This window comes from Electrona antarctica (assembly GCF_951216825.1).
Source record: "Electrona antarctica genome assembly, chromosome: 20".
NCBI classification, from domain to species: domain Eukaryota; kingdom Metazoa; phylum Chordata; class Actinopteri; order Myctophiformes; family Myctophidae; genus Electrona; species Electrona antarctica.
Window position 1 is genome coordinate 36,975,514 of NC_136801.1, and position 72,089 is coordinate 37,047,602.

A 72,089-nucleotide genomic window follows, 5' to 3' on the forward strand; every position below is an offset into this window, starting at 1 on the left:
CATGGACGGAGAGGAGAGGAGAGGAGAGGAGAGGAGAGGAGAGGAGAGGAGAGGAGAGGAGAGGAGAGGAGAGGAGAGGAGAGGAGAGGAGAGGCTGTTTAATTAGCACTAAACCCATGGTGGGGGAGGGGCTGTGTATGTGGTGGAAAAACACATACATGTACATACTCGATTAAATACTCAATACGTTGTTTTAATTATATATCAATGCATTGCTGGTGCACTGTATGGGATGCACCGAATGGGGAAATGCTTGGCCGAAATACCGATTATAGGAAACGGTTCGCCAAAAACAGACTACCGATTATAGGAAACGGTTGGCCGAAAACCGAATAGCGAATTCGGTATTCATAGCCAAATATGATACATATTATATATCTTTTTTTTCCTTTTTTTGCCGTACCTTGGTTGCAGAGCTACATGATGATGTCAAAAGACAAGATTACCTATTCGGTTTTGGCTCTAAAATCAACCGAACACCGAATACCGAACATTTGGCTATTCGGACGAATAGTTTCCGTGGCCGAACATTCGGTGCATCCCTTTTCTAAATTTAAACCCAGCAATGACCGGACTTTGATTTTTATTTCCGTAAAAATTGTCATAAATGATTTATGTTAGTTTAAAGTATTATTTCAATCATTACGATATGCTTTTGTTTTTGTCAATTGTGGTCCCGTTGATTGTGAAATTGACATAAGGGTATGCTTCTACAGTATATACAGTAGGGCTTTTACTGGCTCTGTTTAGTGAAGACCCGCCCCCACTGACTTTCCATCCAATAGCATTTTGTTTCCAGTAGCTGTCGGGATCAAAAATCCCTATATGGTGGATTTTTAGCTCAATTAGCTAAAAACAGGTTACATTTATTCGTATTGTCTATATGGTCTGGGAAAAAATAATAATAATGATAATGAATTAATTACAGCCACAGGCAATGAGTTTGTGACAGGGACAACCACATTGATGTCTGAGAGAGAGAAAGAAACAGAAGGACAGAAAGAATAATAATTCTAAAACAGGTGGAACGAAAAAAAAATAGATAATTTTGTGTTTGTGCGTGCGTGCGTGCGTGCGTGCGTGCGTGCGTGCGTGCGTGCGTGCGCGAGAGAGAGTCCCACACAAAGGAAGATGGGAGACAGACAGGGAGACAGCTGGAGACAAACAGACAGCTATGGAGACAGACAGGGAGACGGAGGGACAGAGAGATGGTTCAAAGCGGCGCCATCTTGTTTTGGATTCACATCAAATGCACAAGTGTCTCAGTTGCCTTTTAAGGAAAATCTGTGAACGGTTGCCACCTGCCAACTTACACACACGCCTCTCCCTGTCTGCACCCTGCAGATATCACATGCACGCGCACCGTGCACGGCCCGCACATTTTGCCACTACGCCTGGAGTCTACAGATAATTGTGTGTAGTGTGTGTATAGCTGTGGACTTTGTATTTATTCAAGTCGTACACTAATGAGGCTTTTGCGCGTGCGTGCGTGCGTGTTTGTTTACTCACGTCCTAACGTGCTCTTCTTAGGAACGAGGTAGCCATGCATCATAAGAACCAATAACCTGAAATAACCCAGAGAAGAGCCCGCTTGATCTAGACTTTCAGTATGAGTAGTACAGACCGTGAAAGCGCGGCCTCACGATCCTTCTGGCTTTTTGCGTTTTAACCCATTTTGGGAGGGAACCCCTTTTGGTGTTAGCAATATGTTATGCTTTAGCTATTGAAAATAGCAGATCTACAAGTTCATAGCGCGCCACCGAGTGGCGCGCTATGAGCTTGTAGGTCTGCTATTTTTGAATAATCGAAGAATGACTGACATATAGAAAAATAGCTTTTTCAGAAAACTGTCAGGATGTAGAAGACATTTTTAGAATCTGATCTCGGGTCAAAATGGGTTAAGTGGGAGGTGTCAAAAACATTACCACAGGGATAACTGACTTGTGGCGGCCAAGCGTTCCTATTGAAGTGGCTTTTTTGGTCCTTGGATGTGGCTCTTCCTCTCACGAGGAGCACACTCTCGATTCGGCTTCTTCCGTCGTGGCAGCAGAACTTCATAATGCCCTGGTGTCCACTTTGTAAACACATGTACGAGAAAGTTCACGTTGTGAACTCAACGTCCAGGTGTACGGCCAGCCATGCCCTTCGGTGTTACAGCTCAGCACGGCGATATGTCTCAGGAGCTCCGGAGGAGGAAGAGACACACATAACGTCAGGCTATGAATAAATTACGCCTTCATATTTCACCGTTTTTATGGCCTTCTTCTTTAAGGTCAAGTGCGCCGCTGAACCAACCGCATTTAGAGTGCAACACCTGCGGCTGCAACACGCCTGGATGTCAAATATTGGTCTGTCTTCTTCTCTCTCTCCCACTGTCTGTCTGTCTGTCTCTCTCTCCTCTCTCTCTCTCCCACTGTCTGTCTGTCTGTCTATCCTCTCTCTCTCTCCCACTGTCTGTCTGTCTCTATCCTCTCTCTCTCTCCCACTGTCTGTCTGTCTGTCTGTCTGTCTCTCTCCACTCTCTCTCTCTCTCTCTCTCTCTCTCTCTCTCTCTCTCTCTCTCTCTCTCTGAATTCAATCGAGACTAGGCTATAACTTTGACAATGATTAAAATAATAATGCTGCCAAAGCTGCGGGCCACGTCGGTCAATAAACAGACACTTTTGACGCAACAGCTGTCATTCTGTTTTATGGCCTGTGGTGTAAAGTTGAGCCGTATTCACATTTGCGACCCTTCTGAACCACACGTTTACGGCGGTGGCAGTGGCTCAGGGGTCAGAGTGGCCGGATGGTAACGTTCCCAGTAGAGGAAAACGGTTGGCCAAAAACCCAAATACTGATTATATAGGAAACAGTTGGCCAGAAACCGAATACCGATTGTAGGAAACAGTTGGCCAGAAACCGAATAACGATTATAGGAAACAGTTGGCCGGAAACCGAATACCGATTGTAGGAAACAGTTGGCCAGAAACCGAATACCGATTATAGGAAACAGTTGGCCGGAAACCGAATACCGATTGTAGGAAACAGTTGGCCAGAAACCGAATACCGATTATAGGAAACAGTTGGCCGGAAACCGAATACCGATTGTAGGAAACAGTTGGCCAGAAACCGAATACCGATTGTAGGAAACAGTTGGCCAGAAACCGAATACCGATTGTAGGAAACAGTTGGCCAGAAACCGAATACCGATTATAGGAAACAGTTGGCCAGAAACCGAATACCGATTATAGGAAACAGTTGGCCAGAAACAGAATACCGATTATAGGAAACAGTTGGCCAGAAACCGATTATAGGAAACGGTTGGCCGAAAACCGAATACCGATTATAGGAAACAGTTGGCCGGAAACCGAATACCGATTATAGGAAACAGTTGGCCGGAAACCGAATACCGATTATAGGAAACAGTTGGCCGGAAACCGAATACCGATTATAGGAAACAGTTGGCCAGAAACCGAATACCGATTATAGGAAACAGTTGGCCGGAAACCGAATACCGATTATAGGAAACAGTTGGCCGGAAACCGAATACCGATTATAGGAAACAGTTGGCCGGAAACCGAATACCGATTATAGGAAACAGTTGGCCGAAAACCGAATACCGATTATAGGAAACAGTTGGCCGGAAACCGAATACCGATTATAGGAAACAGTTGGCCGGAAACCGAATACCGATTATAGGAAACAGTTGGCCGGAAACCGAATACCGATTATAGGAAACAGTTGGCCGGAAACCGAATACCGATTATAGGAAACAGTTGGCCGAAAACCGAATACCGATTATAGGAAACAGTTGGCCGGAAACCGAATACCGATTATAGGAAACAGTTGGCCGGAAACCGAATACCGATTATAGGAAACAGTTGGCCAGAAACCGAATACCGATTATAGGAAACAGTTGGCCAGAAACCGATTATAGGAAACGGTTGGCCGAAAACCGAATAGCGAATTCGGTATTCATAGCCAAATATGATACATATATATACATATATATATATATATATATATCTATTATACATTTGAAAACATGTGCCCAAGCCCAGGAAAGGAACATAAAGTCACCAGCTACTACGTCACTGACACGCTGCAACACGCTGCAACACACACTGCAACAACACACTAACACGACACAGTCTTACCCTCCGCGTCGATCCACGGCTATCTCCTCATGTCGCGCCGCACGGCCACACTCAACAACACCCGCGTAAAAACTGTCATTGCACTGCCACTACAGCCGACTCCCGTCCACACTCACAAACAACAGCAATATCAATAATAAACACAAACACGCCACAAGCACCGACACCCCCGCCTAATTTGTTGCCACGTCTATGCAAACAAGCACAGAAAAAATGCCATTCAACACGCTACTTACAACTCGCTTACAATTCGCAGACCTGGCAACACTGCATCCCGTGATTCCACTCTTTTCATTGGCTGCGCCGCCAACATTGTCAAACATTGTTGCCACGTCTATGTAAACAAGGCCGCAAACCCTGACTTCCTACAGCCTACAGCCTATACTTTCACACACTACCACTCGCTTACAATACGTGGACCTGGCAACACTACATCACCCCTTCCCAATGGCTCACAACCCCACCACGTGACCCACGTGTGTTTCGTGTTACCTTTCACACTTCCGGAAACACTACCGGAAGTTACACGGTACACACACACACACGCACACACACACACACACGCACACACGTGCGTGCGCGCGCGCACACACACACACACACACACACACACACACACACACAGTGTACAGCCTGCCGGAAACCAAAAGTAGAAGAAGACGAAGAACAACAACACAGGTTCTACACTGATTCTAACTTGGATGGACAGCGCCGCGATTACATACACAGTTACAATCATGCAAACACGACCGCGTCGACACCTGGCGTGGTACAATCGGGACGAACCGAGGCGCATATATGGATAACAACAACAACACTACACGCACACGCTGCAACAACGCGCTGCAACACAAAACGTAAGTCACGTATGTAACTATGGTTCTATGAATCCTGGATGACTGCTTAACACTGGATGATTGGCGTCCAGTGTTAAGCACTGCCTCTGGCAGTCAGTAAGGATGAAATAGAACAGCTGTGTACAACGCAGTGTCACTGCAGACACGTGTGTGTGTGGTGTGTGCGTGCGTGCGTGCGCGGGGGGGGGGGGGACTTTGGATCGCCTCGCGATGCAGCTGAAATGGCACACACACACACACACACACGCCACAAAACGCTAATAATAATAATAATAATACACAATTACAACACTACACTAATCATAACAACAGTACAGAACAGTACAGTACACATGAGTACAGTACAGAAAGAAAGCTCACATCAGAATATTAATCCATGTAATAATAATAATAATAATAAAACATAATAACACAACACTAATAACTATAATATCAACAGTACAGAGAACAGTACAGTACATCAGAATATTAATCCATGTAATAATAATAATAACAATAAATAAGCACACAACACTAACAACAGTACAGAGAACAGTACAGTACACATGAGTACAGTACAGTACAGTATACTGTTCCTGCGCCTTGCCATGCTCTTTCAATCATAATAATAATAATAAATAACAACACTACACTAATAACAACAATAATATCAACAATACAGCGAACACTACAGTACACATGAGTACAGTACAGTACAGAAAGAAAGCTCACATCAGAATATTAATCCATGTAATAATAATAATAATAATAATAATAAATAATAACACAACACTACTAACTATAATATCAACAGTACAGAGAACAGTACAGTACAGTACATCAGAATATTAATCCATGTAATAATAATAATAATAAAAAAACACTAATACAACAGTACAGAGAACAGTACAGTACAGTACACATGACTACAGTACAGTACAAAGACTTACAGTACAGTACAGTACAGTACAGTACAGTATACTGTTCCTGCGCCTTGCCATGCTCTCTTTCATACGCACATACACAAAACCAAACAGGGCCACTCAGCCAGCTTGGCAACTTTGCGCTTTCCAAGCAAATGCATAAATGAAAACATCATGGGTTGCCATTGCCTTCTTCCCATTTGCGACGCATCGCGTTAGGATGAGCGGGCCGAAGGCCCGCGAAATTCTAGTATATATATATATATATATATAAAAATTGTTTTGTTTTTTTTGCGCTACATGATAATGTGAGGACATGAATAAAAAAACAAATTAAAGATCAATTAAAAGCAAGAGTGTAGAAGTGGGTCTTGAGCTACGCTTTAAAAATGTCTACAGAGGCTGCCTGTCGAAGGTACAGTGGGAGTTTGTTCCACGTCGTCGGCTCGTAGAAGCAAAAAGCTGCTTCACAGTATTTTTTTGTTGCCATTTCTTAGGAAAAGCGAGCAGGCCAGCAGTGGAAGACCTTAGGGGGCGGTTTGGGACATATTTAGACAGGCAGTCATGTAAGTAGGAAGGTGCAAGACGATTGAGAGCTTTATAAACAAGTAATAAAGCCTCGTATAAAGCCAACTCAGCTGCTAACAAATCATGACAATAAACAAACAGATTTGGGCTGAACAAATAATTTGAAAGAAAAAAAGGTCCGGGTACAACACCTTTTGTTTTGTTTTGTTTTTTTATTTGTTCGGCCCAAACATTTTTGTTTATTGTCATGATTACGTATGATAACAGCATATCCTAAGGTTAGCAAGGAATATCACCTCTAATACTAAGCATGTGTTGTATGGAGAATATAGGTTGCTACCTTCAGGAAGGAGATATGGTGTACCAGCATACAATAAGGTCAGACTAAAGAGGTCCTTTGTCCACCAGTCGACCTTGAGGCTTAATCAGGAGTTGTAGTAGCCACAGGGTAATCTAAGCGGTGGATTTTGCTCTTGTCTTCATGTCTTTATGTATGTAAACTGTCTTGTTCTTTGTGTTATGTCAAATGTGTGTATATGTGTTCTGCATACTTGGCTGCTGGGTCGCAAGACACATTTGTGTGAACTGACAATAAAGTACTATATCATATCATGATTTGTCAGGAGCCGAGTTGGCTTTGTCCGAGACTTACAGGTCATTAAATAAATACTTTTTGAAACGCCTATGGGTAAAATGAATGGGAAATTCTCTTCCGAGCCGCTCGTCATTCTGAAAGGTCTGCGACGCTCTATTGGCTCAACAATCTGAGCATCCTCACCCCATATCACCTCAATCTGAGCCTCTAACGCCATTAAAGATCGCGTGCGCGCACGCACGCGTGCACAGAGTTTTTTGGTTTCGATGACGTCACACCATGGAAGCAAGGAATTCATGTGTTTGGTCCGACGGAGCATTGGTCCGAACGACAACCTACCTCCAACCGTCACCCTAACCCTAACCTCCCACGGGGCAGCACACCTAAACCTAACCCCAACCCTCTCCCGACCCCCAGCGCACCTCGGACCAATGCTCATTCGAACCAATGCTCAGTCAGATCATAGTATTCCTCCCGGAAGCAAGCGGGGCCTAGCGACAGGAAATGTTGGCATAGATTGTGTTAAGTCAGACGTCTGAACTAACACTCCATTATCCATTATGTTGAATCATTCGCTCCAAGCTGTTTGAAGTACTTTGGATTACTCTATGGTTCACTGCTCGGTTCAAAGCATGTCTGTGTTTAAAATGGAAGGGCTGTTTGTTCCACTGCACTTTTCCAAACGTAATTATACACCAACGAAACTTTCACATGTCATGTCATGACCTTTTGAAATAAGTTTTTCTTCTATTTTTGTATTCACGTTTTTAAAACATAATTATACGCCATCCAAACTTTCACCCATATTTTTTTGTCATGGCATTTGAAATAATGTCTTTCTTTTATTTATGTATTCATTTGTTTTTCTTCCATAGTCAGTATCCTCTAGTGTGTGGACCCCCATTTGAATATATATGCCAGGGATCCCCCACGAGAGAAGATTTGCACGGCTCTATAGCAGTGATTCTCGACCATTTTAATTTCAAGGACCCCCGGTTTGACATGCATTAGTCTACGGACCCCCATTTAATGACATTTCTATCTCTGGGACCCCCAATTTATATTGTAAAAAAGAGTGTACAAATGGAACCAAATGGACCCGTTAGGGTTGCAATATTGAATTATTAGGTTTAGCTATTTGTTACGTACCTTGGAGGAAAAAAAGTAGTATTTTGAAGTATGGTAAAATCTTCTATCTATAAAGGAAATACAGTCCCATCGTTTTAGAAGTGTCCAGGATCCACTTGTAGTTTCTCAAAGAAAAACTAAGTCATGGATATCAGATGTAAAAATATATATTAATTGAAATATATATATTTTTTTGTCATGGCATTTTAAATATGTCTTTCTTCTATTTGTGTATTCATTTGTTTTTCTTCCATAGTCAGTATCCTCTGTGTGATCAGGGGAAGAACTCCATACCAATGGATGGGTCAATGACCCTTAACCCGACCACCTTGACCCCCTATGTGAAAAGTGAAAAATATTAAAACTTACTTGTCTGCTTGATTCGTTTTCTACTGATATTTGGCAACTGGCAGTTGCCTGCAGGGCAATGGGCACACTTACAGTAGCTATAGAAAGAGTGCACAGACAGACAGACAGACAGACAGACAGACAGACAGACAGGTGACGAGCGCCCAGGTATGCAAATGTATGGCTTTGTCTTCATGCATCAGGAACCACTCAAAAGTCTCGCTTGCTCTCGGTCCACCCATCTGACGGCACTTTACACACACGCACACATGTGCACGCGCACATGCACATGCACGCACACGTGGGCAGGTGGATGGACGGACGGACGGACAAGCAACACCTTGTTAATGCATTTGGGTTCATGTCAGTCGTGCGTGTATCAATCGGCTAAATCGTGGATTTGGGGGGGGTCTTACTTAGGTCCTTCTTACAAAAAATAGGTAATTAGTCAATCTACAGGCAACTTGCATAATGCTAATGTCGCTATTTTAATTTTAAAACTTTTTTTAAAATTAAGACAGTGTGCCCACACACAGTTGACACATATATTGTTCGTTTTGTGTTAAATTGAGATAGTAGCGGCATAGCCTATCGCACACGAAATATCGACAATATCAGAAGAGCCTACTTTTTTTCCCCTCCCCAAAAACGGAAATGAATGGATTTAATTTAGTGTGACCAGAAGCAGGGATTAAACATACTAAGCCTGATCTTAAATCAGGTAAATCCAACTCAATTACCAGCCCACAGCTTAAGAGGCATGAGCACACTGCAGGCAGCTGGTTTACCGTGTTCACATTTGGACAGTGGAGCTGAGAGATTAGTGTTGATTAATTGTTGATTGGGGGCGGCTGGTTGATTGGGGGCGGCTGTGGCTCAGGAGGTAGAGCAGGTTGTCCAATGATCCATGGGTTGGCGGTTCGAATCCTGGCTCCTCCTGTCTACATGTCAAAGTGTCCTTATAACCCCACCTTGCCTCCAGTGGTTGCCACCATTAGTGTGAATGAGCTTGTTTAGTGTTCTATAAGGTTAAGTAAAAGTACAGGTATCAATATACTGTAAGTAGAAGTCCCGTATTCAAAATGTACTCGAGTAAAAGTACAAAAGTATCGGCAACACAATGTACTAAAAGAAAAGTATCAAAGTATCAAAAGTTCAAAATGTGTACAAAATCTTTTGAAAATAGCCGATCTACAAGCTCACAAGGCGTCACATTGATCTGCTATTTTCAAATGGCCGAAATGTACATAGGGTTGAAGTGGTTAATGTATGTTTTCAAATCCAAATTAAAATTTCCAAAGTATCAAGTATATGTGGACACTCACGCTGGGCAAGAATACGCTGTAGACACTATCATTTTTTTGGGGCGGAAGTTGCAGGATTTTGGCGGAAGTACCGCTCAAGAAAATTACGTTAATGCTTTACAAATCAGTTTACATTATCTGTGAATGAAACAAGTGTTGTAATTGGTCGGGAAAATATTGTATCCGGGGGAAATACATCTGACGGATGTTCCGGACTGACACTTCCGCCGATAGTGTTTCTGCCTTAGGTTGTGACCAGGATTTTCTCTTCGCAGATGAGTAAGACTGGGACCGAAGCTAGAGTGCACTGGCTTCCCCGCCCTGTCCCAGCTGTACCTCATGCTAAAAGGACCACTTCGGCCTGGGCCGTGGCTCAGCAGTCCAGGCACCTTGGCCGGTAGTCCGAGTCTGGCGGTGTGCCGTTTGTAGATCTGTTGTTTTGGTAGTTTATGGGGGTTTGTTGTGAGTGCGACGGGCTCACCAGACTCCCCACTTTTTGAGCGGCGATAGCCCCTCCTATGTCCAGCTTTTGTGTGTGTGTATAACCCGAAGTTTGTCCTACACAAACTTAATAGACAATGAATGGGCAATATTGAGTGTTTGTGTAAACACAGACATTGCGTAACACAAACATTGAAGATGAAGGTGAGGACGCAAATTCTGATTGGCCGGAATGAGATGATGTATGATGATGTACGATGATAAGAGCGCCCCTCACTTCACACGGGTGTGACTTTTGAATTCCATGCACAGCTCATTCTTTCTTTAGTTTTTTATCAGTTTTGTGTCTTCTTCTACAGTATACCCTCCTGGTGCATTTAGGTTGTGCTTTTGTTGTGTGCAAATAATTTAAATTTGTAGCCTGTTTCAAATAGAATTCATTGAATTGTGAGACCTGACTTTGTCCTGGTTATAGAGCGTCGCAGTCCCGCCCCTTTCATGACGACGCCAGGCCCAGGAAATGATTCCCAATGCATTTTCCCATAGACATTTCTATTAGTATTTATTTAAAGACGGTTACGCCGCGGACAAAGCCAACTCGAGTCGTGACAACTCATGACAACAAACACTATTTTGGACCAAACAAATAATTACAAAGAAGAAAAACCACAAAAAAAGTGTTGTAACCTGCCGTTTTTTTCTTCTTTCTAATTATTTGTTTGGCCCAAAAAATGTCAGGACTCGAGTTGGCTTTGTCCGCGGCGTAAACGTCTTTAAATAAATACTTTCTGAAATGTCTATGAGGAAAATGAACTGAGAATAATTTCCTGGGCCCTGGTAGGGGGCGGGACTGCATCTATTACGTTATGGCCATGGGTGTTTCGAGCCAGGTTTAGTGGCCGCAATAACACAGAGCTACGGAATGTGTCACTTTGCGGCTTGCAGAGCTTGCAGATCTGTTAAAATGTTGATACCCTTAACTGTGTGACGCTTAGTATGATCAAGTGGGGCAGGGGTTTTCAATCAGTGGTCCGGGGACCACCAGCTAAATGCTGTGAGAATTGGTAACCAAATGGACCCTTATAGATCTTTTTTTTGTATTTATTTTTTTAGATCTTTAACTCAAGAGTTAAATTATTGTTAAATATCATGACTTAATTTACAAGAAGTCTACACATTTAGGCTAAATGTCATCAAACGGTGGCCCGTGGCTCAAACGGTGAATAGATAATGGACCTTGATATGAAAATGGTTGAAAACCACTGAAGTATAGGGAGTTAATTTACAGGATAAAAAACAAAACAAACAAACAAACATAAAGGTAATATGGAAATAAGAGGTTTCGGCAGGACAGTGATGATACGCTTTGTCCACTGACGAACACAAGCCTGATCTGCTCTGCTGAGGCGAGAACCATCCAGATGACACACACACACACACACACACACACACACACACACACACACACACACACACACACACAATCCCTCATCGCCAGCCCACCACCCTATTAGTTCTTTCATTTCACAGTTAATAGCGGTGTGGTCGGATGCCTCAGCGCCAGCGGGGCAGGTTTTTCGGGAGACGGGGGACCTTTGTGTGTTCTGATGAGACTCGGTGCTACTTGTTAGCCTGCTGTGACTCTAGCTGTGTTACCTTGGATAACCCGTCAAGACCGGGACAGCTTCTGTGTGTCTGTGTGTCGCCGTAACCTTTAACTATTTTTAACCCATTTAGGCCTGACGTCGAAATAAAAAAAAACGTTCACTCTGAAAGAATATATATTCAAAGATTTGTGCCGCATTTTTTACGAATTTTCAAAAATAGCAGACCTACAAGCTCGTAGCGCGCCACTCGGTGGCGCGCTATGAGCTTGTAGATCTGCTATTTTTCAATAGCTAAAGTATAGCATAATGCTTAGTTAAAACACCAAAAGGGGTTCCTGCCCAAAATAGGTTAAACTTTGGCCATCAAAAATAGAACGTCTACAAGCGCATATAAAGCGCATCGGCTATGAGCTCGTATAGATTAGCTTTTTTTTTTTTATCGTGAAAATGTGTGCAAATCTGTATATATTTTTTTCCGAGCAAACATTTTTCACTCAAATTGTTGCTACTCATCGTGATCTAGTATGAAAGTGACGACACTATAGCGTTGACTCCCATTGTAACAATGGAATGCGGAAGTGCTCATTCTATCTCAATGGGATAGTGCCAATGTTTGGAACTATAGCCCATAGCACACCCCGCTTTGCGGCGAGATCAAAGCGTGTCGCCACTCTCTTACTAGATTACTCTGTTGCTGTACTGGCTGTCCCTGGAACAACACATTTTGAGATGAGGGTCGGCGGGCCAAATACATATCATTTTGTGGGCCCTTGACATGAAAAGGTTTGAGAACCACTGACATAGAAACATAGGTTTTTCAGAAAACACTTTAGGTTTAGAAGACGTTGTGTGGAATCAGGTCCACAGGTCTTAATGAGATAAACCAAGACAAGTCAGTGATGCCTGTGTGTGGACAGAGGAAGTAGTGGTCGACAGTAACTATAGTACATTTACTCCGATACTGTTTGTGCCTCAACACAAAATGGACAGGCTATTTTAGCGGAGGGTCCAGTTATTGTTGCTGTTGAGTCGAAACCTATACCTCCATATTCTAACTATTTGTTTCGTCATGAATTAACCCGTTTTGACCTGAGATCAGATTCAAAAAATGTCTTCTACATCAATTTACAATTTACAATTTAGGCATTTAGCAGACGCTCTTAATCCAGAGCGACTTACATTAAGCAAGAACAAAAAGCATGGGAATACATCACATATATACAAAGCATTTATCAAGAAACATGCGTAAGCTAAGAACGTAACTAGAACATATCTATATATAATGACACTATACATATAAGCTATACATATATATTATACTATGCTGTACTGTTATTGTGCTGTCTACATGACATGCTATAAGTCTGTTTCAAATGCTATCTAAGTCTAAAAAGTGCTGTCTAAGGGGGTAGGGTAAGTGCTATGGGCCATGGTGGAGTCTGAAAAGGTGGGTTTTCAAACTACGGCGGAAGATCGGGAGTGATGCTGCAGTTCTGATACATCCTGACAGTTTTCTGAAAAAGCTGTTTCTATGTCAGTCGTTCTTCGATTTTTCAAAAATAGCAGACCTACAAGCTCATAGCGCGCCACTCGGTGGCGCGCTATGAGCTTGTAGATCTGCTATTTTTCAATAGCTAAAGCAGAACATAATGCTAACACCAAAATGGGTTAATGCTGTACTTCAGTGGTTTTCAACCCTTTTCATATCGAGGCCCATTATTTATTCTGCATTTGAGCCACGGATGGACCACCATTTGATGAGATTTAGCCTTGCACACCCAAAACTAACTAATATTTACACATTTCCGTGCTTTATTGATGTCGGTACCATAGAAGAGATAACAGGCAAACGTTGATCAAAATAACAATTCTTCTACATTCTCAAATTATGTAGACTTCTTGTAAATTAAGTAATGCATATTAATTCAACTCTTGGACCCTTATGGGGCCATTTGGTTTCATTTTACGCTCTCAAGAGTTAAAGATCTATGAGGGTCCATTTGGTTACCACATCTCAATCATTTAGCTGGGGACCACTGGTTGAAAACCACTGCTGTACTTGATCATACTACAGACGGCGTCACGCACAAATATCAAAAGTATCAGATCCAAATCAGTTGATTTTACACAAAATAGCAGATCTACACGTATTGTGAGCTTGTAGATCTGCTTTTTTCAGCAAGTGTAAAATGACTTGTCTTTTACTTATACCGGATGTCTTAGTCTTGTCTCTTCCTAACATTTTAGTCTAGTTTTTATTTTGTTGATGAAATTGTCAAGTATTAGTCTTAGTTTTTAGTCATCATCGTTTTCTTTTCGACTCATTTTTCGTCATAGTTTTAGTCGACAAAATCAACACTGCTATGCATGGTATGTGCGTAGTTAGTGCTGCACCTGATTCAGTCAAAATAGGAAGAATCCAACCCTATGCAGAGTACTGGGACTGTCACGCTTTCTCATCGAATCTGTGAAAAACGTTAGCTGATGGAACCCGAGCTGAAATGATTTGATTGAACTTTGAATTGGTATGAATTAACCTGTCCAATTCCTCATCCCTCATACCGGAGGGAGATTCATAAAAAACAAACCTGAAGCTATTTTGGAAGCTCTCCTCTTCTGGTTTGACACCTCGCTGAAGCACATTTAACCCATTTAGGCCTGACGTCGAAATTAAAAAAAAGTCTTCCGAAAGAATATATATTCAAAGATTTGTGCCGCATTTTCACGATTAAAAAAAAATAGCAGACCTACAAGCTCATATGAGCTTGTAGATCTGCTATTTTTCAATAGCTAAATTATAACATAATGCTTAGTTAAAACACCAAAAAGCGTTCCCGTCCAGAATGGGTTAATTTGATTCATGGGACAATAATGATAGGACATTAACGCTAATACTTGCAAAAAAGGCTATCACAAGAAAATTGTCATACCAGAATTACCTACTGAATGGATTGATGCAATTTGTGACATAAATATATAATGTAAAAGTTATCTTTCTCCCTTAGAATTCCGAAATATCTCGACTAAATTGACTGAGTGTAACGCCCGGGATTCGAACTCGAACATGAAAGTCCAATATCTTAACCACTAGAGTCTAGACCAAAGGGATATCCCTTTGGTCTATCCCAGAGTAATGTAGTAACGGGAGTGTCATTACTCTCTTTTATACTACTCTGGTCTATCCCTATTTTTTTAGGCCATCAGGCTGAGGCTCTGAGCCACTCTTATCTGCTACATGAACATGATACAACTGTAAGGACTTGTTATAATGTTATAATGTTAAACTGATTATGATGATTGTGGTGTGATTTTTTTTTCATTCCCATTTTCACTAACTTTATTGTGAAATCTATAACTTTTGTGAAAAGTGAAAGCTTTGCATGTTCTTGTTTATGCTGCAGGTGATAGAACTTATTTTGTTAAACTGTCATAACATTGAGTTTACAGATGCTCATGCTCTCAAAATGAGTTTTGAGCGAAAAAGTTACATTTTCAAAAATGGGTCAAAAGAAACCAAATAAAACATGGGGGAAGAAGGAGGAGAAGAACAAAACCACACTTGTTTCATTCACGGACAATGTAAACTGATTTGTAAAGTGCCAACGTAATTTCCTTGAGCGGTACTTCCACCAAAATCCTGCTACTTCCGCCAATACACTCTACAGCAGGGATGTCAAACTCAAATACACAGTGGGCCAAAATAAAGAAATCGGTCGAGGTCGAGGGCCGGACTGTGTTTCAACACACGGGCACGGTCATGAGGACGTCCCAGGCAAACAGCAAAAAAGTAAATGCATTTAAAACTGAAAATGCATTATTATTAAGCTCAGTTTCCTGTTCTATGATCCTCACATGCAAGCACTGATTTCATAGTATGTGATATGTGCCAATGCACTCGCAGTGAATTGTCGGACTTGTAGTATTATGGTGGTCCGTGCAATATACCAGAGGGCCAGTTCTAATACTAATTAAATATATCCCGCGGGCCAAAGATAATTCATCCACGGGCCTGATTTGGCCCCCGGGCCTTGAGTTTGACATATATGCTCTACAGCGTACATATATAGGTCTTGCCCAGCGTGGGTTGAAGTGGGTGTATGTTTGTATTAAGTTGTTAGCGAACGGTGGGAGAAGTGTGAGGCCTCCTGCCTTCCATGCCTATACCTGAACTATCACTGCACTGGATTAATGGTGTATGGAATAAATATAATCTAGCTACAGTAGTAGCCTCCCAATTAGCCCTGGTCCAGTGCTTACAGTGAGTCTCTCTCACTGACGCCCTGCCAGACACCCATCCACTGCTCACTAGCAGCTTTTCCCACTGCGTGCGAGGGTTTACAATTCCCCGAAAATAAACAAAACGACGTAACTACTCACCGACACAAAGCCTGCTAGACCTTGGTAACAGTCTATTCTCGAAGCTGGGAAGCGTCTCTGGTCCCCAGCTACTTTGAGACCCACCGGTGTTTCCCAGTGAGCCAATGTGCACAATAGCAGCACTCTGACTCATCGGTAACACCTGTGAAGGAAGTACTGTATCACCCTGGGCAAGACCTATACGCTGTAGAAGAGGCTATCATTTTGTTTGGGGTGGAAGTTGCGGGGTTTTAGCGGAAGTATCGCCCTGCAAGGAAATTACGTTTTACAAATCAGTTTACATTCTCCGCAAATGAAACAAGTGTTGTGATTGGCCGGGGAAATATCGTATCCGGGGGAGGAAATACATCTGACGGATGTTCCGGTCGGAGGATACATCCGCCGATAGCTTCTCTGCCTTACGTTGTGACCAGGCTTTTCTAAAGGTGGCCTTACACTAGCCGATAATCGGGCATTTTTGACGCTCGGGGGTTGCCCGACCGCTCAAAGCGCGATCGGGATCGGCCCGATCAACATCAAGAATGTTTGATATTTGCTCTGCCCCGCTCCGATTATCCTGTAGTGTGTGGTGCTATCAGATTTCAGATTGAAAAAAATCGGCTAGTGTAAGGCCACCTTAAGTAAGCCTGGGACTGGGGGACCTATGGAATTCCCCCCCCTCCGCCCTTCTCTCTCTCTCTCTCTCTCTCTCTCTCTCTCTCTCTCTCTCTCTCTCTCTCTCTCTCTCTCTCTCTCTCTCTCTCTCTCTCTCTCTCTCTCTCTGTCTCTGTCTCTGTCTCTGTCTCTCTCTGTCTCTCTCTGTCTCTCTCTGTCTCTCTCTCTCTCTCTCTGCGCCGTCCAGAGAGGCAATAGGCAATCACAGCTATCCAACCGGATGATAACTGTTTTGGGACTGCGTGTGATTGTGAAAAGGCATTGATGGGACTGTGGGGGTGTATGCATAATGAATTCTGATTGCATGCATTGCAACGACAAGTTGGAATCACTTTGAACAAATGCTTTCTTACTTCGTAATCATTCAAGCACAGGCAAACGGGACAGCCCTGCTGACCCCTTGCAGACCTGTGTGTGTGTGTGTGTGTGTGTGTGTGTGTGTGTGTGTGTGTGTGTGTGTGTGTGTGTGTGTGTGTGTGTGTGTGTGTGTGTGTGTGTGTGTGTGTGTGTGTGTGTGTGTGTGTGTGTGTGTGTGTGTGTGTGTGTGTGTGTGGCATATCTCTTCAAATGGGGGTCCCTGGCATATCTCTTCAAATGGGGGTCCCTGGCGTATCTCTTCAAATGGGGGTCCCTGGCGTATCTCTTCAAATGGGGGTCCCTGGCATATCTCTTCAAATGGGGGTCCCTGGCATATCTCTTCAAATGGGGGTCCCTGGCGTATCTCTTCAAATGGGGGTCCCTGGCATATTTCTTCAAATGGGGGTCCCTGGCATATCTCTTCAAATGGGGGTCCGCAGGCTAATTAACAATAAATGACTTCTACTGGATCTCTTCTATAGTCCTTCCCTAACATTAAAGTCTAGTTTGTATTTGTTGACAAAATTGTCAGTATATTTAGTCTTAGCTTTAGTCATTGCTTAGTTTTTATTTAGTTTTCCTCAGTTGAAAAAGGTAGTCGACGAACAATCTTCGCCATAGTTTTAGTCGACGAAAACAACACTGCCACACGTGCATTCACACATGCATGTGCGTTTTGTGCACACATGCATGTGCGTTTTGTGCACACACATGCGCACACGCTTGTGTGGCCATGTGCTATGTAAATTGCAAACTGGGGGGAAAATAAGGCATTGGGTAATGTAAATCAGTGGTTCCCAAAGTGGGGTCCTAGGACCCCCGGGGGTCCTTGAGGGAGTTCCAGGGGGTCCCCAGCTAAATGAAAGTTTTGAACCAAATGGACCCCAGATGGGTCTGTAACTCTGGGAGTGTACAAATGGAACCAAATATTAAGTACACTGAGTTAAATTAACATTGATTTTACAATATAAATTGGGGGTCCCAGAGATAGAAATGCCTTGCCACCCCTAATAGCCTCAGCTCTAGACGACATATTTGAATGCCAAAAAAAAGATTGTGTATTTTTTTTTACGTTAATGGTAGTGCCGTGAAAATCTTCTCTTATGGGGGTCCCTGGCATATCTCTTCAAATGGGGGTCCGTGGGCTAATTAGTGTCAATGTGGGGGTCCTTGACATGAAAAAGTTTGGGAGCCACTGATGTAAATGCCACGTTGTTAATTAGCAAACGTAGGCTAACACAACAAGGCTATAGCCTTATTAGGCGAAGAGAGATTAGCCATCAGCCTTGCAGCAAAGTGACAAAACAGGATTATGAAACGGTGTCGAGAGCAACTAATCAAGGGGCTTACATGCCGTTTCTGTAGCGAGATTGCACGTCACTGTGAAATACGATGAGATGCGGTCTATTGTTGAGGGCAAGCATAATCCAGATTACGCACCATATCATTAATATTCCATTGTTGAATGTTTGAAATGTTTGAAAACATCACAGGCAACGTTAACGTGGTTATAAGAGCCTTTTCGATAAATAATCATGAACAATAATGGTGTCAACGGTGATTATAAATACATCAACATAGCAAGCCATGTTAATGTTCATAGAACCTGATTAGTAGTAACTGGTGTGGTTTGGGGCAAACAGTGTGGACCAATCAATGCACTAAAACCTACCGTATGCATACACTCAGATTCCACATACGTACATCAGAATGGCAGGTCAGCCATTATATTTCCTATGACCAACTCAAGATAATCCCTGCAGGAGTCAATGCCAGGTCAAAATAATTTAACCAGTTCATCCAAAATCGCACTTTTGTAGACGTTTGGGTTGTGCAGTTGCCCTTAACATCTGTAACTGTAACTTCAAATATCTGAGATAGAAATCGATTAGAAATCAATCGTTCCAGTAGGGGCACGGTGGCACAGTCGGTAGTGCTGTCGCCTCACAGCTAGAAGGTCCTGGGTTCGATTCCCGCTGGGGACGCTGTGGGCTCTGGGGCCGTGTTCTCTCCTCCATGTCATCAGTGCCCATACCCGAGGCGGGGTTGGCGAAAGGGCCTTTCTGTGTGGAGTTTGCATGTTCTCCCCGTGTCCCCTAGGGTAGGTACCCTCACAAAAAACATGCAGTAATCCTGGTCTCTAAACTGCCTCCCCCTGGCCAGCCGGGCCAGGGGGAGGGGAAAGAAACTGGTTGGAATAACGTGTTCCTTCCACGCGCTACGTCCGGCCGGGGAAATTCCCCCCTGTCGGGTGAAAAGAAGCAGCTTGGACTCCTCATGCATAGAAGGAAGCATGAGGTCAGTCCGCTGCCCCCCCGGGTTGGCAGAGGAAGGGTAGCGCCCAGGATTACATTAGATAATTGACACTGGGTGAAAAAATGGGTTGCAAAATCGAAAAAATAAATAAATGACAGTGGTACTCCATTAAAGTTTTCATCTTAACCACACCAAAGGGTCACCATGCACCTCCTTGGGTCAAAACGGTTGCAAGGAGTTAACGCTAAAACAGTCTCGACCCTTTGGTGTGGTTTGGGCCATTGAATTTCATGCGTTGAATCACTAGGGTCAACGTGGGTCAACGTGCAACAAGACATATCACACCGCAGGGACAACGCTGAAACCGTCTTGACCCTTTGGTGTGGTTAGGGCTTAAGTGTGTCCGGAATAGATTTAAGCCATTAAAGACTGGGAACACATCTGTGTCACCTTATAGCGTTTAACCACTTTAACCTTTATAATTTGTGTGGTCCGACATGAAATAGTTTGCGAGCCAATGATATAGAAACATGTGATTTAGAAGACATTTGTAGAATCTGGTGTCAGGTCTTAATATCTTAAGCCAATGCCACTGGCCTTTTCCTTTAACACAATCAGTGCCGGAAGTCCTTCAAAATAGGAGCTCTGGGGTGCCGGAAATACATGGCCGCTTTTACTCGGAAACCCATGACCCGGAAACAATCCACTAAAAAAAAGTTGACTTTACATAGCTAGCTTACATTGCGATCGTTTTAGTTTATACAATATATGATCCAAAAAGCGTTCATATTTTGTGGGAGAGACGGATGAGGAGCAGAAATGAAGCGCCAGTATATCGATCCGTTCAACACCACGGAGAGCGCCCTGGATTAGGAGAGACGAGTCATTATTTCCGCCCCGCTAACGGCTAAGTCAATGGTAAGCTAACAATTGCCTAGAGTGTAGCATACGGTAGCCGAAAGGCGAACTGGCAAATAAAAAAAAGGAAAAAAATCAGAATATTCTTATCTCGCCCCGTATCATTGAGGATGGGCTAGAACGTCCTCACACGTCGGATGTACGCGTCGATTGGGACCCCTAGGACGTGTGGCGACGTCCTATGTACGGAAACGGTTAACAATCCATACACCGGAAGAAAGTGTTACTATATAGCACAGCATGGGTTCCTCAGTCAAAGAGCGTTGGCATAGCACAGCATGGCTCCTCGCTCCAGTCAAATGCTTGCGTGCAGTCAGTCTGATGGGTTCAATAGTGCACGGTGGAAGGGTGCATTCATCCATATGTCCTGATCGATCGCTCTCTCCTTCCCAGTGTACAACAACATGCCATTTCGTGTTGTTTTATGCGACCGCCACTTTAGACCTCTCAAAACAGGATGTTTTTTTTAATGCTAATTTGAACTGGTAAAGGAAGGAGTGAAGAACGGAGAATGAATTAATGTCTTCATTGCAGACTTGAGGTCCGCAGAAAAACACAATTATATAAATAATACTAATACTAAACAAACACAAAAGACTGTCCAAATAAACATGTTAGACAGGGCATTTATAAATACAGGCTTTTCATCTCCTAATGCTACAGGAGTATATAGTGAAGTTCTACACAGGCTTACTAGCTTATACTGAGAATGAGGCTGACCATCCAACAGCAACAACAACAACACATGAATCTATACATTGAGTTCCGAAGCTTGACATGTATTGACTCTTGCATCCACAAACATTTCCTTTGGGTGAAGTTCTCACTTGAAGTTTCTGAAAACTTTGCTTTTTGAACACACTATCCCTATAAACACAAGACACAACCGCTTTTGTAGTTTCCAGGAAAATAAATAGGAAAAAAAAGGAAGGGTGGAAGGAGAAAACAAACAATTCAGAAATGCAGAGTACATTTTCCGGATGCGGTCAAAAATATATCTTCAAGTTTTGGATAATTATGAAAATAATAATAATAACTAGAAAAGAATCAGGCAGGACCAAGCAGGAAGACAATAAGCAATAAGAATAATATGCACGATAAGAAATAGAAACATGGAAGAGTGAACTTGTGAAAAAAAAGACTATGCAATTGTGTGTGTGTGTGTGTGTGTGTGTGTGTGTGTGTGTGTGTGTGTGTGTGTGTGTGTGTGTGTGTGTGTGTGTGTGTGTGTGTGTGTGTGTGTGTGTGTGTGTGTGTGTGTGTGTGTGTGTGTGTGTGTGTGTGTGTGTGTGTGTGCATTACAAATATATGGTACGGTATATGCCATCACGCGTGTTCATGTGCCGCGTGTGCGCGTTTGTGTGTGTGAGTGCATGCATTGTGAATCAGCCACAGTTGAATGGTCAAGCAGTTGTCCTCCATTGATAGACACTTATTTCTGCCCTACTGTTTACCTGACCGACACTTAAATATGAGAGAGAGCGAGAGAGAGATTCTTCCTTTCCCTTCACTAATCACACAGTATGACAAGCGGATGGCAGATCAATACATGGCCCCATCGGCACAATCACACTAGATTCAGATTAGAGTCAATACGTTATTGATTGGAATTTGTTTCAGTGCTCTAAAACAGACCTACAGAAAACATCACATATTCATACAGTATAGGATATACAAAAGTTACAAGTACATGTTTGTACTTTTGTATCCTTCTACTGTATGAATATGTGATGTATGTCTGTTTTAGAGCACTGAAACAAATTCCAATCAACTAACGTGCGTCAATGAATGAATGCATGTCTGGGTCTCCGTGGGGTCTAGCCCAGCCCAGTGGTTCCCAAATGTCAAGGACCCCCAAATTGACACTAATGAGCCTGTGGACCCCCATTTGAAGAGATAATGCCAGGGACCCCCCCATAAGAGAAGATTTTCACGGCTCTAGCAGTGATTATCAACCCGTTCAATTTCAAGGACCCCAAGTTTGACATGCATTAGTCTACGGACCCCCCATTTAATGGCATTTCTATCTCTGGGACCCCAATTCATATTGTAAAATCAATGTTAATTTAACTCTGAGACCATTTGTACACTCTCAGAGTTACAGACCCATAAGGGTCCATTTGGTTCCAAACTATCATTTAGCGGGGGACCCCCTGGAACTTCCTCAGGGACCCCTGGGGGTCCCCGGACCCCACTTTGGGAACCACTGGCTTAGCCTACCTAGCCTGAAAGAGACCAATGCATTTCTGGGCATAGAGGGGCGGAACCATCTCCCGGCTGGAGCCACCGGGCAACTTCCTATTGGTTCACTAACCTGTGTGCCCGCCTCCCCAGTTCTCATGCATGTCCCGCCCATAGACCTACGATTAGGTCACTTTTTGAGATGCCCAGAATAATAGGTAATATAGGCCTATATGCTATGATTCATGTGTTTAAAAATGTCACAACTTACACAACACACTGCATGTAGACTGGAACTTATATGCTTTCTATGGCATAGGCAGCTCCCAGCAGGATCCGCCGGGAGAAACTAGACACAGCTGCAGGACATGAGACTAATTAATTAGGGCAACAGAGAGTGTGTAGCCTACCTGTGTGCGTCAATTTAACAAAGGTGCAGACGATCAGTAATCAGCAGAGAGTGAGCGACGTTTGCGCTACTGTATGCCGAATTGAAGTGGACTCGGACCCAGACTTTCTTTTTTTTCTCCCTGGAAATAAAAACATGTCTGTGTTTCCGAGGCTGCACTGCATGGGACAGGGCCAACAAACACAGACAACGAAGAAAAAGGCTCACAGCCAAAATGCAGAAAATGTATTAAAAGGAAACCAAAACAGGGCCACAAAACAACACATAAATACCACTGTGTATAAGAAACATTCTAGAGAGTCTTTGCTCGACCGCTCTCGCTGTCTCCGACCGACGTGCGTTCGGAATTCACTGCACGTGCACCCCAGCGTTCCATAATGCACGGGCCCACACACAACAGCAGAACGGCAGAACACGGTCCGTGTCTGATAATTGGCCCATGGATATTATGCGCTGGGTTCCTCACGTCTGCAATCCCACTTGAAAGCAGTGGTGGGGGGAAATAAAAGTACTCACATTATTTACTATAGTATACTACAAAATGTATCAATTTTGAAGTACCAAAATCAGATTCAGAATGTCTTCGTCATTGTCCGGGGGCAACAAAATTGATTAACACTGAAAAGGCGAGCTCAGAGCCGCAGCGTCTGTGCACGCCGCCATCTATAGGGCTCAAGTGAAAGTACTCATTATGCAGAATGTCCCAATTCAAGTCAAGTCACCTTTATTTATATAGCACATTTAAAAACAACAGAAGTTGACCCAAAGTGCTTTCCATATAAAAATTACATCATAAAATACAAAATTAAAATAAACGTTTAGCAATACTTCGTATAAGGAAAAAATGTATAAATGTCTTTTAGAAAATAGCAGATCTGCAAGTTCACAATGCGTTGCATCATTGCGAACTTGTGGATCGGCTATTTTCAAATGGATGAAATAGGATAGGATTGAAGTGGTTAATGTATGTTTTGTTATAATAAGCATCGTAACTAGTAACTAAAGTTTTCAAGAACATTCTAGTGGAGTAAAAGTACAATATTTCTATCGGAGATGTGGTGGAGTAGAATTATTGGAAATTGGAAATCGGATGCCTTTTCTTGTACTTAAAGGGGCATTCCACTCATTTTCAACATTTTACTATGTCATTAATATACCTTAGAGCTGTTGTGTGGAAATAATAAAAAATACCCTCCATTCTGTGTTTCCTAGAACTGGAAGTCTGAAAAGAAATCATTAACATGGTGAATCACATCTTGATGACATCATCAAGATGTGATTCACCATGTTAATGATTTTTTTATCATTCTTTTTTATCATTCTTTACCAGAATGGGGGGACTTTTTTATTATTAACACCTCTAAGGTATATTAATGACATAGTAAAATGTTGAAAATGAGTGGTATTCCCCTTTAAGTCCAACTTAAGTACAACAAAATACTTAAGTAAATATACCACTTGTACTTTACACCGCTATTCTAGAAAGTCGGCATCAGGCAAACCGCCGATCGAGGCCCTATAGCTGTTGAGAGTACAGACACATCGGACAGATTTTGTTCAGGTTCTACATAATCCCCCCCATACTTTGCTCATGATATTGATTTTGATGCCGTTGAAATCATCCGCGATGGCTTGTCGGCATGAGGGTCCGGCTGGAGCTGGATGTTATTGGCAACGTTCCCGGGTATCGTCGTCGTCGACGCAGAATAATAATAAGAGGCTGGCAAGAAAAGACAAGGAAACTGAAATCTGATTTAACCCATTTAGGCCTGATTTTTTCTGAAAAACCTCATGTTTTTATATCAGTGGTTCTCAATATTTCATGACAAGGACCCCAAAAATTATATGTAATATGCCACCGACCCCCATCTGAAAATATGTTGTTCCATGGACCCCCCCCAGAAGCAAAGATTTGAGTTAAAAACATTGGCTCTGAAAGAATATATTCAAAGCTTTGCACTACATTTTCACGATTTAAAATAAAATAGCAGACCTACAAGCTCGTAGCGCGCCACTCGGTGGCGCGCTATGAGCTTGTAGATCTGCTATTTTTCAGTAGCTAAAGCATAACATAACACCAAAAAGGGTTCCCGCCCAAAATGGGTTAAGCAGCGTATCAGTTACCTGTCACGATGCCTCCGCTGCAACTTCAACGGGTCAAAGTAAATACAATAAAATATTGAATTCTGACATTTTAAACACATTGACTCTGGCATACCTATTCTGGTGCCAATAAAATAAAGTTTAATTTATAATGAATATTTTATTGATCTATTTTCCTTTTAAAGTTAATATGACAGGGGTTAGGGTTAAGGCTCATACATAGTCTGGATTTTCGGTGGTTAGGTGACCACCGAACTACAACATGACGTCACGAGCCGCGGTGAAGAGCAAACCACCGCCACCGCTCCAGCCCTTCTCTCTGTTTTTACTCACCACCGCTCAACGTTATTTCAGCTCCGGTGGTGAGCTGACCACCGGAGGTCACCTCACCACCGAAAATCCAGACTATGAATAGGCATTTAGCTCACAGCGCATTACAAGTTAATATCAGACCCGCCGGAACTGAGTGGTGCTGTTGGGGTGTGGGACTATTGGCTGTCGGACTATTGGAGTAGTGGTAGGTGTTGGTTGTCTGACTATTGGCTGTCGTAATATTGGCTGTCGGACTATTGGTTGTCGGACTATGTATTCTGTACTGTACTGCCTCTCTTCATGCACCTGTGCCTGTGCTATACCGTAGTCTGTACTGCACTGTGCTCTGTGCTTGTGTTACACTAATATAAAAAAAAGCCCTACTTGAGGCCTTTAGGAGGGCCATTCAAGCCGCAAGTGGAGCCTGCGGCACCACCTGTTGGTGGAGCCGGAATCCACCACTCCCGAATGAAGTCTCTGGTGCTGGGAATCTGGTGCAACGCACAGGTCCTGCAGGTGCACCTGGTGAGAGCAGGAGAGGACCTGGTGAGACGTATAGGAGGTACCCGGCCAGGAGTCAACCCACATAGTGCCTAGTCCCTCCACGCACCGGATGGCTCGCCCCGGTACCCGTCGGATGGCCCGACCAGGACCCGGCAGGGTATAGTTCCGGAGGAGCGGATTGTGTCCCCCTGGTTTTTCCCTAATGGGACTGATTGATTGATTGATTGATTGAAGAATGTATTAACAGTTTGCAGAATTACAGTACATTTCAAGCACAAACTCAATACAAAGGCGGTTAACTGTGAGTGGACGACCCAATTAAGCATTACACTTGTTTCCAATAGGGTCCACCATGTTCAAATCATCAAAACATTTAGAGACGTACAAATACTATACTTCTATAGACAGAACAGGAATTCATCATAAAGGAGGTAAAAAGGGAAAAGAAACATATAGTGAGGGACTGTGGGACAGTGGGACTGATCGAGGGTAGCTACTGGGACGTAAGTCGGGACTTGATCACCCCGGCTGGGTCACCCGAGTGAGGGGTATGACGTTGGTAGACCCTGAGGATACATCACTGAGGATAGGTCCCAGTTGCATCCTAGCGAGGTTTTTTTAGTTCACTAACAACTCATCTTACATCATGCACCTGTGCACAGTGTGAAGCTAAACGGTGCCACTTTGTCACCTGTTGGTACCCCAGACAGACAGACACATGCATATACAGACAGGTCACGTGCACGCAACCTCGCCCTTTGGCGTCTTACTGGTATATATACACCGTCTAGCGTCTTTATATAGACGTTGAAACAACATTGTTTAATAATAATCTAAGCCTATAGACCGCTACAAAAAAACGTTCATATTTAGACCAGTTATAAGTAGGGATGGAGCATGTTATTTTTGAGTGGTGCAACCACTCCAAGGAACAGCAATGTCCGTGTTCAACCGTGTGTTCATGTGTGTGACTATGAGCACCAGTACCAATGAGTACCAAAAGTGGCGCTGTTGTGCCAGAAACAGAGAGAGAGAGATAGTGCTGCACTGTTGCCTGCTAATGAGAGAGAGAGAGAGAGAGAGAGAGGGGGGGGAGGGGGGGGGGGGATTTGCACCACTCAGTTCACAATATAACGAGCACCTTATCGATCAGGCTTATCGAGACGGGATCTTATCGAGCCCACTATTGAGCATTTTATTTTATTTTGTGGAAAGACGGGAGACAATACATTCTGAACAGAACCAGTATCCTTTACTATAGGGCTTTCAAATACAGTACTTTTCTAACGGACGGAAGGCAACTGACCTTTTTTACCAATAAAATAATATTAAAGAAATTGTTAACTGGTTGATATGTCACTTTAACCCATTTTGGGAAGGAACCCCTTTTGGTGTTAGCATCATGTTATGCTTTAGCTATTGAAAAATAGCAGATCTACAAGCTCATAGCGCGCCACCGAGTGGCGCGCTACGAGCTTGTAGGTCTGCTATTTTTGAAAAATCGAAGAACGACTGACATAGAAACGTAGCTTTTTCAGAAAACTGTCAGGATGTAGAAGACATTTATAGAATCTGATCTCAGGTCAAAAAGGGTTAAAAGCGTAATTGTGTTTACCCGGACTGCAGCGCTGGTTGGCAGGTATCAATACACTTTTAGATCAAGATGTTTGTGCCAGCATGGATCATTACATTTATTTCTTGATTGTCTTGATTGTTTAAACATGACGTCATGGGCCACTATACTCGATAACAGGCTTGATAAGCCCAAAGCTTATTGAGGACATGTACTCGATAAGCTTGTCATCGGATTTTTCCGGGTATTGGTTATCGAGCTCCATCCCTAGTTATCACCCATTTAGACGTATGGTATTCTAGACGTCTAATATCCTGAAAAATGCTCAGCGGGGGAAGAGAAATATGCCACGATGTGGAAGTTAACCCATTTAGTTCGATTCTACAAATGTCTTCTAAATCATGACAGTTTTCTGAAAAAACTATGTTTCTATGTCAGTGGTTCCTTGATTTTTCAAAAATAGCAGACCTACAAGCACGTAGCGCGCCACTCGGTGGCGCGCTATGAGCTTGTAGATCTGCTATTTTTCAATAGCTAACGCATCACATAATGCTAACACCAAAAGGGGTTCCCGCCCAAAATGGGTTAAACACTTTCCAAATGCCATGTCATCACCTGCACTTTTTAATGGCAGTATAGCCTTGAGATCAGACGAGCAAAGCTTGCATTATACGTCATTAATTAAGAGTGGTGTGAAATGACTATAAGTACATTTTACTTTTTCGTACATTTTGATACCAATACCTTTGTACTTTCACTCAAGTACATTTTGAATTCTGCACTTTTACTTGTAACAAGAGTATTTCTAACATCGCAACGATGCCAATTATACCAACGAACTGGCCAGATGACTGGAAGCAACGATATGAGAGCAAACTACATTCTCTCGACCACTGCTAATTAATGTACAGAGTGACGAAGTTTGGAGGTGGTGTGAACAGTGGAAAATGTAACCCCTCATGAGAAAGGGAGCGGGAACTTAGGCCTCACTCAGACCTTTACTGCATTGCTGTATGCTTGTTGGATGAATGTTGTGTAGTGTCATGGCCGCCCCAATGCATTTCCAATGGGAGTCACATGGTTTGACACAACATTTGTGTTGTATGAGGGGGAGGGGCGCAGTCGAAACACAGCCGAAAGCCATACAACAGCTTGTAGTCCAAAATGTGGACTACAAACCATGTGACTTCCATTGGAAATGCATTGGGGCGGCCATGACACTCACAACATTCATACAACAACCATGCATCAATGTTTTAAAGGTCTGAGTGAGGCCTTAGCCTTTCACCACTGGAAGAAACTGCAGTCACTCAATGTTAATAGTATTTGTAGTAGGTAACAAAGTCTGCATGGGTTTGACTGGATTGCTGAATTCCTACAATGCCCATAATGCTTTAGTGCACTGCCCCTCCTTGTGGAGAGAGGTGGAGGCTGCATGGAGGTTTGACTTTGTAGTCCAGGAAGGAAGTGAGACCACATTTTCATGACAGGATTTTGGCCATGAACATGGCGCTCCATGACTAAAATATCAACACAAAAAAACATAGTACACACACAAAAACCCCAAAGTGTTTCTTGTGTCCTAAACATCATTAAAACAAGCTCTGGTTGCAAAAGGGGTGAGTATTTTTTCCACCACTGCCGGCTAGTTGCAGCAGCTTGCCCAGGCAGGCTGATCAATAGTGTCGTGTATTTTCTAATGAATGAACCAAAATTAAAGTCTATTTTCAACTAGGGTCAGTACGGACGGACCCTAGCTGGTTTGAATCAATCTAAAAATGTTCTCACCAAAAGGGCGGTTGTTTTTAGAGGGGTAATAGACATTCCGTTCTGACCGGCACCTCAGGCAAAGATCTTTTGTCTAAAGGGTCTTTTGAAGCGGGAGGGATTTTTACTATCTAAAGGCAGGGACCTGCTGGGATAGTAAAGGGTTATCAATAGCTTAAGATCCTGTTTTTACAGCTGTGACCAAATGGCATTTGTTTGAAGTATGGCTTAGTTTATACTCTGGTTAACTTAAATATCATAATGTTGAACTGTTCTTAAATAAAATAGGTCCTAATATCTATTTGTCATTATAGATTGCAGATAAAACGCTAGGAATTAATACTGGTTACTAGACTATTAGAAGCACTCAGTACTAATCTAGAATGTACTCTTAACATAGGGTATTTCAGGAATATAGTGTTATGTATCAAGCTCATACATTTCTTAAATATAGTCAGGTTTATATCAGTTTCATATAGTTCTGTTCATATATTTCCGTTTATATCTTCATTGTCCGTTAGGTTTATATCTTCATTGTACCTTTAATTCATTGTTGTGGTATTATGTCAAAGCTATACTTCGTCAAATGTTTACCATAAGACTCGCCTTTTGTCTAGAAGTGCCTGCCTCTAACAGGAAGTCAGGCTCAGACCTCATTGGTTAGAAGTCAGGAAGTGTTTATACCCAGAGAGGGGAGGGACTTCTTGGGGGACGGCGAATCTTGAGTATTTAATGCCATGTAATGTCAACATTCAGGGCTGTATCAACTAGACTCATTTTGGGGACGGAGGCTGGTGTAGATACAGACCACAGCGTGTAATTTCCACATGCATGTTTTGTTACGACCCTGACTTCTGTGCTTAACAAATAAATGCGGATGTCATGAGACCATCATCACGGGTTTTTCCTTGTTCTTTCTCCTACTCCGTCCGAGGCGACACACACACACAAAAAGGATTCCACAAAGTGGTGCGGAGACCCGGTGTTTTTGGGGCAATATCTTTGCTCCAGGCAATGAGAACCAGTGGACCAGATTTTTCAGTCTAATAGGAGATGGGTGAGTTACGTTTTGGCTTGCTTGTGATGGTTTTAAACCGCAACAGAGCAACGAAACAGTGTGTGTCGTGTCGATGGGGGCTTAGGAGGTGTAACACAGGGAGATCTAATGATGTTTGTTTCCGGTCGCGACAAAACAAACCGGGCGCTTTTTCCTTTGTCTGCCGTCCGTTTATTTTTATTTTTTTCCCGTGGACTGATCACGTGGTCCGTTTTAAATAGGGGTTTATTTTTTTTTATCATGTTTCATCTGTTTTGGTGCACGCTTGGCTGTGTGTTTCTCTTTGCGACAGGTTTACCGTACGCGCGTAGGCCGGCTGTCGTAAAGCGTCGTAAGTTATGGACTGGAATAGCATGTGATGGGACATTTCGTGTTATTTCTGTTTTCTGCGGCGAGGAATTTGATGGTAGGGTTAATTAATCATTTATTGTTCACCTTCATTTAACTGGGCGGAACAACTGTATGTTTTATTATTTTTGTTGGTTGGTTGGGGCAGATGCGCCTGTGAGCGACGGGGTTTTGACGTAGACTCGGTTGTTAGGCTTCTCAACTTTTGTCGTGGTTTCACCCGTCGACGGCGCGCTAAAGGGACGTTGCATTTATCTGCATTTTAATTTTTTAAAGGTGTGGATGGTTGTGTCCTGGTGCAGAGTCTGTCTGGCGTTTCTGTAGCTGAGAAATGTTATGTTTGGTTCGGTTCGGAGCGACTATTTCTCTGATTTTACAGAGAGGCGGAGGTAAGGTTGTGCTGGTTTGGTTGGTGGTTTGATAAAGAGTAGGTTACGTTTGTTTTGTTGATATATGATGTTTGTGTGATGGTGTGGATGTTGGTCTTGTAGGTTCCTTTGTTCTATTGTTTGTCTGGGGGTCCGCGGGCGCCATTTTGGATTTTTGGCGGGAAAGTTGTGGATGGTTGTTGAACATGATGAATGACTGAATGGGGGTTGTTTGTGTGTGAGTTGAGGGGAGTTGATGAATGGCTGTTGTGTGTAAGTTGAGGAATGTCAGTGGTTGATAGTGGGGTGGTTAAGGATGGTTTTATGCCTTCATGAGGTTGGTGTTATCTTAGATGTTTGTTTATTTGTGATAGTCTTATCTTGTTTTGTCTTTGTCTTTGTCTTTGTTTTTTTTGTTTTTAGTATTTCAATGTTTTATTTTAGTCTTCATGTGGGTTTATGGTTTTGTAGTCTCTGCATGCGACTGGAGGGTTTTTAGGGGGGTACAATGGCATTTGGGGTGATCGCTCGATGGGTGTTTGTTTTCTGGCTGGTCCAATTTACAAACCCGGCTATTGTGTGACCGTGGATAGTCTTTTGTTTTGTGTTGAGACTGCAGGACTAGGGCGGACACATGTTTGGACTCGTTTGTGTTGTTGTTTCCGTTTTTGTGTTTTGAGTGGATGTTTGTTTTTTTACGGAGCCCGCCAGTCGTTAATGTAATGGGATTATTTGTTCTTTCTTTTATCTATATCTCCGTTGTTACACTCAGTGTTACATATCTATTAGTGTTGTTTTGTACTTTCGGAATGGCTCAGTTTAAGAAAAAAAAAAAACGTTTAAAGGTGAGTAGTTTACATTCTTTTCTTTCAACATGTGTTGTATGGGAATGATGTTTTATTTTATTTTTCAGTTTGGGGGTCTGTCAAGGGAAACACGTGAGTATCTCTTTGTGTAAATATCAAGTCTTTTTTCACTATTCTTAATTGACGGTTGGGATAAATTATGTTTGTCTCGGTCATAAATTGCTAATTGTCAGTGAATTACATTTGGTAAACATAATTTGATATTGTCTCGTTGTTTCATTTTGGTCGGCTTCCTGACTGTCCTCTTGAAGGTTGTTCATTTTCACTATTCCTTTTGGGAAAACCATTCGGTTGTTTCAAATTTTCTCATAGTTTTATAGATACAGATACAGTTATAGTTACAGTTAGCATATGGTCTTTAATGCATGCATTTCTTTTCTCTGACTAACGGACAATTCCTGGATTAATGTGGTGACTGGTGGCGTTTCATTTTTGTTGCATGATTCTTTTTGTTGTCAACTAATTGTTTTAACAGTGAAAACTGTTGTGTGGGGTTCTTTAAAAACCTGTGTTCTCTTTCAGAGAACGGGGTGTGTTTCTGCCTGTTCGAGGTAAGGTGTAAGGGTTTCATTTGTGGGGGGTTTTTGCTAAAATTTAGGTTCAAACTTTGTACTTTTTTACCTTTCCAACTCAAAAAGAAATAGTCCATTTCGTTTGCTCTTGTTTAAAGCTTATAGTCAGTTATAATATTTCTCACACAGGTTCTTGAACTTGTGTATAATATATACAGTAGTTTTTTGCATTTCACATAATTTGCGTGACACCATACATTCCTACAGTAACGCAGCTGCTCACAGGTTCTCAAGTGCCTACGGTCTGTAAGTGGTTGGCAATTTTTTTGGAGTTCTCTGTATGTTCCCTGTTTAGGTGAGGTGGTGTTTTAGGAGCATTACGAATCGATTGCATCCGTGAAGGTTAGTTGACGTGACATTTATTGTAATTTAATATCTCTGAACTCAATAACTTAAATACTGGTTATGGATTCGTCTAGTCAGCAAGCTTCTTTCCACAATGATGATGTGCTTATTGACGAGTTATCATCAATCCTGGGGAGATGGGAGTTACATGGTCCGATAGATGATCGGTGTTGGCCACGGGAAAGCATATTCTATCCGGATGTCATTGGGGACATGGGGGTCCGTGTGCACAAGTATGAGAAAGCGTTGGCGGCTGAGGTGAAGGAGGAGCGGAAAGTGATGAAGTTGTTTCTTCAACAGGGTAAAAGGATTTGTATGGCCTTTGCTAAGAAGGCCTGTGCCAAGAAGGTCTATGCCGAGAATAACATGTTACCCACACAGCCACTCTCTGAGATTTTTGTTTTTGGTGAGCAGGCTTCAAGTTCTTCAGACGATACGGCGACATCGATTGGGCAGCACGTGACGACGATGACAGAGCAGGTGTTGGGGGTACCGGTTGCCGGAAATGGACTGCTGTGTATGGGGGGGAATAATAGATGTGACAGTCCTCCACCTGCATATGTGTCCACGCTTCCGAACACACCTCTGAGTCCGGCCACCCACTCCACACGTGCTGAAGGTTCTGGAGAAGGGGGAGATACGTCTGATGTCGCGGACGGGGGGGGCCAGGTGCGGTGGGTTTTCCTCGTTCTATGGTCCCAGCTGATCCCAGTATTTTTTTCTCCCCTAACTGCTACGGAACATCCACGAAGGTTCGTTGACCGTGCTTATCAGTCTTGGGCCGACGTGGCGGGTTGCGATTCGTCCATGGTCGATAATGATTATACAGGGCTTGCCGGTCAGTGTACGACTTGGGATGTTGAGTTGTTTCGTGCCAAGGAGGACGCCCAGCAGCGTGAACATGCAGAGACTGTGAGACGTATTGCAGAGCTGCAGCTACAGCATCTGGAGCAGCAGGTAGCGGCTCTCGCGGCCGTACCGAAGCCGGTGACTCGGACCACAGGGTGCCTGCCGGTTGCTTCACCAAGCCGGTTGCTACTATCCAATCCAGGGGGATTTCTCGAGGCCCCCCACGTATTTTTTTCTGGTTGTTTTACTTGTGGTAGTTTGAATCATTTTGCAAGGAACTGTGACGGGTTTGGTGCCACTAGAGCCTTTTCTCAGGGTGCCTGCCGTTTCCAGCCAACGCCGTTTCCATGCCACCTGGCCAGGGCCAGGGTTTACCGGTACGGCGGTGGGGACTTGGGTCCGCTCTGTCGATGCGAAGCTGTCCTCCGCGGCCTTCACCATCACGTGACCCGCAGTGAAGTTCGGCTGTCACAAGGACTCTCATCACTGCAGCCCATCAACGAATATCGCAGTGAGTCTGTCCTATTTTGCGCGGGATGCAACAGTTTTATTTTTTATTTTTTTTATTTTTTGAAGTGCTTCCATTGACTTTGGACTCTATGAGAGAACAACCTCTTTCCTGGTGATGTGGTGGCAACTGTTGGCTGAAAAAAAAAAGGAAAAAAAAAAAAGGACGGGCGACGTCATGGCAGGTTAACGATTTTTTTCCCCTGTTTGGAGTGTGCAATTTCTGAATACTTTCTGTTTCCTTCCTTCTGTCTCAGCGTTGGTATGGGTGTTCGTGGTTTATGCTTTTCGGTAGGCTACGGTTTGGCGTAAAAGGACATGGACATTGGGCATGGACATGGGTTGTGGCAGGAAGCTGTTTTGACGTTTTGACACAATCAGTATGCGTGTGTAAATTCTGTCACTCTATTTTGAGTGACAGAAGGGGGGAGGGTATTGGTTAATCAGATAAAGGTCAAATTGATAATGAGGGGTATTTTTTTCAGATTGCACTCAATGCAGTTTGATTAAATTCTTTAAAAATGTATAACATCTTATGAGGAGTCAGAGTGTCACGATAAATTACTTTTGTTTAGAGGGAACATGCAATGAGTTTTAAACTTATTGTGGCTTATAATTGCTTGGAGAAATGACTATTGTCAACAAATGTGCAGTCTAATTTAGGATGCATTATTCATGTATAGAAGTAATTTGGTTGTTCAAGAAACGACCATTGCATTAATAAGGCAAACGAAAAATGAGTCTACATTGTTAAATTTATCAGGAGTTGGCGAGACAAGAGGGTACAAGGAACAATTTGATTTTAATATGAGTGGATAATCTTTTTTAGGACTTTGTAAGTAACACTGAGTAGTCAATACTAACATGTGTGAACCAAATATTTCAATGCATGGTTGTGTTTTGCAAAAGAATGTCTACTCTAAATCTTGGTGTGGAGTTAGTTCATATTTCTAAACAGGAGGATGACGGAGAAAAAACAGTTGCAGTGACCCAGTTTGGAGTATGCCAGTGTACCAGTGGACATCCGACATCATGTCAATATTGACACCTGTGCCGAAGGCGAGGTCTGCTCTCCTCTACACAACAGTGGTCAACATCTACAGGGCATCCTACAGCCGCTAAGCGGTTAACCAGAAAATTTCGTTGCCAATACTACGTCATCTATGGAGTACGGACGTCTGCACCAGGTGTCAGACGACATCAATCTTCAGTTCAAATCACCAGGAACAGGAGGAGAAGGAAGAAGCTGCATGTACACCTTGTAACACTATCCTGCCAGGGGATAGCGTGTACGTAAAAGTTTTCCGCAGGAAGTGGTTCCACGGACGCCGATCCGGTCCTTTCCTGGTCACTCGGTGCACGGGAACGGCACTACAAGTCGAGGGATCACCCACGTGGTATCACCTGAACCATTGTGTTAAGGCACCAGCAAACAACGACGACCAGGACCTCGTGTTAGTCTAGTCCTCTTTCAGCAGACATGGAGGACACTGACGTCGATTACAGCGGGGCATTCGGTAACATTGACACCAGATTCATCCCTTCAGCGCCCCACGCTGAAGGAAACAGCCAGGGAAGCGGTGCCGAGCCACAAGACACTGGAGCTCTGGTCCAGGGGGGAGAACCACAGCTTGCTCTCCCCCGTGACCCCAGGCCAGTCCGTGAAAGGCGTCGACCCCGAAGGTACAATGTCTAGACTCAAAGAAGGTAACCCTGTTCTCATTCCTCCTACCACCGAGCCCATGTCCACTCTCATGCAGCCTATACCGGAAGATCTGGTTCCCAATATTGAATCACGGCCTGCTAGGTCAGCTAAGAAAGCTAAATCTGGGTTACAAAATTTTATAGGGATGGTCACATTTTTTCAGGACCTTGTTGATGCACCAGTTACAAGTATGACGTACGTACGAGATATGTCAGATATTGTGGGTCCTAACAAACCCACTACTGTTCATATCACTCCTGTTAGCTATCCTCCTCCCATCACAGTCACTAAATTAGATAGTGTTATTCCTCCTAGTTCTGTGGTAATATCTACTGGTTCTGTTGAAACTGAGTATAGCCTATTATCCCCTAGTTCTGTTGAAACTGAGTATATCCTTATAGAAGAGACCCCAAATATTTTTGTCACTTCCACGATACCGTCTCCGCTTGAATATTTTCCTGATATACAAACGGAGGACATCTTAGAGTTCAACATTAATTTAGACCCGGATTTGGTTAAACATAGAACAGCAAGAAAGGTCACTCCAGATGATGAAGAAATTGCAAAAGCAACTGGCTCGTTCCATATGAGTAGTCTGTTTAATACAAACCCAGGTGGCATTTTGGAACCATTATATCACATGGCTTTGGCAAATTCTTGGTATCAATGGAGTGTCTTTTCCGTTACGACAATAGGCAAGTCTGACTGTTATTTCTGTGCACAAGCACACCAGACACATCTAACTGTATTGAATACACATTTTAGTTGGAAAAATTGTGAAAAAGAAAAGAAACAAACTATACTCAGTTCCAATGGAGTGTTAAATAATGATTCTGACCCAAATTTAGTCCCCTTCTGCCAGGCAGAATGTTTACAGTACCTAGGATCTGCTGAATATTATAACGAATCTCTACCAGAACACAAAGCAAGTCAGGATTCTGTAAATCAGGACGAGACTGTAGGGCCCACACTCGGAGAGATGTGTAGTAAACTGGACATACGAGTGAAAACAGATCCGTCTACAATTCCTAGTGGAGTTCTAAAATTAGTGGGTACTTTTGAATGTTTTGAGAGGGGTAGATTGGGAGCACAGACTACGAGACTTGTGGATATGGGTAACTTTACTGCAAAACGTTGCGACACAATATGTACACATGTGTATGAGTGAAAATGCTCAAACTTGTGAAGAACATTTTAGGGCCTGGAGAAGATATTTAGGTGCATTATGTACAGTTTCTGTGTCAAAATGTGGGCTAGAGTAGTCAAGGTGAAAATGGTAGTCAAAATAGTTTTAGTCTATTACCTCACTCAGTTATTCTGAGTGTGGGGCTAATAGTAGCCTTGATGAAAGAGTAGCATCGATGACTGGTTTACTAGTTATCACTTCATTTTGATCAAGTGACTGTCTAATATAGACTTATTTATCCTTAACATGGCATGGTAGTTAGCCCCTGAGGGCTGTACGGTTCCCTTCAAGGGGAGTTGTCGTGAAATTTAAAATGTAGAAAGAATTTAATCTAAATTCCCCAGGCAGGCCATGCCCTGATTGATATTAAAAGTTAGTTTAAGTGTTTAAAATTAAGTGGCTCTTTAGTTCCTAGAGAAGTGAGCCTTGCTAAGCCATGCACCATACAGTATAGGAGGCTATCGCCTGTTTTCTGTAATATACGCAGCTTGATGTATAAGTATGCCCCTGGATATTCATGTTGTAAATCGCTCTGAATTAAGAGCGTCTGCTCAATAGTAAATTGGACAGTGTGACAGTTAGTGGAGTGAGATTGAGATAAAGATTACTTGAGACTGAAAGAAAGTTTTTTTAAAATGACAGATCTACTGCGTGCGCGCAAACCTAGTTATTATAAGCATGTTGTTTAAAATATAGGGATTTATCATACGCTCCACAGGACACACAGGTTTATGAATATCTTTGTCGACCACAGCCTGGGAAACTGCCCAGATTGTATTATAATCAGCAGAGGTTTTTGAATTTCACTATCGCTGCCCTGGGAGCAATTGGAAGGCAGTTGGCAGCCACTAGTCAGATGACCTGGCAGAATCGTCAGGTGTTGAATGTGGTCCTCGCATCTCAAGGCGGGGTTTGTGCAATGTTTGGCGATTTCTGTTGCACATACATCCCGAATTCTACGGCAGTAAATGGTACTTTCACTCAGGCCATGGGACATCTACACAGCCTGAGGGCTGAGCTCCATGCGCACACCGGAGTCACCTTTGGACTGGCTGAATGGCTGGAAAGCCATTTGGGTTCCTGGGGTGCATACCTGGTGACAGCAGGGATGTGGATCCTAGGAATAATTTTCATTGTAGCTTTTATCTTTTGCTGCTGTCTTCCGCTCATCCGTGCCTTGGTAATCAGAGGGCTCATAGGGGGTGCGGGCGGGACAATGGCACTGCAGGCCATTCAGTCGCCCGTCCTCACTCACATGGATACATGGGATATGGAGGCTGGAATGAACGATGGAAAGGATGTATCGCTGTACACAGATCTAGAGCTGTGTACCTATGCTGAGGAGGTTTGAGAAGGATTTTGCCCTGTCACATGCCCTTTTTCACTCCCCCGCACACTTTCTCGTGCTTGGAAGGATTTGCCCAAATGCCCATTCCCCGTCTGTGTCACTATGGCATGCCCTATCTTGTATCGCTCAACTCTTTTCTAAATATCTGTCTCTCTATCTATGCTCTGAGGTCAGACGGTGACGCTTACCTCGAACTTTTGTGCATTTCTTTGGCTAAAGAAAAAAGAACGGACATTCGTTTTTTTCGTTTTTTGGATTTTGATGGAAAAAAAAAAAAAAAAAAAAGTGTTTTGATATCTTGTGTCTGAGTTTAACCTTGGTTGTATTTTCAGCCTCCCGTGCTTGGATATTCATCAGGCATGGTAGGGTGGTACGATGATGGTTCGGCTGTTTTGTGTTTTTGTTTGTTTGGTTTGCTGATTTTTAGGGTGATTACGGGTGTCCAGGGAGGAGGTTTGGACTTTTATACCTGTTTTTTTATGTGTGGGTTAAGGGTGGTTATTTGGTTTGGTGTTTTTGGTTTTGTTTTGTTTTTTGACAGACTGTTTGGTCTGTAAAAAGGGGGGGGGGTTATGTAATTTGGGTGTCCTGGCTATTTCGGACTTTTCTTAGTTAGTTGTTTTTTTTCTGATAAACTTTTTTTGTTTTTAATGTATCAAAGGGAGGATTTTATTTTGGTTCATTTATCTTGATGTTTATGGAGCATATGCCCCATAAAAGGGAGGATATGTCGTGTATTTTCTAATGAATGAACCAAAATTAAAGTCTATTTTCAACTAGGGTCAGTACGGACGGACCCTAGCTGGTTTGAATCAATCTAAAAATGTTCTCACCAAAAGGGCGGTTGTTTTTAGAGGGGTAATAGACATTCCGTTCTGACCGGCACCTCAGGCAAAGATCTTTTGTCTAAAGGGTCTTTTGAAGCGGGAGGGATTTTTACTATCTAAAGGCAGGGACCTGCTGGGATAGTAAAGGGTTATCAATAGCTTAAGATCCTGTTTTTACAGCTGTGACCAAATGGCATTTGTTTGAAGTATGGCTTAGTTTATACTCTGGTTAACTTAAATATCATAATGTTGAACTGTTCTTAAATAAAATAGGTCCTAATATCTATTTGTCATTATAGATTGCAGATAAAACGCTAGGAATTAATACTGGTTACTAGACTATTAGAAGCACTCAGTACTAATCTAGAATGTACTCTTAACATAGGGTATTTCAGGAATATAGTGTTATGTATCAAGCTCATACATTTCTTAAATATAGTCAGGTTTATATCAGTTTCATATAGTTCTGTTCATATATTTCCGTTTATATCTTCATTGTCCGTTAGGTTTATATCTTCATTGTACCTTTAATTCATTGTTGTGGTATTATGTCAAAGCTATACTTCGTCAAATGTTTACCATAAGACTCGCCTTTTGTCTAGAAGTGCCTGCCTCTAACAGGAAGTCAGGCTCAGACCTCATTGGTTAGAAGTCAGGAAGTGTTTATACCCAGAGAGGGGAGGGACTTCTTGGGGGACGGCGAATCTTGAGTATTTAATGCCATGTAATGTCAACATTCAGGGCTGTATCAACTAGACTCATTTTGGGGACGGAGGCTGGTGTAGATACAGACCACAGCGTGTAATTTCCACATGCATGTTTTGTTACGACCCTGACTTCTGTGCTTAACAAATAAATGCGGATGTCATGAGACCATCATCACGGGTTTTTCCTTGTTCTTTCTCCTACTCCGTCCGAGGCGACACACACACACAAAAAGGATTCCACAATAGCAACAGCACATTGTGCGATAAATTGCCTTGACCTTGCTGCAGTTGACACACAGGACCTTTCATAGCCTCTGTGAAGCTGTGGCTGTATAACCTCTCCATAGGTCACCAGACAGTGGCCTTGTGGTTAGAGTGCCCGCCCTGAAACTGGGAGGTCGGGGGTTCTGTCCTCTGCCCGGGTCACACCAAAAGAATGCCTCCCTGCTTGGCACTCGGCATCAATGGGTTGGATTGGGGGGTCAAATCAACTAATGATTCCCGAGCGCGGCGCACGCTGCGGCTCACCGTTCCAAGAGATGAGTCAAATGCAAACTTCACTGCGGTAACGTGTGTGACTAAGTGTAGGACTTTGACTTTGGTCTTATTTTGTCCCACCCAGCCTTGCACTTCCAATGAACCGCCGTGAAGTAATTTAAATTAGACATTGAATTGCTTAAAATACATTGAATTGTTTAAAAGACATTTGCTTGTTTAAAATACTTTATTGCTTAAAAACAATAATTGTTGAAGAAAGCTAATTGTTTAAAGAAGATTATCCTTTGATTGTTTGGCAATGTTGTTAAACCTTTATTTTTCTCTGTTTGAAGGTTTACAACCTGATTCAAGAAGCCAACCAATCACCAATTAAACCAACAGCATAAAAGAAAGTTGGAAAATAAAAGTGGATTGAGTTGGGAAACTGAGTTGTGTCCTTGTCCTTTGGAGTGAACTTGGAAGGAACTTTACATTCAATATGTCTCATTCTGACCTTGTACCATAATTTCATGGGTTCCCAAACCTTTCAGTCCGCAACCCCAAAATAATGCTGCCATTGACTCGCGACCCCCAACCTAATTATTATTATGCCACAGACGAAAAACTGTCTTAAGTCCACACTATTGATCCATAATGTATAAATGATAGATAAGGGTTCAGGACAACGAGGCCTTTTCGTGGAGGGGTCAGAATATAATTTGGACTTAGACTGTTTTTCGTCTGTGGTACTCAATTTTATGCACATGGACGTGCACGTTTGGCACGCATTTGTCCGCACATGTAATGTATTAATCCTTGGGTTATAAAAGTTTTGTAACAATCATAGTTAAAATGTATTTTGTAATCATTTTCACATTGTATTTCACTCATTCTGTTGAATTCTATTTTTGACCCAAAATCTTTTTGCGGCCCCACCATCAGTGTCCCCATGTGGGGTCCCGGCCCCAACTTTGGGAAATAGATTGATTTGTGAATTAATTAATTAATTAATGATCCCCCCCCAAAAAACACACCTTTTGAATTTGAGCAGCTTCGGGGCACTACTTGCTCCCTGCGAAATGACGTGCCGAAGCGAATCGTGGCAAATTAACTCCTTCCCCTTCCCCAAAACGATCCGTCATGATCATAAACAGGAGATTAATGTCGGCGGCCACGCAGAGGTTGTGAATGGTTATACGTGAGCGAGGGGGGGGGGGGGGGGGGGGGGACGTCGTCGCCGCACTGCTTAGTGCCCCGTGCCACGATCGATGGAGGTATTTCCACATATTGATCCGGGCCGTTGGAAGCGGGCGGAAGAGCGGCGGTCGGGCCTCGGCCAGATTAAATATAGAAAAGCGGAGAGTAATTTGTTCGCCCCTCCGAGCAGAAAGAGTACAACAGAACAAACAACGGGCCGCTATTAGAGTGTGTGTGTGTGTGTGTGTGTGTGTGTGTGTGTGTGTGTGTGTGTGTGTGTGTGTGTGTGTGTGTGTGTGTGTGTGTGTGTGTGTGTGTGTGTGTGTGTGTGTGTGTGTGTGTGTGTGTGTGTGTGTGTGTGTGTGCGCGTCTGCCCGTGTGCGTGTGCGCTCCTGGAAATATATTCCACAGGAAAGGAATTATGAAGGTGTGTTCATAATGCTGTTCATTTGCAGCGTCCATACTGGTCATAGTGACACATTCTGTTCAGTGGTTTGACTGTTAATAACTGAATTCATATTCTCTGATGGGCCAGACTTTAATGAATGACTTACTTACTCCTCTTCGTCCCCTATGGGACATAAGGCTTCAATGAGAGCTCTCCTTTGCATCGCCATTGCATAATCTCCCCGGCTTGAGGTGCCTTAATTGTCCCCGGCCAGAATTCTGGCTCAGCCATAGCGTAGCATTTCTCATAAATTCAATAAATAAGCATGAATAAACAAACTAGTTCACATGTTGGTAAAACTAAGATATTTGAGCTGAAATATAATATATTATATTTTATATGCACAGATTTAGAAGACATTACCTGTGTAAAGTCACGTCCTGGTTTAGTGTTGCAAGGCTGTGCGAGCGAGGGGAGACATCTCAGGGCTGGGAGGAGCCGTATCAATACAGTAGAGATTAGGCATGTAACGATATATCGTATATCGATTGGGTATATTTGTCTGGAAATATTTTTTGTATTGTTTAAAATACTGTGAAAAATCATATCGTGAAACTCATATCGTGATACGTATCGTATCGTGAGTTGAGTGTATCGTTACATGCTTAGCAGAGATACATACAATATGCTCGACTGCTGTGTGACATCATCACAACACTGGCCTCTGTACCCAGGCTTTTATTTTCGTTCGCATTCGGCTCAAAATTAAAAGCCTGGGGAAATGCATTGGAAGATTTGGCTTGCATTTCGCTAACCAATAGCAGTGCAGAGGGGCTTCGCTCCAAATTTGGTGACGTTCAGTGTTCTCCGCTGTTTTCTACCGGGGGCGGGGGGCGGGGGCGGGCGCTCAGATCAGTCAACCAATAGGATCCCTCACCGTGCTCACGCCGCCACCAATAGGATCCCGCTTTGTACTCACTGGCACCCACCCCTCTACACCAGAAACCACACGGGCTGGGCCAGGCTATCACAACATGAACTTGATGTACAGTACAATAATTATATTGTCATGCCCCCTTTAAGGCCACCTTTGTGTTGCGATGGTGCTCCATCCTCAGCACATGTCCCAGCCGTCTCAGACGTCTGTGTGTGTGATCTCCTTGGCGATGCTCAGGCTCCCTGTTTGTTTGTTTGTTTGTACAGTTCATTAAGGGGGATCATTAATTAGGCCAAAAGATCTGGCATATTATTCGTCGGAGGCATCTGTTGTGGAACGCTTCCATTTTGGATCATTGAAGCACTTCTGTTCCTGAGAGCTATGCTGCCATACCGGGCAGGTCTTGGTTGAGGAGTGAGACGAACAGTGGTGCTAACAATGCCACCACGCAAAAAAAAAAGAAATATATATATATAGAGTTTACGAAACTACCAGTGGATTAATATTGTATAGGTGTCTGTCTGTCTGTCTGTCTGTCTCGCTCTCTCGCCGAATGTTCGCCCGATGCACAGCAGGGAGGCTATAATAGTCACATAGGAATAATGTGATTCGTGGAACTGCAGCCAAACCAATGACGCTTCTTGCCTCTGCCTTTACCTTGCATTCCTTGTGAGCACACCCTATTGACCAATAGAAAAGAGGCTAAAATCTCCCCCAGCGGTTAACATGATGCTATTGGTTAAGGTGTTTGGCTTTAGCGTCCCTTCCCACACGCACGCGCGCGCAGGGACCTGGCTTTGGATACCAGGCGTTGGCACACGTCCAATCACAATGCTGATAACGCCCTATAGGGGTGAAACATCCAACAAATCAATGTATAGATGCGGAGCTCTGAATCAGTCTTGAGAGATTACATGTATTGTGATGAATTGCGAGCTTGTAGATGGCCATCTTCACTGTTTATTTTGCAATTTAGGCACCGCATATTGCGTTAAAGTATAATATAGTGCTTGAGTTATTTAGACCACTTCTTCCTGCACATTATAAGGCTCAGATTTATTTTTCAATAAACAAAACGTGCTTCTTGATTAATCGGACGACAACCCATAGTTGGAGCGCTGACGCTCAACACAGAGGGCGTGAGCATTAGTGTACTTATCCAACGTTACCCGTCCCTTAGCCTCGGAAACCCAGACGTTTTTATTTCCAGGGAGAAAAAAAAGTCTGGGTCCGAGTCCACTTCAATTCGGCATAGAGTAGCCCAAACATCACTCACTCTCTGCTGATTTCTGATCGTCTTCACTTTTGTTAAATTGACACACACACGCACACATACATTATACACACACACACACACACACTCCTCTCTCTCTCTGTCGCTGTAATTAATTAGTCTCATGTCTAGCAGCTGCGCATAGTTTCTCCCGGCGGATCCTGCCGGGAGCTGCCTATGGCATAAAAAAGCATAGGTGAGTTCCAGGCTACCTGTCCCTTACCTTGACCAGTGTTAATTTAGTTGTTTTAAGATTAAAAGACTAAGGACTAAATAGGACTAAGACTAAACCACACCAATGGGTCTCCATGCAACTCCTTGCAACCAAACGGTTGCAAGTAGACGCACGTAGTTGCAAGCAACCGTTGAATTGAACATATTGAAGCACCTGGGTCGACTTGAGCCACCATGCGCCAACGTGCAACAGGACATATCCCACCGCTGCGACAAACGTTACAACTGTTGTTGTTGCGTCTCGACCCATTGGTGTGGTTTGGGCCTAAGACTAAATAAAGATATTCTGAAAAAATTAACACTGTGTCCTTGACCTGATGTTTTAATGGTCACACTGCACTGTAAAGGACCCCACAGCGAGCGCATGCATAAACAAAGCATCACCATACCGCGCGCGGTAACAAACCCATATCATCCATAGCATTTCCATAATGTGAAGGCTGTCTCGGCTCTCTGTGCTTGCATCCAGGGGCCTCACAAAGACCACGCGCTCTCATTGAGCCCATACACGCTTGGGATCTATAGCGCGGGGCACGGGCACTGATACACTCGGGACACATGCATACACACTCGCATGTGTGTGCGCGCGCACACACACACACACACATACACATACACATACACATACACACACACACATGTTCGTATTACTATATTTGTGAGGACATCAACATTATAGGATTGTCATGAACTAAATTTTCAGGCTGCTACGTGGCCTTCTAATGTAGCTTAAAAAGGGTCTCCATTTATGGGCATGTTATGCTCGTTCTATTCTAACCCTGACCCCAACCATAATCGTTTCCTAATTGTGAGCCTGTTTTTTTATTTTATTTTTAATCATTGACCATGAAATCCTTTGCCTTGTGAGGACAATGAAAATACTGCTGCCGGAAAATACTGCCGCTGCTGGAACGTTCACTCGCTTACTTCTTCTGGGGAAAGGAAAATGGTGGTCCTCACAAACTACTTCTGAAATTCTATTCTATACTTGGCCCTGACAAGTAGCAATAAGTAAACACACACACACACGCACACGCGCACACACACGCACGCACGCGCGCGCGCGCACAGTCGCAAGCACACATGCTAGCTATAGGGTCAGTAGGGAGGGAGCTGTGGGAAGGAACTGCAGAGGTGTGTATACAGTAATGGGAGCCAGGTCATGCATGCATTCATGTCGCTCCACACAGCTCCACAGCACAAAGAGCCGGCTTATCTCTGCGAGCGCCTATACATTCAGCTATATGTGCTCTATTCACCAGGCAACGAGGACGTGACACCTTTGCTATCGCATGCACTTCCACTTCTACTTGCATTCTGTCATGCAACACGCTCCCCCCCATGCACACCACACATGCATTTAAGTCAGTTGTTCTCAAACATTTCGACGTCACGGACTACCAAGCATTCTATAGATAATAACCTCAAACAAATTGCAACAAACACTTTCAACTTTTTTTTTGTTCCATAAATGTGTTAGTAACAACATATCAAAAGTGTTAAAGGAGCATTCAGTGATTTGAGTGATTTGGAAAACCACCCAGTCCGCCCCGGTAACAAAATGTGCACATGCACGCTCTACAGTGGGGGGGAAGTGCAACAGGCCAACAGCATGTGCATCAAGGCCCGCCCCACTCGATCATGATCGGAGGAAGGCCCCTCTCATCCTGATTGGATGAAGGCTTTGCCACCCGCCACCAAAACTGAAACTAGGGTTTTTTGACCCCAGGGGCTCACTGGGGACAGGGAGGTGCTCCTTATATGGTCAGCACACTCTATAGTAGGGAGGATTATCCAGAAAAAAAGAAAAAATAAGTGATATTTAGATTAAGTCAAATCACTGAATATACCTTTAAGAAAGAAATCCCAGTGGTGGAACACAACAAAAATGCTAAAAAAAAGGTGTTGGTTGGTACCATTAACAATTGATTGATTGATTGAATACTTTATTGTCAGAAATGTAATCGGTACAGGGCACAGTCAAACAGAAATGTAATCGGTACAGGGCACAGTCAAACAGAAATGTAATCGGTACAGGGCACAGTCAAACAGAAATGTAATCAGTACAGGGTACAGTCAAACAGAAATGTAATCAGTACAGGGTACAGTCAAACAGAAATGTAATCGGTACAGCGTACAGTCAAACAGAAATGTAATCGGTACAGGGCACAGTCAAACAGAAATGTAATCGGTACAGGGCACAGTCAAACAGAAATGTAATCGGTACAGGGCACAGTCAAACAGAAATGTAATCGGTACAGGGCACAGTCAAACAGAAATGTAATCAGTACAGGGTACAGTCAAACAGAAATGTAATCAGTACAGGGTACAGTCAAACAGAAATGTAATCAGTACCGGGTACAGTCAAACAGAAATGTAATCAGTACCGGGTACTAAAGTTCTCAAACTCTGCCCGAACCCGACCAGGCCCGACCAGGCCCGGCCCGACCCGACGTTTTCGGGCCGGGCCGGGCCCAAACAATTATGCTAATTAGTCGGGCCGGGCCGAGCCTCGGGCTCAGTGATTTTCCGCGATTTTGTTATTTTTTCTTTCTTTTTTTAAAAGAGTGTTATTATAATAAAAATAGCAATTCTGTTATTTGTGTAATCTGATTGTGTATACATGTACTTTATGTATTTATTATGAAGAGGGCTGCGCTAGGCGATTCACTTGTGACAGGAGGAGGACTGGAGACGGGGGTCGCATCGCACTGGCATTTCAGACTCAGAGGCCTCTTACACACAATCACACATGTCAAACCACATGACTTCCATTGGAAAAGCATTGAGCCTGAGGCGGCCATGAAACACAGACAGAACAGATCATGTCCGTCCGGCATGTGTGTACGAGGCCAGAGCAACATGCAGCCTGCCCCGCAGTCCTGCACTGTGCGCAGGCAGTACAGTAGAGCGAACAGTGAACGGTGTGAGACTTGCTTGCTTGCCTTGCTACCGCTGGTTTCCCTCTGGTTTGCTACTAACCACCAGTTAACTTGCCAAGTTGCCATATGCTTAAATATTTTATAAAATCAATCGGATTATCACAGCTGAAGAAGCGTCAGGTTTTCGTCATGTTGCACTGAGTCTCGTTAACCCAGCTGGCTGCGATGAATAAAACCTAATTATTAATCAACCTCACCAAACGATCCATGGTGATATATAACTACACGCTACACGTAAAGCAACTTCACTTCAGAGGAAACTTAAGGGAGGGAGCTGCAGCTGCTATTCGTGTTTACTCACCAGTCACCACCACCACTGTATGGAATCCATTAGAATGATTGGAAATGGAAGTTATGGAACATTAATAGCCTATTCTAACGTGAGTTACATACATCCTTTATTTCGATAAATCCGTTGATCTCCGTTCTCACTTTCACACTGAAACACGGCGCCGCTGCGCCGCAACGCTGATCTACAAGCTCACAACGCCGCGCTGCTTTTTTTTTCTCTCTTTTTTTTTCCTGTCGGGCTTTTTTCGGGCTTCGGGCTTAACATTACGGTAATTTTTAGGGTCGGGCCGAGCCTCGGGTCGACCCAGTTAGGGTAGGGCCGGGCCGGGCCATAATTTTTGGGCCCGTTGAGAACTTTACCGGGTACAGTCAAACAGAAATGTAATCAGTACCGGGTACAGTCAAACAGAAATGTAATCGGTACCGGGTACAGTCAAACACGCGTCTAATGGGATTGTGACCAAGGCCGAATCAGCCACACAGTACTTTGGCAATAGAATACTCTTTATCGTTATTACTTTGTAAGACATACAACCATTCATTATATGAGTTGCACTATTTAAAGTGCGAAAGATATCAATGTTGTACAACCCTATTAAGTGAATAAACCTGGGACTACGCCATCCGTTATTTAATTGAAGAGAAACGGAAACTCTTTTGTCATTATTATTCTTAGCTTCAGTTTGTTCAAGGACACACACAGGTTAACGCTTTACCAGGTAAGATAGCAAAAACCATAAATAGGCGGAGAGAGACTGAAACTGAATCATGGATCACAATTATAACATTCGTTTTATTTCCCAAAACAACCAATAAATCCTAAAGTCGTCAATACAAAATGTGCAAGAGTTGGTTCAGATAGACAGTTTTTGGTTTAGCAGCAGGGAGAGCCTTCCGGGTAATTCATCATCATCATATTCGTCTACTTCAACGCATCAAGGATCTGCGAATACAAGGTAAAGGCCAGTTTCTCTGTTCCACAGTGTTTCACGGCTAGTACAGGGCAATGGCAGGGTGGAATAGACAGTAGCGCTGGATAGAATGTTACTCACACACGTCGGGCAGCGTGAACTGCCCGCTGAGGTTGAATGGTATCAGCGCTCTGGAAGACAACCTCCACGTCGCCGACTCCTGGCCCATCACAGCAGCAGCTTCTGGTCGCAGGATACAAGCTCTCCGGTTCTCTCTCTCTCTCTCAGTCAACAGTGGGCCGGCCCACACAGCGAGTGTCTCTCTCTGACTCGCTCAATGGCGTGGTATACCGTTTCAATGCTCCCGGCTCTCCTCTCTGGCTGTCACCTGTCACTTCCACACAGACAGTGGCACACACATCCTTCCCTCCTCCTTGTCTCTCTATACTGACAAAAGTCATGTTCCTAATAGAAAGCTCCTCCTCTTCCGTTCCCCACGCCTGACAGCTGTCAGTTAATGACGCTGACGTCAGACTTAGTCCGGCGGACCCGGAAGTCCTTGCACATATACAGGATCATATATCCAATCGACAGCGGTAGGTATAGATTCATAATAAGTCACTGAACGAACGGATATACAATATTATATTAATGCAAAACAAATTAAGGAACAGAAAAAATAAAAAAGGAACCTATTTTGACATCGGTCACAGGATCACCGAAAAAAGTCGGGTCTTGCAAACAAACTGCTGTAAAGGCCAAAGCCATCATAAAAAGACTGAGGGAAAAGAAGCACATAAACGCCAAACAACAACAATATTTGCTCGGACAGGACACTCCACGAGCGAGGATATTTTATCTTTTGCCAAAAATCCACAAGAGCCCGGATTCATGGACAATACCATACGAAATACCGCCGGGGAGACCAATTGTGTCTGACTGTGGCAGTGAGACCTATCAGACAGCAGAGTATATTGAACACTTCCTGAACCCACTGTCAATAAGACACCCCAGTTTTATAAAAGACACTTACGATTTTGTAGACAAAATCAAAGCAATAGTAGTACCAAAAGAAGCCTTTCTGTTTTCGATAGATATAGACAGCCTCTACACAAACATTGAGACGACAGCAGGGCTACAAGCAGTCAAGGAAGTTTTCAGTAAATACCCAGACACAAATCGACCAGAGGAGGAATTACTCCAATTGTTAGACTTAAATCTAACCAGGAATGATTTTTCCTTCAATAACAAGTTATATCTACAAATCAAAGGGACGGCCATGGGAAAGAGGTTTGCACCATCTTATGCAAACATTTACATGAGCATATGGGAACAGACAGCCCTAGAAAAATGCAGACTAAAACCAACACATTACTATAGATTTCTGGATGATATCTTTGGAATATGGGAACATAGCAAAGAAGAATTCCAGGCATTTATTGATGTGTTAAATAGCCATCATAGATCCATAACGATAAAATATGTGACACACACGGAAAGTATTGACTTTCTTGATGTCACAATCTTCAAGGGCCCAAACTTCAACACAAACGGGAAATTAGACTTAAAAGTATTCTTTAAGGAAACAGACACTCACGCCTTACTACACAAAACGTCATTCCACCCACCACACTCGTACACAGGTATAGTCAAATCACAACTGCTGCGATTCCATAGGATTTGCACGCAAGGAAGTGATTTCAAAATAGCCTGTAAAACGCTATTTAATGCTCTCAGACTACGAGGTTACACCAGGACATTCCTACGGAAAGCTCACAATACCTTCTTAGAGGTAAGAGTACGGGATCAAGGCCCAAAAATAGCCCTAGTAACCAGTTATTCAACACAGAGCAGACTAGCCAACAACAGATTAAAAAGGAATTTTGAGAACCGAACAGATGATCTTCTAAAGGAATATAAAATTATATCAGCCTACAGAAAAAACAAAAATCTTAAAGACTATCTGGTACAGAGCAAGCTAAAAGGAATCAACACACCAGCACGCCAGAGACCAGAATACTTCAAACCCAAACAAATAGTTAAAAATAGAACTACAAAACGTGTGCTGGAGATTAAACAACAGATAACAGCCAGCACCAGCAACTGTATTTATTTAATCACATGTGAAAAATGTGGCTTACAATATGTCGGAGAAACGAGTAAAACAATAGCTGCAAGGCTGAGACAACACAGGTACAATATTAACAATGCAAAAAAGACAACTACAAGGATTGTCCAACATTTCATGGCACATGGCATTGCAGATCTAAAAGTGTCTGGACTCCAACACAATCCCAACTGGACAGTAGGACAAAGACGTTTTAATGAAAGACAGTGGATCAAGAACCTCAACACGGATTTTCCTGGAGGTTTAAACATGCCAAAAAATTAGACAAGTTGTTTTGATTTTGTACCAAAACTCCACAGACACATAGACAAAGCCAACACTCAATGGAAATCAGACTTTGAATAGGGGACACATTAGCACATTCCAAATCAACCTGGGACAAGAAACAAAGAGGTGTCACTGACACCAAATGGGCCATTAGACACCGGACCCAGGGAACAAAAGAGAAACACATGTAAATGTTTCTTTTTTGAAATGGAGCCATGGGGTGAATTAACCCCAATAAGGCTAAATAAACCAAAAATCCTACAACAATAGGGTAAACTTAAACTCAGGGATAAACTGGATAAAATCTAAGAGTGATTGGATTAGGCTTCCTTCAAGTACATGGCGAATGCACTCATTCCTTGCAATGTACTTACATACACTTACATATGTTGCGACCTTCGGTCGCAACATATGTAAGTACATTGCACTGAAGTCCCCAGGTCCCCCCAGTCGAGCTTGTACCTGTAACTTGGGGGAAGTCTATTATAATTATTACTGAATTCTCCAGTAGAGACATGTTGCCTCTACAAAAACCACACTACAAATGAAAGAAACCAGAACAACAGAACACACACCCATTGATTCTGATTGGACGGAATGAAACAATGGCCAAGTAAACCACACCCATCAACAAAGCTAATTGGCTGAATGACTATGAGTCACGCCCACCATTAGGAACACATAAAACCAGGGCTCCAGCACAACTAATCATTCTTCTAACAGAATCTTGCCTGAGGAAGGACCAACCAGTCCGAAACGTCGCTATAGCATGCATCAGATGAACTACCCGAGAGACCACTGCAGAACCACCGGAGAAGCATGGCCTGAGGACAGGTCTCGCTTCCGAGGAGACCCTCCACCTGGACGATGGCCTGGAAACAGGCTACATCACCAGGAGAGACCCAACACCCAACCGCCTGAAGACAGGCCACAATTCCACCGGAGACTGGATGAGCCTTGGATGAACAACAGACCTCAAGACCGGAGGCCTGTATCCCCACCAAGACTCAGAGAGAGATCTCACCAACAGTCCCAGGGAATTCCAAACAACCAACCGCCTGAAGACAGGCCACAGGTCCACCGGAGACGGAACGAGCCTTGGATGAACAACAGGCCGCGAGACCAGCGGCCTGTACATCAACCAAGAGTCGGAGAGAGACCTCACCACCAGACCCAATCGGGTACAGTAAGATACAACACACACACCTACACACACACACACCACACAGAAAGAGGTGACTTCTTAAAAGCCATCAGGACCATGAACAAATTGATCATAAGTACACATCATCTGCAGAATGTAAATTCTTCTAGCAGACCACCAGCGAGTATAGCAAGGAAAACACTTGAACTCATCAATTTGATAAAACCAGCTCAACCAACAGCTAAAACTACCCTACTACTCGAAGGGATATCCAGACACTGGTGCCACACAATAATCTTAGCCCTAGAAGAACACTACACTACACTCTTAAACACAACCAAACAAGAGTTAACAGAGAGCTTAACAGAGGACGAGGAGAAAAAAGCCTTCACCATAGCAATCAGATGGGCTAGAAAAAACTTAGGGAAGAGACTAAAACAATTGGAGATAAACAAAGCTCAACAGATAATCACACAGCTAAGAACAAATAGAACTGCAATAGCTGCCCCTCCCCCTCCTGCTGTTGTTTCTCTGCATGCCCCCAATTCCATCTCTCCTCCCACTATTCCTGTTATGCATGTTTCCACTCCCCCTCCTCCTGCCCCATCTGTATGGACGATCCCCCATTGTCCTCCACCCGTACCCTCCCCTTGTGTATCCACTGTCCCTCCCTCTCCTCCTTCACTGTCCTCCACCCTCTCTACCCCAGTTGTATGTATCCCCTTTCTCCGCCCAGCCCTTCTACCTACCCCCCCTACCTCCCAACCCCGTACAGAGACAACAACACCGGGAGCAAGACCAAAGGTACAAACAACAGTAGTACAGGTCCTCCCAAGAAGGGACCTATCACAAGAAGACTTTCCCCACCTGGCCGCACCAATACAGAAGAGCCCACCACAGAGGCAAACACGAAGTAAACAAGACCCACCCCAGGGGGCCAATCCAAATGGCACACCACAACCCCAGAGGGCTGACCGCAGCCGGACGGAACCAACAACACAGGAGAACACCACACAGAACCAGACCCAGGGCACAGAAGGAGATAGAATAGACCCAAGTAGGACCACTACAGACCCAGGAGAGAACCTGGAACAGGGAATAGATGAACCGGAGAAAGATGAACCAAGGATCCCAGGGAAAGTATACAGACACATCAACACGAAGGAAAAGAACACACTTTGGAGACTATACCCAAAGAAAAGCCTCCTCATCGTAGGGGATTCGAACCTGGACAACATCCCACCCTTCGGACGAACGGATCTACAAGTGGATTGCTACCCAGGAATGACATTCCAACATGCAAAGACCCTACTAGAGAAAACACCAAAGAACACCACGGTAGCACATTGCATCCTGTCGGTTGGGATAAACAACAAGGGCCACGCTACCGCTTCAGCACAGAAGTCGATGAGATCGAGCATCGTAGCAGCACAGAACGCCTTTCCAGCCGCAAGTATCCATGTCCCTTTAATCAATTTCTCAAATGACCTCCCAGCAAAGGATAGGCATAACTTAAGAGATTTAAATCGCGTTATTGCAAAACAAAATTTCCTCCCGAAATTGGATGAACGGGATTTTAAAGTGGTTCATGATAACATACATTGGAAAACAGAGACAGGCAAAGCAATGCTTGAAAATTGGCTCCTTAGTTTAAACTAATTGACCCCATAAACCAAGAAAGGAGGGGAGGGAAGTCAAACATAATTAATCTGTCCCATTACTTCCAGCCGGATCAACATCAGACCGAACTGCTGGAAAAGGGACTTTCATTTGTCCCGACCCTAGACATCTACAAACAACAAACCAACAGATTAAAGAAGGACCTCTCCCAGTATCACCGCAGACTGAAACTAGCTACACACTTTAGAATGGACCAGGGGAGGGAAATACCACCCTTCCAGCCAGGATCAAACTGGGAACCTGCAGACGCTGTGCTCCCACAGAGCCTGAAACAACTGATCCAGGACGACACAAACACGGTAAGACACATACCAGGACACCTTAAGGAGAAAGATAACCTCACAACAGAACAAGCTAAAGCACTGAGGGAACTAGCCAACAACCAACAGATTGTAATCAAGCCAGCAGATAAAGGCTCCTGTATAGTAATAATGGACAGACACCAATACCTGTTTGAAGGGGAGAGACAGCTCAGCAATCAGGATCATTATAGGCAATTAGACAGACCAATTTACAAACAAACTGCTGTAAAGGCCAAAGCCATCATAAAAAGACTGAGGGAAAAGAAGCACATAAACGCCAAACAACAACAATATTTGCTCGGACAGGACACTCCACGAGCGAGGATATTTTATCTTTTGCCAAAAATCCACAAGAGCCCGGATTCATGGACAATACCATACGAAATACCGCCGGGGAGACCAATTGTGTCTGACTGTGGCAGTGAGACCTATCAGACAGCAGAGTATATTGAACACTTCCTGAACCCACTGTCAATAAGACACCCCAGTTTTATAAAAGACACTTACGATTTTGTAGACAAAATCAAAGCAATAGTAGTACCAAAAGAAGCCTTTCTGTTTTCGATAGATATAGACAGCCTCTACACAAACATTGAGACGACAGCAGGGCTACAAGCAGTCAAGGAAGTTTTCAGTAAATACCCAGACACAAATCGACCAGAGGAGGAATTACTCCAATTGTTAGACTTAAATCTAACCAGGAATGATTTTTCCTTCAATAACAAGTTATATCTACAAATCAAAGGGACGGCCATGGGAAAGAGGTTTGCACCATCTTATGCAAACATTTACATGAGCATATGGGAACAGACAGCCCTAGAAAAATGCAGACTAAAACCAACACATTACTATAGATTTCTGGATGATATCTTTGGAATATGGGAACATAGCAAAGAAGAATTCCAGGCATTTATTGATGTGTTAAATAGCCATCATAGATCCATAACGATAAAATATGTGACACACACGGAAAGTATTGACTTTCTTGATGTCACAATCTTCAAGGGCCCAAACTTCAACACAAACGGGAAATTAGACTTAAAAGTATTCTTTAAGGAAACAGACACTCACGCCTTACTACACAAAACGTCATTCCACCCACCACACTCGTACACAGGTATAGTCAAATCACAACTGCTGCGATTCCATAGGATTTGCACGCAAGGAAGTGATTTCAAAATAGCCTGTAAAACGCTATTTAATGCTCTCAGACTACGAGGTTACACCAGGACATTCCTACGGAAAGCTCACAATACCTTCTTAGAGGTAAGAGTACGGGATCAAGGCCCAAAAATAGCCCTAGTAACCAGTTATTCAACACAGAGCAGACTAGCCAACAACAGATTAAAAAGGAATTTTGAGAACCGAACAGATGATCTTCTAAAGGAATATAAAATTATATCAGCCTACAGAAAAAACAAAAATCTTAAAGACTATCTGGTACAGAGCAAGCTAAAAGGAATCAACACACCAGCACGCCAGAGACCAGAATACTTCAAACCCAAACAAATAGTTAAAAATAGAACTACAAAACGTGTGCTGGAGATTAAACAACAGATAACAGCCAGCACCAGCAACTGTATTTATTTAATCACATGTGAAAAATGTGGCTTACAATATGTCGGAGAAACGAGTAAAACAATAGCTGCAAGGCTGAGACAACACAGGTACAATATTAACAATGCAAAAAAGACAACTACAAGGATTGTCCAACATTTCATGGCACATGGCATTGCAGATCTAAAAGTGTCTGGACTCCAACACAATCCCAACTGGACAGTAGGACAAAGACGTTTTAATGAAAGACAGTGGATCAAGAACCTCAACACGGATTTTCCTGGAGGTTTAAACATGCCAAAAAATTAGACAAGTTGTTTTGATTTTGTACCAAAACTCCACAGACACATAGACAAAGCCAACACTCAATGGAAATCAGACTTTGAATAGGGGACACATTAGCACATTCCAAATCAACCTGGGACAAGAAACAAAGAGGTGTCACTGACACCAAATGGGCCATTAGACACCGGACCCAGGGAACAAAAGAGAAACACATGTAAATGTTTCTTTTTTGAAATGGAGCCATGGGGTGAATTAACCCCAATAAGGCTAAATAAACCAAAAATCCTACAACAATAGGGTAAACTTAAACTCAGGGATAAACTGGATAAAATCTAAGAGTGATTGGATTAGGCTTCCTTCAAGTACATGGCGAATGCACTCATTCCTTGCAATGTACTTACATACACTTACATATGTTGCGACCTTCGGTCGCAACATATGTAAGTACATTGCACTGAAGTCCCCAGGTCCCCCCAGTCGAGCTTGTACCTGTAACTTGGGGGAAGTCTATTATAATTATTACTGAATTCTCCAGTAGAGACATGTTGCCTCTACAAAAACCACACTACAAATGAAAGAAACCAGAACAACAGAACACACACCCATTGATTCTGATTGGACGGAATGAAACAATGGCCAAGTAAACCACACCCATCAACAAAGCTAATTGGCTGAATGACTATGAGTCACGCCCACCATTAGGAACACATAAAACCAGGGCTCCAGCACAACTAATCATTCTTCTAACAGAATCTTGCCTGAGGAAGGACCAACCAGTCCGAAACGTCGCTATAGCATGCATCAGATGAACTACCCGAGAGACCACTGCAGAACCACCGGAGAAGCATGGCCTGAGGACAGGTCTCGCTTCCGAGGAGACCCTCCACCTGGACGATGGCCTGGAAACAGGCTACATCACCAGGAGAGACCCAACACCCAACCGCCTGAAGACAGGCCACAATTCCACCGGAGACTGGATGAGCCTTGGATGAACAACAGACCTCAAGACCGGAGGCCTGTATCCCCACCAAGACTCAGAGAGAGATCTCACCAACAGTCCCAGGGAATTCCAAACAACCAACCGCCTGAAGACAGGCCACAGGTCCACCGGAGACGGAACGAGCCTTGGATGAACAACAGGCCGCGAGACCAGCGGCCTGTACATCAACCAAGAGTCGGAGAGAGACCTCACCACCAGACCCAATCGGGTACAGTAAGATACAACACACACACCTACACACACACACACCACACAGAAAGAGGTGACTTCTTAAAAGCCATCAGGACCATGAACAAATTGATCATAAGTACACATCATCTGCAGAATGTAAATTCTTCTAGCAGACCACCAGCGAGTATAGCAAGGAAAACACTTGAACTCATCAATTTGATAAAACCAGCTCAACCAACAGCTAAAACTACCCTACTACTCGAAGGGATATCCAGACACTGGTGCCACACAATAATCTTAGCCCTAGAAGAACACTACACTACACTCTTAAACACAACCAAACAAGAGTTAACAGAGAGCTTAACAGAGGACGAGGAGAAAAAAGCCTTCACCATAGCAATCAGATGGGCTAGAAAAAACTTAGGGAAGAGACTAAAACAATTGGAGATAAACAAAGCTCAACAGATAATCACACAGCTAAGAACAAATAGAACTGCAATAGCTGCCCCTCCCCCTCCTGCTGTTGTTTCTCTGCATGCCCCCAATTCCATCTCTCCTCCCACTATTCCTGTTATGCATGTTTCCACTCCCCCTCCTCCTGCCCCATCTGTATGGACGATCCCCCATTGTCCTCCACCCGTACCCTCCCCTTGTGTATCCACTGTCCCTCCCTCTCCTCCTTCACTGTCCTCCACCCTCTCTACCCCAGTTGTATGTATCCCCTTTCTCCGCCCAGCCCTTCTACCTACCCCCCCTACCTCCCAACCCCGTACAGAGACAACAACACCGGGAGCAAGACCAAAGGTACAAACAACAGTAGTACAGGTCCTCCCAAGAAGGGACCTATCACAAGAAGACTTTCCCCACCTGGCCGCACCAATACAGAAGAGCCCACCACAGAGGCAAACACGAAGTAAACAAGACCCACCCCAGGGGGCCAATCCAAATGGCACACCACAACCCCAGAGGGCTGACCGCAGCCGGACGGAACCAACAACACAGGAGAACACCACACAGAACCAGACCCAGGGCACAGAAGGAGATAGAATAGACCCAAGTAGGACCACTACAGACCCAGGAGAGAACCTGGAACAGGGAATAGATGAACCGGAGAAAGATGAACCAAGGATCCCAGGGAAAGTATACAGACACATCAACACGAAGGAAAAGAACACACTTTGGAGACTATACCCAAAGAAAAGCCTCCTCATCGTAGGGGATTCGAACCTGGACAACATCCCACCCTTCGGACGAACGGATCTACAAGTGGATTGCTACCCAGGAATGACATTCCAACATGCAAAGACCCTACTAGAGAAAACACCAAAGAACACCACGGTAGCACATTGCATCCTGTCGGTTGGGATAAACAACAAGGGCCACGCTACCGCTTCAGCACAGAAGTCGATGAGATCGAGCATCGTAGCAGCACAGAACGCCTTTCCAGCCGCAAGTATCCATGTCCCTTTAATCAATTTCTCAAATGACCTCCCAGCAAAGGATAGGCATAACTTAAGAGATTTAAATCGCGTTATTGCAAAACAAAATTTCCTCCCGAAATTGGATGAACGGGATTTTAAAGTGGTTCATGATAACATACATTGGAAAACAGAGACAGGCAAAGCAATGCTTGAAAATTGGCTCCTTAGTTTAAACTAATTGACCCCATAAACCAAGAAAGGAGGGGAGGGAAGTCAAACATAATTAATCTGTCCCATTACTTCCAGCCGGATCAACATCAGACCGAACTGCTGGAAAAGGGACTTTCATTTGTCCCGACCCTAGACATCTACAAACAACAAACCAACAGATTAAAGAAGGACCTCTCCCAGTATCACCGCAGACTGAAACTAGCTACACACTTTAGAATGGACCAGGGGAGGGAAATACCACCCTTCCAGCCAGGATCAAACTGGGAACCTGCAGACGCTGTGCTCCCACAGAGCCTGAAACAACTGATCCAGGACGACACAAACACGGTAAGACACATACCAGGACACCTTAAGGAGAAAGATAACCTCACAACAGAACAAGCTAAAGCACTGAGGGAACTAGCCAACAACCAACAGATTGTAATCAAGCCAGCAGATAAAGGCTCCTGTATAGTAATAATGGACAGACACCAATACCTGTTTGAAGGGGAGAGACAGCTCAGCAATCAGGATCATTATAGGCAATTAGACAGACCAATTTACAAACAAACTGCTGTAAAGGCCAAAGCCATCATAAAAAGACTGAGGGAAAAGAAGCACATAAACGCCAAACAACAACAATATTTGCTCGGACAGGACACTCCACGAGCGAGGATATTTTATCTTTTGCCAAAAATCCACAAGAGCCCGGATTCATGGACAATACCATACGAAATACCGCCGGGGAGACCAATTGTGTCTGACTGTGGCAGTGAGACCTATCAGACAGCAGAGTATATTGAACACTTCCTGAACCCACTGTCAATAAGACACCCCAGTTTTATAAAAGACACTTACGATTTTGTAGACAAAATCAAAGCAATAGTAGTACCAAAAGAAGCCTTTCTGTTTTCGATAGATATAGACAGCCTCTACACAAACATTGAGACGACAGCAGGGCTACAAGCAGTCAAGGAAGTTTTCAGTAAATACCCAGACACAAATCGACCAGAGGAGGAATTACTCCAATTGTTAGACTTAAATCTAACCAGGAATGATTTTTCCTTCAATAACAAGTTATATCTACAAATCAAAGGGACGGCCATGGGAAAGAGGTTTGCACCATCTTATGCAAACATTTACATGAGCATATGGGAACAGACAGCCCTAGAAAAATGCAGACTAAAACCAACACATTACTATAGATTTCTGGATGATATCTTTGGAATATGGGAACATAGCAAAGAAGAATTCCAGGCATTTATTGATGTGTTAAATAGCCATCATAGATCCATAACGATAAAATATGTGACACACACGGAAAGTATTGACTTTCTTGATGTCACAATCTTCAAGGGCCCAAACTTCAACACAAACGGGAAATTAGACTTAAAAGTATTCTTTAAGGAAACAGACACTCACGCCTTACTACACAAAACGTCATTCCACCCACCACACTCGTACACAGGTATAGTCAAATCACAACTGCTGCGATTCCATAGGATTTGCACGCAAGGAAGTGATTTCAAAATAGCCTGTAAAACGCTATTTAATGCTCTCAGACTACGAGGTTACACCAGGACATTCCTACGGAAAGCTCACAATACCTTCTTAGAGGTAAGAGTACGGGATCAAGGCCCAAAAATAGCCCTAGTAACCAGTTATTCAACACAGAGCAGACTAGCCAACAACAGATTAAAAAGGAATTTTGAGAACCGAACAGATGATCTTCTAAAGGAATATAAAATTATATCAGCCTACAGAAAAAACAAAAATCTTAAAGACTATCTGGTACAGAGCAAGCTAAAAGGAATCAACACACCAGCACGCCAGAGACCAGAATACTTCAAACCCAAACAAATAGTTAAAAATAGAACTACAAAACGTGTGCTGGAGATTAAACAACAGATAACAGCCAGCACCAGCAACTGTATTTATTTAATCACATGTGAAAAATGTGGCTTACAATATGTCGGAGAAACGAGTAAAACAATAGCTGCAAGGCTGAGACAACACAGGTACAATATTAACAATGCAAAAAAGACAACTACAAGGATTGTCCAACATTTCATGGCACATGGCATTGCAGATCTAAAAGTGTCTGGACTCCAACACAATCCCAACTGGACAGTAGGACAAAGACGTTTTAATGAAAGACAGTGGATCAAGAACCTCAACACGGATTTTCCTGGAGGTTTAAACATGCCAAAAAATTAGACAAGTTGTTTTGATTTTGTACCAAAACTCCACAGACACATAGACAAAGCCAACACTCAATGGAAATCAGACTTTGAATAGGGGACACATTAGCACATTCCAAATCAACCTGGGACAAGAAACAAAGAGGTGTCACTGACACCAAATGGGCCATTAGACACCGGACCCAGGGAACAAAAGAGAAACACATGTAAATGTTTCTTTTTTGAAATGGAGCCATGGGGTGAATTAACCCCAATAAGGCTAAATAAACCAAAAATCCTACAACAATAGGGTAAACTTAAACTCAGGGATAAACTGGATAAAATCTAAGAGTGATTGGATTAGGCTTCCTTCAAGTACATGGCGAATGCACTCATTCCTTGCAATGTACTTACATACACTTACATATGTTGCGACCTTCGGTCGCAACATATGTAAGTACATTGCACTGAAGTCCCCAGGTCCCCCCAGTCGAGCTTGTACCTGTAACTTGGGGGAAGTCTATTATAATTATTACTGAATTCTCCAGTAGAGACATGTTGCCTCTACAAAAACCACACTACAAATGAAAGAAACCAGAACAACAGAACACACACCCATTGATTCTGATTGGACGGAATGAAACAATGGCCAAGTAAACCACACCCATCAACAAAGCTAATTGGCTGAATGACTATGAGTCACGCCCACCATTAGGAACACATAAAACCAGGGATCCAGCACAACTAATCATTCTTCTAACAGAATCTTGCCTGAGGAAGGACCAACCAGTCCGAAACGTCGCTATAGCATGCATCAGATGAACTACCCGAGAGACCACTGCAGAACCACCGGAGAAGCATGGCCTGAGGACAGGTCTCGCTTCCGAGGAGACCCTCCACCTGGACGATGGCCTGGAAACAGGCTACATCACCAGGAGAGACCCAACACCCAACCGCCTGAAGACAGGCCACAATTCCACCGGAGACTGGATGAGCCTTGGATGAACAACAGACCTCAAGACCGGAGGCCTGTATCCCCACCAAGACTCAGAGAGAGATCTCACCAACAGTCCCAGGGAATTCCAAACAACCAACCGCCTGAAGACAGGCCACAGGTCCACCGGAGACGGAACGAGCCTTGGATGAACAACAGGCCGCGAGACCAGCGGCCTGTACATCAACCAAGAGTCGGAGAGAGACCTCACCACCAGACCCAATCGGGTACAGTAAGATACAACACACACACCTACACACACACACACCACACAGAAAGAGGTGACTTCTTAAAAGCCATCAGGACCATGAACAAATTGATCATAAGTACACATCATCTGCAGAATGTAAATTCTTCTAGCAGACCACCAGCGAGTATAGCAAGGAAAACACTTGAACTCATCAATTTGATAAAACCAGCTCAACCAACAGCTAAAACTACCCTACTACTCGAAGGGATATCCAGACACTGGTGCCACACAATAATCTTAGCCCTAGAAGAACACTACACTACACTCTTAAACACAACCAAACAAGAGTTAACAGAGAGCTTAACAGAGGACGAGGAGAAAAAAGCCTTCACCATAGCAATCAGATGGGCTAGAAAAAACTTAGGGAAGAGACTAAAACAATTGGAGATAAACAAAGCTCAACAGATAATCACACAGCTAAGAACAAATAGAACTGCAATAGCTGCCCCTCCCCCTCCTGCTGTTGTTTCTCTGCATGCCCCCAATTCCATCTCTCCTCCCACTATTCCTGTTATGCATGTTTCCACTCCCCCTCCTCCTGCCCCATCTGTATGGACGATCCCCCATTGTCCTCCACCCGTACCCTCCCCTTGTGTATCCACTGTCCCTCCCTCTCCTCCTTCACTGTCCTCCACCCTCTCTACCCCAGTTGTATGTATCCCCTTTCTCCGCCCAGCCCTTCTACCTACCCCCCCTACCTCCCAACCCCGTACAGAGACAACAACACCGGGAGCAAGACCAAAGGTACAAACAACAGTAGTACAGGTCCTCCCAAGAAGGGACCTATCACAAGAAGACTTTCCCCACCTGGCCGCACCAATACAGAAGAGCCCACCACAGAGGCAAACACGAAGTAAACAAGACCCACCCCAGGGGGCCAATCCAAATGGCACACCACAACCCCAGAGGGCTGACCGCAGCCGGACGGAACCAACAACACAGGAGAACACCACACAGAACCAGACCCAGGGCACAGAAGGAGATAGAATAGACCCAAGTAGGACCACTACAGACCCAGGAGAGAACCTGGAACAGGGAATAGATGAACCGGAGAAAGATGAACCAAGGATCCCAGGGAAAGTATACAGACACATCAACACGAAGGAAAAGAACACACTTTGGAGACTATACCCAAAGAAAAGCCTCCTCATCGTAGGGGATTCGAACCTGGACAACATCCCACCCTTCGGACGAACGGATCTACAAGTGGATTGCTACCCAGGAATGACATTCCAACATGCAAAGACCCTACTAGAGAAAACACCAAAGAACACCACGGTAGCACATTGCATCCTGTCGGTTGGGATAAACAACAAGGGCCACGCTACCGCTTCAGCACAGAAGTCGATGAGATCGAGCATCGTAGCAGCACAGAACGCCTTTCCAGCCGCAAGTATCCATGTCCCTTTAATCAATTTCTCAAATGACCTCCCAGCAAAGGATAGGCATAACTTAAGAGATTTAAATCGCGTTATTGCAAAACAAAATTTCCTCCCGAAATTGGATGAACGGGATTTTAAAGTGGTTCATGATAACATACATTGGAAAACAGAGACAGGCAAAGCAATGCTTGAAAATTGGCTCCTTAGTTTAAACTAATTGACCCCATAAACCAAGAAAGGAGGGGAGGGAAGTCAAACATAATTAATCTGTCCCATTACTTCCAGCCGGATCAACATCAGACCGAACTGCTGGAAAAGGGACTTTCATTTGTCCCGACCCTAGACATCTACAAACAACAAACCAACAGATTAAAGAAGGACCTCTCCCAGTATCACCGCAGACTGAAACTAGCTACACACTTTAGAATGGACCAGGGGAGGGAAATACCACCCTTCCAGCCAGGATCAAACTGGGAACCTGCAGACGCTGTGCTCCCACAGAGCCTGAAACAACTGATCCAGGACGACACAAACACGGTAAGACACATACCAGGACACCTTAAGGAGAAAGATAACCTCACAACAGAACAAGCTAAAGCACTGAGGGAACTAGCCAACAACCAACAGATTGTAATCAAGCCAGCAGATAAAGGCTCCTGTATAGTAATAATGGACAGACACCAATACCTGTTTGAAGGGGAGAGACAGCTCAGCAATCAGGATCATTATAGGCAATTAGACAGACCAATTTACAAACAAACTGCTGTAAAGGCCAAAGCCATCATAAAAAGACTGAGGGAAAAGAAGCACATAAACGCCAAACAACAACAATATTTGCTCGGACAGGACACTCCACGAGCGAGGATATTTTATCTTTTGCCAAAAATCCACAAGAGCCCGGATTCATGGACAATACCATACGAAATACCGCCGGGGAGACCAATTGTGTCTGACTGTGGCAGTGAGACCTATCAGACAGCAGAGTATATTGAACACTTCCTGAACCCACTGTCAATAAGACACCCCAGTTTTATAAAAGACACTTACGATTTTGTAGACAAAATCAAAGCAATAGTAGTACCAAAAGAAGCCTTTCTGTTTTCGATAGATATAGACAGCCTCTACACAAACATTGAGACGACAGCAGGGCTACAAGCAGTCAAGGAAGTTTTCAGTAAATACCCAGACACAAATCGACCAGAGGAGGAATTACTCCAATTGTTAGACTTAAATCTAACCAGGAATGATTTTTCCTTCAATAACAAGTTATATCTACAAATCAAAGGGACGGCCATGGGAAAGAGGTTTGCACCATCTTATGCAAACATTTACATGAGCATATGGGAACAGACAGCCCTAGAAAAATGCAGACTAAAACCAACACATTACTATAGATTTCTGGATGATATCTTTGGAATATGGGAACATAGCAAAGAAGAATTCCAGGCATTTATTGATGTGTTAAATAGCCATCATAGATCCATAACGATAAAATATGTGACACACACGGAAAGTATTGACTTTCTTGATGTCACAATCTTCAAGGGCCCAAACTTCAACACAAACGGGAAATTAGACTTAAAAGTATTCTTTAAGGAAACAGACACTCACGCCTTACTACACAAAACGTCATTCCACCCACCACACTCGTACACAGGTATAGTCAAATCACAACTGCTGCGATTCCATAGGATTTGCACGCAAGGAAGTGATTTCAAAATAGCCTGTAAAACGCTATTTAATGCTCTCAGACTACGAGGTTACACCAGGACATTCCTACGGAAAGCTCACAATACCTTCTTAGAGGTAAGAGTACGGGATCAAGGCCCAAAAATAGCCCTAGTAACCAGTTATTCAACACAGAGCAGACTAGCCAACAACAGATTAAAAAGGAATTTTGAGAACCGAACAGATGATCTTCTAAAGGAATATAAAATTATATCAGCCTACAGAAAAAACAAAAATCTTAAAGACTATCTGGTACAGAGCAAGCTAAAAGGAATCAACACACCAGCACGCCAGAGACCAGAATACTTCAAACCCAAACAAATAGTTAAAAATAGAACTACAAAACGTGTGCTGGAGATTAAACAACAGATAACAGCCAGCACCAGCAACTGTATTTATTTAATCACATGTGAAAAATGTGGCTTACAATATGTCGGAGAAACGAGTAAAACAATAGCTGCAAGGCTGAGACAACACAGGTACAATATTAACAATGCAAAAAAGACAACTACAAGGATTGTCCAACATTTCATGGCACATGGCATTGCAGATCTAAAAGTGTCTGGACTCCAACACAATCCCAACTGGACAGTAGGACAAAGACGTTTTAATGAAAGACAGTGGATCAAGAACCTCAACACGGATTTTCCTGGAGGTTTAAACATGCCAAAAAATTAGACAAGTTGTTTTGATTTTGTACCAAAACTCCACAGACACATAGACAAAGCCAACACTCAATGGAAATCAGACTTTGAATAGGGGACACATTAGCACATTCCAAATCAACCTGGGACAAGAAACAAAGAGGTGTCACTGACACCAAATGGGCCATTAGACACCGGACCCAGGGAACAAAAGAGAAACACATGTAAATGTTTCTTTTTTGAAATGGAGCCATGGGGTGAATTAACCCCAATAAGGCTAAATAAACCAAAAATCCTACAACAATAGGGTAAACTTAAACTCAGGGATAAACTGGATAAAATCTAAGAGTGATTGGATTAGGCTTCCTTCAAGTACATGGCGAATGCACTCATTCCTTGCAATGTACTTACATACACTTACATATGTTGCGACCTTCGGTCGCAACATATGTAAGTACATTGCACTGAAGTCCCCAGGTCCCCCCAGTCGAGCTTGTACCTGTAACTTGGGGGAAGTCTATTATAATTATTACTGAATTCTCCAGTAGAGACATGTTGCCTCTACAAAAACCACACTACAAATGAAAGAAACCAGAACAACAGAACACACACCCATTGATTCTGATTGGACGGAATGAAACAATGGCCAAGTAAACCACACCCATCAACAAAGCTAATTGGCTGAATGACTATGAGTCACGCCCACCATTAGGAACACATAAAACCAGGGCTCCAGCACAACTAATCATTCTTCTAACAGAATCTTGCCTGAGGAAGGACCAACCAGTCCGAAACGTCGCTATAGCATGCATCAGATGAACTACCCGAGAGACCACTGCAGAACCACCGGAGAAGCATGGCCTGAGGACAGGTCTCGCTTCCGAGGAGACCCTCCACCTGGACGATGGCCTGGAAACAGGCTACATCACCAGGAGAGACCCAACACCCAACCGCCTGAAGACAGGCCACAATTCCACCGGAGACTGGATGAGCCTTGGATGAACAACAGACCTCAAGACCGGAGGCCTGTATCCCCACCAAGACTCAGAGAGAGATCTCACCAACAGTCCCAGGGAATTCCAAACAACCAACCGCCTGAAGACAGGCCACAGGTCCACCGGAGACGGAACGAGCCTTGGATGAACAACAGGCCGCGAGACCAGCGGCCTGTACATCAACCAAGAGTCGGAGAGAGACCTCACCACCAGACCCAATCGGGTACAGTAAGATACAACACACACACCTACACACACACACACCACACAGAAAGAGGTGACTTCTTAAAAGCCATCAGGACCATGAACAAATTGATCATAAGTACACATCATCTGCAGAATGTAAATTCTTCTAGCAGACCACCAGCGAGTATAGCAAGGAAAACACTTGAACTCATCAATTTGATAAAACCAGCTCAACCAACAGCTAAAACTACCCTACTACTCGAAGGGATATCCAGACACTGGTGCCACACAATAATCTTAGCCCTAGAAGAACACTACACTACACTCTTAAACACAACCAAACAAGAGTTAACAGAGAGCTTAACAGAGGACGAGGAGAAAAAAGCCTTCACCATAGCAATCAGATGGGCTAGAAAAAACTTAGGGAAGAGACTAAAACAATTGGAGATAAACAAAGCTCAACAGATAATCACACAGCTAAGAACAAATAGAACTGCAATAGCTGCCCCTCCCCCTCCTGCTGTTGTTTCTCTGCATGCCCCCAATTCCATCTCTCCTCCCACTATTCCTGTTATGCATGTTTCCACTCCCCCTCCTCCTGCCCCATCTGTATGGACGATCCCCCATTGTCCTCCACCCGTACCCTCCCCTTGTGTATCCACTGTCCCTCCCTCTCCTCCTTCACTGTCCTCCACCCTCTCTACCCCAGTTGTATGTATCCCCTTTCTCCGCCCAGCCCTTCTACCTACCCCCCCTACCTCCCAACCCCGTACAGAGACAACAACACCGGGAGCAAGACCAAAGGTACAAACAACAGTAGTACAGGTCCTCCCAAGAAGGGACCTATCACAAGAAGACTTTCCCCACCTGGCCGCACCAATACAGAAGAGCCCACCACAGAGGCAAACACGAAGTAAACAAGACCCACCCCAGGGGGCCAATCCAAATGGCACACCACAACCCCAGAGGGCTGACCGCAGCCGGACGGAACCAACAACACAGGAGAACACCACACAGAACCAGACCCAGGGCACAGAAGGAGATAGAATAGACCCAAGTAGGACCACTACAGACCCAGGAGAGAACCTGGAACAGGGAATAGATGAACCGGAGAAAGATGAACCAAGGATCCCAGGGAAAGTATACAGACACATCAACACGAAGGAAAAGAACACACTTTGGAGACTATACCCAAAGAAAAGCCTCCTCATCGTAGGGGATTCGAACCTGGACAACATCCCACCCTTCGGACGAACGGATCTACAAGTGGATTGCTACCCAGGAATGACATTCCAACATGCAAAGACCCTACTAGAGAAAACACCAAAGAACACCACGGTAGCACATTGCATCCTGTCGGTTGGGATAAACAACAAGGGCCACGCTACCGCTTCAGCACAGAAGTCGATGAGATCGAGCATCGTAGCAGCACAGAACGCCTTTCCAGCCGCAAGTATCCATGTCCCTTTAATCAATTTCTCAAATGACCTCCCAGCAAAGGATAGGCATAACTTAAGAGATTTAAATCGCGTTATTGCAAAACAAAATTTCCTCCCGAAATTGGATGAACGGGATTTTAAAGTGGTTCATGATAACATACATTGGAAAACAGAGACAGGCAAAGCAATGCTTGAAAATTGGCTCCTTAGTTTAAACTAATTGACCCCATAAACCAAGAAAGGAGGGGAGGGAAGTCAAACATAATTAATCTGTCCCATTACTTCCAGCCGGATCAACATCAGACCGAACTGCTGGAAAAGGGACTTTCATTTGTCCCGACCCTAGACATCTACAAACAACAAACCAACAGATTAAAGAAGGACCTCTCCCAGTATCACCGCAGACTGAAACTAGCTACACACTTTAGAATGGACCAGGGGAGGGAAATACCACCCTTCCAGCCAGGATCAAACTGGGAACCTGCAGACGCTGTGCTCCCACAGAGCCTGAAACAACTGATCCAGGACGACACAAACACGGTAAGACACATACCAGGACACCTTAAGGAGAAAGATAACCTCACAACAGAACAAGCTAAAGCACTGAGGGAACTAGCCAACAACCAACAGATTGTAATCAAGCCAGCAGATAAAGGCTCCTGTATAGTAATAATGGACAGACACCAATACCTGTTTGAAGGGGAGAGACAGCTCAGCAATCAGGATCATTATAGGCAATTAGACAGACCAATTTACAAACAAACTGCTGTAAAGGCCAAAGCCATCATAAAAAGACTGAGGGAAAAGAAGCACATAAACGCCAAACAACAACAATATTTGCTCGGACAGGACACTCCACGAGCGAGGATATTTTATCTTTTGCCAAAAATCCACAAGAGCCCGGATTCATGGACAATACCATACGAAATACCGCCGGGGAGACCAATTGTGTCTGACTGTGGCAGTGAGACCTATCAGACAGCAGAGTATATTGAACACTTCCTGAACCCACTGTCAATAAGACACCCCAGTTTTATAAAAGACACTTACGATTTTGTAGACAAAATCAAAGCAATAGTAGTACCAAAAGAAGCCTTTCTGTTTTCGATAGATATAGACAGCCTCTACACAAACATTGAGACGACAGCAGGGCTACAAGCAGTCAAGGAAGTTTTCAGTAAATACCCAGACACAAATCGACCAGAGGAGGAATTACTCCAATTGTTAGACTTAAATCTAACCAGGAATGATTTTTCCTTCAATAACAAGTTATATCTACAAATCAAAGGGACGGCCATGGGAAAGAGGTTTGCACCATCTTATGCAAACATTTACATGAGCATATGGGAACAGACAGCCCTAGAAAAATGCAGACTAAAACCAACACATTACTATAGATTTCTGGATGATATCTTTGGAATATGGGAACATAGCAAAGAAGAATTCCAGGCATTTATTGATGTGTTAAATAGCCATCATAGATCCATAACGATAAAATATGTGACACACACGGAAAGTATTGACTTTCTTGATGTCACAATCTTCAAGGGCCCAAACTTCAACACAAACGGGAAATTAGACTTAAAAGTATTCTTTAAGGAAACAGACACTCACGCCTTACTACACAAAACGTCATTCCACCCACCACACTCGTACACAGGTATAGTCAAATCACAACTGCTGCGATTCCATAGGATTTGCACGCAAGGAAGTGATTTCAAAATAGCCTGTAAAACGCTATTTAATGCTCTCAGACTACGAGGTTACACCAGGACATTCCTACGGAAAGCTCACAATACCTTCTTAGAGGTAAGAGTACGGGATCAAGGCCCAAAAATAGCCCTAGTAACCAGTTATTCAACACAGAGCAGACTAGCCAACAACAGATTAAAAAGGAATTTTGAGAACCGAACAGATGATCTTCTAAAGGAATATAAAATTATATCAGCCTACAGAAAAAACAAAAATCTTAAAGACTATCTGGTACAGAGCAAGCTAAAAGGAATCAACACACCAGCACGCCAGAGACCAGAATACTTCAAACCCAAACAAATAGTTAAAAATAGAACTACAAAACGTGTGCTGGAGATTAAACAACAGATAACAGCCAGCACCAGCAACTGTATTTATTTAATCACATGTGAAAAATGTGGCTTACAATATGTCGGAGAAACGAGTAAAACAATAGCTGCAAGGCTGAGACAACACAGGTACAATATTAACAATGCAAAAAAGACAACTACAAGGATTGTCCAACATTTCATGGCACATGGCATTGCAGATCTAAAAGTGTCTGGACTCCAACACAATCCCAACTGGACAGTAGGACAAAGACGTTTTAATGAAAGACAGTGGATCAAGAACCTCAACACGGATTTTCCTGGAGGTTTAAACATGCCAAAAAATTAGACAAGTTGTTTTGATTTTGTACCAAAACTCCACAGACACATAGACAAAGCCAACACTCAATGGAAATCAGACTTTGAATAGGGGACACATTAGCACATTCCAAATCAACCTGGGACAAGAAACAAAGAGGTGTCACTGACACCAAATGGGCCATTAGACACCGGACCCAGGGAACAAAAGAGAAACACATGTAAATGTTTCTTTTTTGAAATGGAGCCATGGGGTGAATTAACCCCAATAAGGCTAAATAAACCAAAAATCCTACAACAATAGGGTAAACTTAAACTCAGGGATAAACTGGATAAAATCTAAGAGTGATTGGATTAGGCTTCCTTCAAGTACATGGCGAATGCACTCATTCCTTGCAATGTACTTACATACACTTACATATGTTGCGACCTTCGGTCGCAACATATGTAAGTACATTGCACTGAAGTCCCCAGGCCCCCCCCCAACTGGCTATTGGCCGGGCTGACTACAGCTAAATGTTTATTTTTATATATTTAGAACTGGCATCGGAGGAGGAGGATGATGATGATGATGATGATGATGATGATGATGAAGACGAAGAGTCAAGACTGCGATGGAGTTCTCCGACACTGAACCGGATGCATTCATTCATTTCAGTTGTTGTTTTTTTTTTAATTTAGCCTACACACACACACACACCGTCAAGAACAACTGGAATGCAGTGGTTTGGGGACACTGGGGAGTTTGGGGACAACTGTTTTGTATGTAGGCCTATTTATTTTCTGTAATATTTATTATAATTGTATTATGTTAGTAGTCATAAAAAATAAAAGACAAGCTTTTACAATGAGTTAGACCTGTCATGGCTATTTTGTTCACTAGTCTGAGGTTTATGGTTTGACTAAGCGAGTTTCAACTGTGATTTACTCTGTAACGGTAGATGGTAAGAACCCAATTTTTTTGTTATAATACAGTATACATTCAAGTCTATATTTTGATACATATCATGGGCACAAAGTCATATCAAAACAATGTCCTTGGATGAGTTTTTTATCAAAACTGTTTCTTCACAACAGGTTTTTGAGATACATGCATGAATAGACACGGTACTGGTAAGACTATGTAAACATGGTATATATCAAAATGTGCGTT